General features: G+C 45.6%; 2 protein-coding genes and 3 long non-coding RNA genes across 5 annotated transcripts in view; 1 reads left to right on the plus strand and 4 right to left on the minus strand.

Moving 5' to 3' along the window:
• Positions 1 to 6002, minus strand: part of FITM2 (fat storage inducing transmembrane protein 2) — a 6061-nt gene extending 59 nt beyond the window's left edge. The window contains exons 1-2 of the mRNA XM_069546986.1: positions 5739 to 6002; positions 1 to 3279 (exon numbers count right to left, since the gene is read on the minus strand). The exon at positions 1 to 3279 is cut by the window's left edge and continues 59 nt beyond it. Of these exons, the coding sequence (XP_069403087.1) occupies positions 2664 to 3279; positions 5739 to 5974 (852 nt within the window). The 5' untranslated portion in view covers positions 5975 to 6002 and the 3' untranslated portion in view covers positions 1 to 2663. The remainder of the gene's footprint in view (positions 3280 to 5738) is intronic.
• A 3133-nt stretch (positions 6003 to 9135) lies between these two features.
• LOC138417196 (uncharacterized) lies at positions 9136 to 21386 on the minus strand. The gene is made up of 3 exons (XR_011248024.1): positions 21321 to 21386; positions 13896 to 13964; positions 9136 to 9200 (listed from the first exon to the last, which is right to left on the minus strand). It is a non-coding gene; the product is annotated as an uncharacterized lncRNA (long non-coding RNA).
• Positions 21387 to 24903: 3517 nt separating this feature from the next.
• Positions 24904 to 34321, plus strand: R3HDML (R3H domain containing like). The gene is made up of 5 exons (XM_069546987.1): positions 24904 to 25207; positions 28248 to 28366; positions 28479 to 28611; positions 29811 to 29926; positions 33079 to 34321. The coding sequence occupies exons 1-5, from the start codon at positions 24950 to 24952 to the stop codon at positions 33209 to 33211; spliced, it is 759 nt and encodes a 252-aa protein (XP_069403088.1). The 5' UTR covers positions 24904 to 24949; the 3' UTR covers positions 33212 to 34321.
• A 5706-nt stretch (positions 34322 to 40027) lies between these two features.
• The window catches only part of LOC138417198 (uncharacterized), a 33594-nt gene continuing 2575 nt past the window's right edge, over positions 40028 to 71046 (minus strand). The window contains exons 2-4 of the long non-coding RNA XR_011248025.1: positions 49615 to 49666; positions 41515 to 41711; positions 40028 to 40212 (exon numbers count right to left, since the gene is read on the minus strand). This is a non-coding gene — a long non-coding RNA (uncharacterized lncRNA). The remainder of the gene's footprint in view (positions 40213 to 41514; positions 41712 to 49614; positions 49667 to 71046) is intronic.
• Positions 68372 to 69309, minus strand: LOC138417199 (uncharacterized). The gene is made up of 2 exons (XR_011248026.1): positions 69236 to 69309; positions 68372 to 68679 (listed from the first exon to the last, which is right to left on the minus strand). It is a non-coding gene; the product is annotated as an uncharacterized lncRNA (long non-coding RNA).

A 71046-nucleotide genomic window follows, 5' to 3' on the forward strand; every position in this document is an offset into this window, starting at 1 on the left:
TATACAAAAACAGCGGCAAGAGCCGTTTGCTTAAATACAATCTGGTACTCAGACTATGACAGATGCACGTGGAAAACGAGGCACCAGTGAATGAACCTCAACACGGAGGCAAACCAAGCACGGTGGTGTCCTGTGATTGCAGACGCCCTCGGAAGCCTCTTGTTCAGCACCGGGGGAACAGACACTTTTCAAAAGACGAGGCTATTTTGCAGGACACCCAGACCCTGAATGGCACTCCAAAGAAGATGCTGGCTTCCCTGCCTTCTCTAGAGGAGCCAAAAAGTCCTAAAGGCATAATCAAGAAAAAGGGTGCAGGGGGGTGGTCACCTGCTACGCCCATGTGCTGGGCATTGACCTGCATCGTTTTCCCTTCATCCGGACAGGACCACCTCCATTTTACAGATGCAGAAATTGAGGCGTGCCCACGGTCAGACCGCTCTTGGCGGTGGTGGTGCCGAGATTTGGACCCACCTCTCACACCTGCCTAAACCCAAACGCTTTCAGCCTTGCCATGCTGTCTCACATACGGATGGACAGCATGTCCCCCAGTGACAGGCAAAGCGATAAGACTGAGCAGGAAGTGGAGGGAGACTGATGACTTGATAAGATTTGGTAAGGGATGCGTTCCACAGAGTTAATGTAGGGCTGAGCTTGAATCAGACCTGCAGGAGAGAAATGTCTGGAGATGTTTACCTGGGTCAAACAAATATCTGGCATCACCTCGTGTCTGTTGCCTTTCGGTGCTGAACGTGACACTTAGGAGAGAGTTTGATCCCTTCAACAAGCCCCTGCCACCTACCCTACCCCCTCGGCCACCCCTGGTTTACAGATGAAGCTCCAGAGAGCAAAACCATTCTCCTGAGGGGCCCATCGCATCTTGCCAGTGCTCCCAGCACACCGTGGCAACACCTCCAGAATCTCACTGCCAGGTGGGGTGCAATGTGTTGCACCTTACATTTTGATCGATACAGGATAACCTGTGGCCAGATGAGATATGTATTTTCAATACATATTTTAAATACATCTTTGTAAGCAATGTGTTTTACACTGAAGATTTCCCAGACATCAAGCTCCTAGCAACCTAAGCTTGAGTTAAACCAGTCAAGTGCTTATCAGTTAATGCTATTATCAGGCTTGAGGCAAAGAGTACTGAAGAAGCTTCCAGGATGATTATCTAAAATTCAAGGGGCTGGGGATGAAAGGTTTACGGAGACACACTGAGAAAGGGCAGGGGCATCTTATCACAGCACTAACTGCATCTTTGCAGGGCAGACGGAACAGAGTATCTAACCCTTTCCATCATTCTCACGGTGAAGACCACACAGGACAAGGCTGGAAACTGAGAATGCTGCAAACAGGAAAGAAAAAGTCAAGTTCAAGGGCAGATGAACAGACCCTGGTTTGCTGTGGTTTGGGTGGTGGTCCAGTTAAGAAGAGGGAGGGGCCAAAGTCAAGCCACATTTAACAGGGAAGTTCTTGCAAACAAGTTGGCTTCTTGCCCTCAGAAGCAAGGGAAGACACCTTCCTCCACTTCTGACTTATCATAATCTTGTCTAAACGGGTAAAAATGTCCTGGGCCATAGCAATGGACAGAAGACTTATTACCACACGACTCTGAAACATTGTTCAGTCTAATACCACTGATGCATGGTCAGGAGAGTTTCAGTACAAATAGGCATTTTGCAAAATTACTCTGACTCAGCTTAAAATTCAACAAGTTATTCAAATGTCTGCTTCCCAGTTTGATTCTTAACCGAGAAAGCAGCCCCGCGAGCTTGAATTTAACACCATAAAGCCGAGAGTGTTTTAGTATTCTAAAAAACCCTCAAGGCCTCAACACATGTGCCAAAGTGCAACACTTGGGTCATGAGTTATTTTTGGAAGTTCTTTCAACAAAGAACAAATTTCACGGTTGTTATTAAAAACTATAAAGCACTCACTCAAAACAGAAGGGGAGGGAAGATAACCTTATTGCTCCAAAAACCAATATATACTAGACAACATGGACAGAAAATTATCAGTGTTCGTTACATAAAAAGTATCCAATACTTTGTCGCAGAGGCACTCCAGTGTGACTGTTTTGGTAGTTAATCACAAGTCAGTTGCGGTATTTGACATTCCACAGATAGAACAAATACTACAACCAGAGTGTGTCTTTTAGGCGGTAGGTAGTGTTATATAAAGAACCCTGCTGGAAATAAATACTTATGCAAAACTGACCAGAGGGCATGGTTGCTAATTAACAGCATTAGCAGCCCTTGACACAGAAGACAGCTAAGAATCAGGGAGCAAGTGACGCCAGCAAGGGAGGGTCCTGAGCACCCCCCACCCCATTCAGCCACACCAGAGAGGCCTTCCTGATTCTGCCCTCTCGCTGAGCCTGAGCTCGCCATCCAGGAACAAAAGGGACGTAACAGATTAAGGTCAAGTCTTGCCAGGGACGCAAAGTGCCTGACTGGGGATGGCGGTGCTTGTGACACGGCATGATGTCGCCAGGCCCGGCCCGGCTCCCCAGACTCCACCACCGCACCCCCCCACCCCAAAACTGCCCGGTAAGCTTCCTTCCTGAAGCAGGATCAATCATTTAGTCAAACAATTAAGGAGAAAAAGAAACAGAAAAACCTTTTAACCCCGGTCCTGCCCTCATCCCTTTTGTTTCTCTTTTATTTCTTGTAAGTGTCTTGCTTCAAATTCAAACTGGAGCTCTGGGGAGGGAGTCCTGGAGAAAAGGATTTCAGATACCAACAGCCGTACGTCCCGTACCAGCCCAGCAGACCGAACAGGGTGCCAAACACTTTCTGGGACAAGTTGTGGAAGTAGATGGCCGTGCACAGAAACATCCACACCCAGATGAAGGTCAGGAAGCCCAGGGCCACCACCAGGGTGGTGATGGCTGTGTGGAGACGGTGGTTCCGGTCCGTCTTCACCTCGTGCAGCACGGCCATCTCCTCCACAATCATGAGGGCGCAGAAGGCCAGCAGGAAGGAGTGGCCTGAGATGTCGAAGCCGTGCCAGAAGCCCCCTTCCCCGTGGCACTGCTGCTTGCTCCGGTGCTCCTTTCTCTCCCCCTCCAGGGCTGGCGACTGGTAGCAGCTGCCCGTGTAGTGCTCGATGTTGGAGAAGATGGCCGTGCAGACGTACCAGATGGCCGTGCCCACGAGCAGGGTGCTCAGCCGCCGCAGGACCAGGCCGGCCTTGCCCGTCAGGTGGTAGTTGGTGAGGGCGATGAAAGGCAGGAGGAGGCAGAAAGTCCAGGCCCAGGCCACTTTGACAAAATACCTGGTAGAGGAGGAAAGCGGAGGTGAAGAGCAGGGATGTGGTGGAGAGTCCCGTGTCATGCCTCAGGACTCTGGACTCGTGAGCAGGGAAAAAGGCAAAAAGGTGATAAAAGCTAGAGACGACAACTTCACCTATATGAGTGTGTGAACTATGAATACCTCAAGAAAGTGAAAGCGTTAGTTGCTCAGTCGTGTCCGACTCTTGGCGATCCTGTGGACTGTAGCCCACCAGGCTCCTCTGTCCATGGAATTCTCCAGGCCAAGAATACCGGAGTGAGTAGCCATCCCCTTCTGCAGGGGATCTTCCCGATCAAACCTGGGTCTCCCACATTGCAGGCAGATTCTTTACCATCTAAGCCACCAGGGAAGCCATTAACACCTAATCCTCACACAACTTTATGAGGGAGGTACTGCTATTATCCCCACTTTATAATAAGAAAACTTTATCTGTACAGAGATACAAACTCAGAGGCACAGAGAAGCATCGTGCCCAAAGCGGAGGTCATCGGTGGTGGAGCTGGGGCTCAAATCCAGGGCCTACTATCTTAAGCACTAGGTTATTTGCTCAGGAAAGCAATTACAGACCTTTTATGTACATCCACTTTCCCACAGAACACTCAGCTACCCTGTGAGGAAGGTGTCATTAGCCCCATATTATAGATAAAGAATAGCTTGGTAACTTGCCCAGGATCACACTCACACGACCAGCAAGCCCAGGTGAAACCAAGGTTTGGCCAGCCCCCAAACCCATGCTTTTTCTACACCAAAGCTTTTTCCTACGTGGCAGAAATGATCAGACAGAAGCTTGGCTTCAGGCTAGAAGACCCAGGTTCCAATCCTAACTCTGACTTATCACCACACTTCTCTGGGCCTCCGTTTCTCAACTGTTAAATAGAACTGAGGGGACGAAATGACCTTTAAAATCCCTTTCAGAGCCAACAATTCGCTAGCTCCCTTTAATTAATTATTGGGTTGACCAGGAAGTTTGTTAGAGTTTTTCTGTAACATTTCAGCCAACCCAATAACCAGCACAGAGGTGTGGAACAAAACACCAGAATTCATGGAAACTCTCAAATGACAGGAACTTGTCTGCCAGGCTGCTGGGCACCCAGCACACACAGGCCGGATTAAGCAAGCAGCTGCCTTGTCAGCCACCCCTGAGTTCATCAAAGGTGTTGACCTGGAGACCAGGCGCGGTCAACAGACGCAAGAGACACCTGGGGCCAGGACCACGCTCATCATCTAGTCTCAGCCCAGCCTCCATGAGCGGGCAAGGAAGGAAGGTAGGCCAGAGGCAGTCAGACTCTTTCTTGGGTCCCAAAGCTTCCTCAGACAATACCCAAGCACCTGTCATGAAAGTCTTCCCTGGGACTGACATGCAAGGATCTGGCTAGAGTCAAGACCTGTCAGGTATCTGATGAAGCTGCTGGAGAAAGAAACTAGGGTTTTAAGTAGATGAGCAAAGTTGGACTGACTCTTGCAAGATACCGCAGACACTGTAATTCCAAAGAAGAACGGAAGCTCACCTCAAGGGGGACGTTTTATCTTTCAGAGTTTCCCTTCACTATTGCAAATCAGTGTTTGTGTCAATAAACGTAAAATCCAAGAGGTTTAAAAAAAGAATAAAAGAACTTCCTTGGCCACCCAATGGTTCAGACTCCACACTCCCAATGCGAGGGTGTGGGTTCAATCCCTGGTCGGGGAACAAGCATCCCACATGTCTCAGGGCATGGCCTGAAAATAAATAAAATTTAAAAAAAAAAAGGAGCGGGTGGGTGGACTTAAGGAGAAGTCTCAAAGAGCTCAGCTGGAATTGCATTCCTGGGCCACTGCCATGAACTTTGAGTAGCTAAGATCCAAGCAGATCCAGGGGAAAGGTCATGGACTGGAGGGTTCCACTCCGGGGTGATTATCTTGGAGTGGGGGGTTCTCACAGGCTTTCAAAGGTGGGGGGTGGGGAAGGGGTGTTGGGGAAAGAAGGCAGGTTTACTTGCCCCACCCAAGTGTGATGGGATTCCGTCACCAGCTGGGGGGAATACAGGACTTAGGGCGGAGGCTCATGGTCTGACGCTGGCAGGCAGGCGGGAGGTGGCATCTCCCCTAGAGCAGGGGCCAACTCCTAATCCCGAGGGGAGGCACGGGGAGCAGCCACAGAGGCTGGTTCAAGCCCCCTTCCCATCTCCCACCTCTACACACACAGAGATACACACACCCTGCCCGTCACCCCTGCCCAGTCAAGCTCAGACTGCCTGCTCTGGATGTGCAAACGCGACTTGCTAGTGACACTAGCTATCCCAGGGTCCCCTCATCGAGACACGCGTGCAGACACAGCTGCCACGATGCGGAGAAGGACCTCCCCTTCCAATGACCCGTCCATCAGAGCAGCTGAGCCCCGGCTTTCTGGGCAAGCCGACAGTGATGGCTACGGCGGGGGCAGGAGAGGACCCGGGGCGCACTCACACGTTGAGGACGTTGCGCTTGTTGCTGAGATAGCTCTCGGGCAGCGGGGAGAGCTCCTTGACGAGGGAGCCCGCCAGCATAGAGGCCGCCAGAGCCCAGGGCAGGTATCTCCGCACTGCCGATCGCACCAGCGTTCCCCGGAGGACCCACGCGCAGCGCTCCAGATGCTCCATGACCGACCTCGTCGGCCACCGTCCGCCTCCGCGCACCCTCTCGGCCACCGTCTTGCCCTTCATCCGGGCCGGCGCCACCGCCTCCCTTTGGGCGCATGCGCGCCGCTCGCAGGTCCCGCCCCTGAGGGGCGTCGGGCTTGGAGCCCGCGCGCTCCCCCTCCTGGCCGCCTGCAGCCTCTGCAGCGCGCCTGTCTCCGATTGCTCATCCCTCTTTTTTGTGGTTCAATTGCGCAGTCCGACCGCATGGGCTGCAGCAAGCCAGGCTTCCCTGTCCTTCACTCTCTCTTATTATTAAATAGCAACTATTTGTTTATCTATCTATCTATCTATTTATTTTTGGCTGCCCTGGGCCCGGATCCATCCTTTCCTTGTTCTCCAAATCTGGCCTGCACAGTCGGGCAGATTAGAATTTCAACTTCTGTTCCTTGCTCTGGTCAGACGAATAAATGCTTGTGGGAATATTTGCTGCAGGAGGGGGAGAATGAAAGTAGCACTGTAGAAACTGGAGCAGTGGTCCCAGCATCATTTAGTCTCTCTCTTGGCAGCTCTTCTTCCATTGAGCCTTAGTTTTCTCACCTGTAAAATGGGAAGAGGACAGATCTACCTCTCCTAAGAGTTAGTTATGAACTCGAGGTTCTTTATGGTGGTCCAGATGCGGGGATGTAAGAAAATGAAATAACTGCTTGAAATTGTTATTATATTTACATTTTAAAATACTATATTTTCCTTTTTAAAACAACTACGTATTTGTATTGAGTGAAAATGCTGGACCCTGGGAGTTAATGGCAATCCAATGAACGTGTTAATGAGTCAGTCACTCATTTAACACAGAGTTAAACTGTTTCGTGGGCAGAGGAGACTAGAGGGCTACAGTCCATGGGGTCGCAAAAGAGTCAGACACGACCTAGCGACTAAACAACAGCAAAACCCTCTCCTCCCCTGTCATGGCTGGGTATCTGATTCAGAGTTTCCCAAACTCAAAGCATTTCTTTGCTGCTATATTAGTTTCCTAGGGCTGCCATAACAAATTACGATGATGTATTGGCTTAAACAAACATAAATTTATTCTCTGACAATTCTGGAGGCCAGAAGTCTGCAATCAACCTGCTGACAGGACCACCTCCCAAGCAGAAATATCCATGGAATAACAGATTCTGTGTTCCAGTTATATTTCTTCTACGACAAAAATAATGTTTCTGTTGAAATATTCATTATCTCTATGGGCTTCCCTGTTGGGGAAGAATCTGCCCAAATGGTAAAGAATCTGCCTGCAATGCAGGAGATCAGGGTTTGATCCCTGGGTTGGGAAGATCCCCTAGAGAAGGGAATGGCAACCCACTCCAATATTCTTGCTTGGAAAATTCCATGAACAGAGGAGCCTAGCATGCTGTAGTCCAGGGGATCACAAAGAGTTGGACACAACTGAGCAACTGACACTTTTTTCTATCTGCCTAAAATAATCCTCTGTCCCTAAACCAAGGGTAGCTACTGCACTTTGGGGAACACCTGTCTGATTTATGCCTATAATAGACTGATATTTAAAATCTCTCATGCAGAGAGTCAATAAAATAATAAAAATATTAATTCCTTAAAATTATCTGAAGATGATCTTCCATCTGTAAAGTGCATTGATCTGATAATAGTTTTTATATATCAAGATATCTCTGGGTCTTTAAAAAACTAGATTTAAGAAAGCAAATGTGGGACTTCCCTGGTGGTCCAATGGTTAAGAATCCACCTTCCAACGCAGGGGACATGGGTTCAATCTCTGGTCTGGGAACTAAGATCTCACATGCCCCAAGGTAACTAAGTCCCGTGCTACAGCTAGAGAAAAGTCCTCACGCTGCAATGAAAGATCCCCAAATGCCATAGCTAAGACCCAACATGGGCCTAAAATGAATACATACTTTCATAAAAAAGCAGATGTTTACATTTCCAGTAGTCAGGGATGGATGTGAGAGAAGGCTGAACGTCAAAAAAATTGATGCTTTCAAACTGCGGTACTAGAGAAGACTCTCGAGAGTCCCTTGGACAGCAAGGAGATCAAACCAGTCAATTCTAAAGGAAATCAACCCTGGATTTCAGGATTGAATCAACAGTCACTGGAAAGATGGATGCTGAAGCTGAAGCCCCAGTACTTTGGCCACCTGATGCGAAGTGCCGACCCATTGGAAAAGACCCTGATGCTGGGAAAGATTGAGGGCATGAGGAGAAGGGGATGACAGAGGATGAGATGGTTGGATGACATCACCAACTCAATGGACATGAGTTTGAGCAAACTCTGAGAGATAGTGAAGGACAGGGAAGCCTGACATGCTTCAGTTCATGGGGTTGCAAAGAGTCGGACACAACTTAGCAACAGAACAACAACAGTACTGATTATATAGTCACTAATTTGGCTTTTCATAACTGCGGATGAAAACCACACAGCCAGAAAGATGTTAATTGTGAAGGCAGCTCGTAAATAGTATCTGAAACTCTCTCTGTCTCCTGCAGACTGTCAGTTGCTCAATTATTGTCACTTTCTAGAGCAAGCTGCATGATGGTTAGGAACAGAGAGGTACGCTAGACATTATAAGCTAAGTGGTCCCTCCTCGTGAAAATCCAAATGTTGATCCCCCATCCCAAGAGAAAGGGAAAGTGTTCTTCTGGGTGACAAAAACTGTAGACATCACCCAGAGGAACTAGCAAAAAATTTACCTCCTGTGAATTTCAGGATTTGTATTCCTCTAGAAAGGAAATAGGTTTGTTCCAATTGAGACTTTGCAGCTTCATCCCTCAAGATTTTCAAAGACAGGGTTAAATCCAGACCTGAAAAATGGTAGGTTTCTAGAGAATTTTTCTTGTTTTGGTTAAACTTCAACCTACATTAAGAAATACATATTCACGTTGTAAGTCCAGCTGTGTGCCTGTGAGAACAAATCGTTAAATTTTCAGGACTTTTACAAGTTGATTGTTAAAGCCACCATTAAAAATCACAATGTATACATGAACAATTAAATGCAAAATAAATATTCAAAAGTCATCATTCCCTAATTATTTTACTCTATTATCCATGCCCCTCGGGTTGCTTGTATCTCTTGTATGTTATGGCGCAAATTCGCCAACTGTGTGTTTGTCGGCATCAATTTGTAGCTTGAAACCAGCTCTGGTGGGAGTATTTACATTAAGAGAAATGGCAAGTACTGTAAATCAGGGCTTTATTTGGTTTATTGAGTGTTTATTGATTGTCTGCACTGAGATGAAACTCCATTTGTCAAAACATGGTTAAACTGAAACATGAGGTTGGCTGTGGAGACAAGAGACCAATAAATTAAACATCAATGAAAGCATTCTAGAAGAACCAATTCTCTATATGGGATTCAGAGTGAAGAGTGTTTGCATATTTTATTATTTTAAAACTATGTGCTACATTCTTTATATTAAGAGAAATGTATTATACTTTTATGTATGTACAAACTTCCCCAGTGGCTCAGCAGTAAAGAATCTGCCCGAAAGGCAGGCGACGCAGGAGGCGCGGGTTTGATCCCTGGGTGGGGAAGATCTCCTGAAAGAGAGAATGGCAACCCACTCCAGTATTCCTGCCTGGAGAATCCCCATGGACAGAGGATCCTGGTGGGCTGCAGTCCATGGGGGTCACAAAGAACTGGACATGACTGAAGTGATTAAGCTCAACAACATTCACAATACTTACACATTTTCCCTTAGAGAGAGAGTTGCTAAACACTTATCAACAAATCACTGGTTGTGATCCAGTACACACATATGTAGCATAAGTGACTAAGTTTGTTAATAAGCATATAGACATAGCTGTAAATAGAGCTTCATGACAGTTCACGACAGAGTTTGCTTCTACTGTATGAGGCACTCTGATAGTTTCTATTCAATTATAAATTGAATTTTTAAAACATGCTGGTCATGACCCACTCACTAACAGGTGTGGATCTGTAATTTGAGAAACATTTATCTAGAAGATTGTAAGGCATTTGGAGGACTATGCCCTACCCTTCCCCACCAGGAGGGGATGGAAAACTACAAACATCACGGTTTTGCCCTGCCTGAGACTGAGTGGTATCCCTTAATTTGTTGGGTTTCATTCCTCCACTTATTTATTCAAGAATAAATAAATACTTGTTTGAATTATATGGCCTCTGACCTCAAGCAACTTCCCCTAGTGAAGGTGATCATCATTAATTTATTCAGCAAACCAACACTTATGAACTATTTGCCATGCACCGAGCATTGGGCCAGATGTTAAGATCTCTGATGTTTTGGATGGACGAGTGTCCTTAATAACTATAGATTCCTCTTAAAAAACAACATTTTTCAAGCCTGAGGCAAGATGAAGCTGGGCCATCTTGTCAAAACCAGAAAGTAAGGAAGCCATAACCTACCAAGGACTGCTAAGGTCATTTCAGGAGGACGCAGAAGCCAATTAGAAAAGCTCCCACAGGCCAAAGATGGGACAACTTGAGCCTAAATAAAAGTATTAACTGCAATGGATGGAAACACACACATTTGTTTAGTAGCTTTTTTGCAGGTTGTGCTGTGAAGCATGTGAAATCTTAGTTCCCTGTCCAGGAATCAAACCTAGAACCTTCACCCCCTGCATTGGAAGCATGAAGTTGTAACCGCTGAACCTTCAGGGATGTCCCAGAGGTTCATAATGTGCTTTAAAAGTAGTAGCTACCAAAAAAAAAAAAGTAATGGCTACCTTTGGAGAAATCAGCTCTCATTATTTTGACAGCTATTAAATAAAGGGAAATAATCAAGCATTTTTCCTGCCACTCTTATGGGAACAAAGTCACTGAATAACCAGGGAGCCAGTGAATTTCTTGTTAAAGAAATATCTCAGCGAGTAAATGAAGGAACAACAGAATCAGACATGAAAGTTTAAAATGTTCATTTGAAATGTTGGTGAGCCAGATTCATTCTTTTTAAAAATAAGTTTGCGGATATTCATAAAAAGAAAAGTTTAATACATACTTGAAAGCACTTTCAACTAAATCTCTACAAATCCATCCCATAAGGTTTCAAAATTTAAAATCAGATTATCATAATTGTGACCTTTGCTCAGAATTTTATATTTTAGGTTTCTTGCTGTCAGATTTTACAAGCACATGGCTTCATGTTTACTATAGAAATGGAGAACTAGAATCAACAATATGTCTGCTACAAAAAAAGTAGCTTTTTCTTGCTGAATGCAAAATGCAATTTCATAAGCAAGCTCCACATGTACGTCACTTGCTGTAAGAGTTTGGAGATTATAGAATTTATCTTGGCGTCTAAGTCTCCCTTGGACAGACAAACAGTCTGCTCTTTGAATTTTTTGAAAATCATGTTTATTTGTCTTTTTATTTTGATGGCAGTTTGTGTTCTTTGAAAAATGTAAAATTACTAAACCTATGAATGGTTGTGTGGGAATCTTCTGAGGCTATGACTGGGCTTTGGCCAGGCTGAACATGAATATATATACACCAAAGATTAAATAAAAGGAAATGTGGGGACTTCCCTGATGGTCCAATGGTTAAGAATCTGCCTGCCAATGCAGGGGACACAGGTTCGAGCCCTGGTCCAAGAAGATTCCACATTCAGCAGAGCAACTAAGTCTGTGTACCACGACTACTGAGTCCTTGCTCTAGAGCTGGAGGGTCACCACTACTGAGCCCGTGAAGCCTGAGGTCTGCAATGAGAAAAGCCATGGAAGTGAGAAGCCCAGGCACTCCAGCTAGGGAGTAGCCTGGCTCTCCACAACTAGAGAAAGCCCTCATGCAGCAGTGAAGACCCAGCACAACTGCGAAAGAGAAAGTGTGGGACCTTCCTGGTGGTCCAGTGGCTAAGACTCCATACTCCCAATGCAGGGGGCCCAGGTTCACTCTCTGGTCAGGGAACTAGATCCCACGTGCCGCAACTAAGCGGAGAAGGCGATGGCACCCCACTCCAGTACTCTTGCCTGGAAAATCCCATGGATGGAGGAGCCTGGTAGGCTGCAGTCCATGGGGTTGCTATGAGTCGGACACGACTGAGTGACTTCACTTTCACTTTTCACTTTCATGCACTGGAGAAGGAAATGGCAACCCACTCCAGTGTTCTTGCCTGGAGAATCCCAGGGACGGGGGAGCCTGGTGGGCCGCCGTCTATGGGGTCGCACAGAGTCGGGCACTACTGAAGCGACTTAGCAGCAGCAGCAGCAGCAGCCACAACTAAGAGTTCATGGGCAGCAATGAAAGATCCTGCATGCCATAACCAAGGCCTGGCATGGCCAAATAAATAAATAAATGTAAGCTTTGATTGCCTTCCTCTACAGAATTTTTCTTCTTTATAACCATATTACATTATAATGCCACAGACTCATAAAGTTAAATTCTACTGGGGTAGAATAACAACAAAAAGTGAGTGTTTCCACTGGAAAAGAGAAATTTATTTTGACAATGATCTTGGTCAGTTTTAAAAGTAAATTGTCCTGTATCACTTGATTTCATGCAAAAAGCAGGAGGTTTTTATGGATTAGGAGCATTGTCAAAGAGTCTTTTAAAAATGTACTTTATAAAAAAAATGTACTTTATAAAAAATGTATTTTATAATTTACTTAATTATTTTCTGTCTTTTCTACTTGCTTATCATCCCTAGAAGGTAGGGAGCATTGCCTATTTTGTTCACTAATGCATCCCAAGCATTAAAATCATATCTGGCACCTACTAAGCACTCAAAAAATTGTATTTTGTTACACAAATTAAAGAGTAATTATGTGGATGTGAAGGAAATTATTTTAAAATTTAAATTGTTTCCTTATAAACAGAAGAGAAACAGCAGAAAGTAATAATTATGAATTTTTAATTTTTGTTTTTACTAATAAGGGTTCCCAAGATGATAAATCACCATGAGAGGGGTTACTGGTCCATAAAGGCTTGAAAGATGTAGTGAAAAAATGAGAAGGGGTTAAGCAGAGGATGCTTGGGGCATGAGGAGAAGACCCTGTAGAGTCAGGGAAGGGTCAGGGAAGAATTCTTAGAAGAGAGGATTTCTGTCCAAGCTGGGGTTGGAAGGACTGGCCAGAGGGTGGCCAGAGGAACAGTGGGAAGCAGTCATTCCAGGAAGAGCAACCAGCAGGTGCTTTTTTGTTGGCTGGTGTGCCCGAAATAATTCATTCCTGGTGTGGCAGGGAGGGCAGTAGACAGCCCAGTAATTCTCCCAGCGGGCAGCCCTCTGTCCACAGCTCCTGGCCAGAGGGCATAAGTATTCCTCCCCAGCAGCCAGCCCTTCCCTTCTCTGCAATGCCTCCCTCATTCTGAACCTCTGGCCACCTCTGTTTCTGGCCGGAGGGGACAGCTAACAGCTCCCTTGGATGAGGCAGCTGAGCAAAGCCAGCAGCTGCCAGAGGCCAGGCTGCCTGACTGCCAAACAGGGAAGGGGTTGGATCCACTGGCTGCGCCCCCAGCACACACATGCCCAGCCTCTGGGACCACTTGGGAACAGGATCAGGAGAGCTGGCACCTCAGGGCAGGGATCTGGATTTGCTCATCTTCCGGCCAAAGGGAAAGAGGCAGGAGGGCCAGCCAGCAGCCCCAGCAGCCTTGAGTACATGCCTGCTTTCTCTTTGGCCACTGCATCCTGCAGACCCCAGGACACTCCTCTCTGAAACAGTCATGGGGCTGAGGCTTGGAGAGTGTTAGTCGCTCAGTCGTGTCCAACTCTTTGCAACCCCATGGACGGTAGCCCACCAGGCTCCTCTGTCCATGGGATTCTCCAGGCAAGAACACTGGAGTGGGTTGCCATTTCCTTCTCCAGGGGATCAACCCAGGGATCGGCAGGAGGATTCGTTCGTATCTGAACCACCAGGGAATCCCAAGTTTTGGAAGGAGAGTTTTTTGATTGGTTTGATTTGGTTTGGTCTTTTATTTGTTTTTGCTGGAAAGAGCACTGGTAAAATAAGGGGATGGGGGAAAGGCAAGGAAATGACTGTCAGTGTCAGCATAGCAGTTACCTGTAGGACCGAGGGAGGCCATGGGGATCAGAGGGTTTTCGGGGTGTAGACAGAGTTCTGGTTCTTTACCTGGGGAGAGTCATAGAGATATTTGCTTTAAAAATATTCATTTAACTATATGTTTATATGTTATAAATCTTATATATTTGTTATATTTCACAATTTAAGAAATGGTATTTTTAAAAAAGGAGGGGGGGACACCAAACTGGGAATAAAATGCCTAGGTTCTGCGAATGAGTTTTTTGAAACTTTTTTTTCTTCCAGTCTTCCCATCCAAAGTACAGCATAGAATTCAGATGTACCTACGTCATATTTTAATGCCTCTATTCTTAAAGTTGAGTTAAAAATGAATTAAATTGTCTCCTTTACTAGTTTAAAGATTTAGCTAGTTGTTTTATTTTTGTTTTTTATGGAAGTGACATTAATTTATAACATACTGAGCCTTAACCTGGTGCCAGGCACGGTGCTAAGTGCTTTACTGGACTTAACACTCTTCCTTCACACGGCTGGTGGATAGTGTGATCACTCCAGTCTACAGATGGAAACACCAAGGGCCAGAGAGGCTCAGTAACTTAGCCAAGGTCACACAGCTAGCAGTGCTGAAGAGCTGGGATTCAAACTAGGGTCAGTGTGCTCAAAGGGCAAAGAGCTTAACTTCTGGCCCATACTGCCTCCCAGATCTGACCCTACCTGACTGCTAAAATGACAGCCACATACTTACTCACAATACTTACAGTTGGTAGAGTTTAGAGGTCGTGATGGTCCAATGGCTAAGACTCCCTGTTTCCAACACAGGGGACCTGGGTTCGTCCCTGTTCAGAGAACTAGATCCCACCCATCTCAAGGAAGACCAGGTGTGGCCAAATAAAGAATTTTTTTTTTTTTTTAAAGAATACAGTCAGACAGACATTGGTTCAAATCTAAACTCACATGAAAAATGAGGACGGTATTCAGCCAACTTTGTTGCCAGGACAAGTAAGTGAAAACTTATTTGCCAGGTGTGAGGTACACAGTAGGCACACAATAGATGATCACCTCTAAAATTAAGATGCTCACCACTTAGGAAATAGACAAGGCCAAGTGTCGCTGTCCGCATTAATCAGATGGGAGATCAGGCTCAGTTCCGGTAGCACCAGGGGGTGAGGAGTCCCAGAGGGTCCACTGGTCCCTTACCGGCCCCCACCAGTAGAATTCTCCGGGTCTGGCGTCTGATGTGGCCGCCTGGCCCCCGCCCCGCTCCGCAGGAATGTGGGGCCCGAGCGCTGGTGGCGAGGAGGGGGCGCTGACGCTGAGGCTTTTCCGCTCCGGCTGCGCGGACGGGCGACACAGCAAATTCCGCGGCCACACCTGGCCGTGCAGCTGTCCAGGCTGGGCCGGGAGGAGGATTCCCCAGTCCTCCGGCCGCAGGCCCCCGAGGGCACGGTCTTGACCCCTGGCGATCATGGGCGGTGGGGGAAACGCCGAACACTCCCGCTGGGTTAAACGCGCTGGACCAGCCCCATTCTCCAGCTACTCCTCTTCACCTGGCCTTTATGGAAGGAGGCTAGTCCTCCCTGACACCGGGGAGGATGAGGGGCTTCTCGGCAGAGCCCCTGAAAACACCCTGCTCAGAATGCTGACTCAGAAGAGGAGGACGGAGGACCCCTTAGGGGCACCCCTCTGGTTTCAGGATTCTGGGGGTCCGTGGGAAGTCAGATCCTAAGAGATCATAGTGGGATGATGTGCTCCTGTTTCCCTGAAACCTAAGCCATCCTCTCCTCTCCGTGTCCCCCCAACCCCTGTCCCCAGTGGGGCACCAGGACTGGGCACAGGGCAAAGCCAAGGTGAAACTGAGGTCCTCAGTTCTGCAGCTGGGGTGGCATTCAAGGCCTCCCAACAGCACAAATAGTCTCTGCTCGCCTCTGCCCCCATCTCTGGGCCACCTCATACCCTTCTGTCCCCTCTGTGTGCACGCCTGCTAAGTCGCTTCAGTCATGTTCAACTCTTTGCCGACCCCATGGACTGTAGCCCGCCAGGCTCCTCTGTCCATGGAATTCTCCAGGCAAGAATACTAGAGTGGGTTGCTATGCCCTCCAGAGGATTTTCCCAGCCAGGGATCGAACCTGCGTCTTCCGTCTCCTGCATTGGCAGGCAGGCTCTTTACCACTAGTGCCCCCTCTAATCCTCCCTAACCTGCCTTTCTCAGTTCCTCAAATGAACCAAATGCCCTCCAGCCTCAGAGCCTTTGCCCATGCTGTCCCCCTTGGCTCACCCCTATGTCCCAGGTTCACCCTCCCCTCATTTTTCATTTTTCTATTGTCTGCTTAATCACCACATATTACTAAGATTATGACTAAGGGAGTGTCTTGAGAATTCCAGGGCCGCGGCTCTCCTACACGAAGTTCAGAATCCACTTGCCAATTTCCTCCAATAACCTTGCTGGAATTTCCACTGGAATTGTAGCAAATTTAATCTGGTGAGAACTGACAACACCTGTGAGTCTACTGTAATGACGTGTTGTAAGTCATCGAGGATACAGAGACAAAGCATGCAACTCCTTCCCTCAATAAGCTTTTTTTACTCCTGGTCTTCCTTTCTAATTTATTTCATCTCATGAGAGAAGATCTTATTGGGCCCATTTTGCAGATCAGAAAACTGAGGCTCAGATAAATTGCATGAGCCGCCCTAGGTCCTGTGGTGAGGAAGTGGTGGAGCCAAGACCCCCAACCCAGTCTGTCTGACTCACAAATCTCCCCAAGCCAATTTGGTCTATGGGTTTGGTTTGTGTGTGTCTCTGTGTGTATAAAAGTAAGGTGTGTTTTCACACACACCCAGAGTTGAAAACCATCTATTTAAAGATGGATGTGCTGTGAGGTTGAATGGGAGTGCAGGTATGTCTGCTCTGTTGGGCTGTGACTTCTCTTTGTGTGGGTGTTGGGGTCTTTGGCTATGTGTGTAAAGTGTTCGGGGTTTTGGTGGGTATACTGGGAAGGATATGTCTGTGTACTGGGTAGGAAGTGTATGTTGGGAAGACAAAATTGGGATACTTCTGTTGGTATGTGTGTGTGTTTTCTTATATTGGATTTTAATTTGAAACTTGTTAAAAGAACTCTTTGAAATTAAACAAAGGCTTTTCAAACCATCTATAACTCAATTTTCATTTAAGGTGTAACTTGTGCATGTGTTCAGCTGCTCAGTCCTGCCTGACTCTTCACAACCCCCTGGACTGTAGCCCGCCAGGCTCCTCTCTCCATGGAATTTTCCAGGCAAGAATACTGGAGTGGGTTGCCATTTCCTTCTCCAGGGCTTCTTCCCGACCCAGGGATCAAACCTGCATCTCCTGCATTGGCAGGTGGATTCTTTATGACTGGGAAGACTGAGGTATAACTTATGGTATTCAGATCTTAAGTGTACAGCTGGATGAATTTTTTTTTTGGATGAATTTTTATATACATGCCATCAAGCTTCCTGGATCTGGGGAAAGAGAGTGAGCTGGGCTACTTTCTTTTTGCGGTCTCTCTTGCTGCAGAGCGTCACTCTAAAGCGTGCAGGCTTCAGTAACCGCATCTCAGGGTAGAGCACGGGCTGAGTTGCTCTGTGGCGAGTGGGATCTTCCAAGACCAGGGACTGAACCCATGTGTCCCCTGCATTGACAGGCAGATTCTTAACCACTGGACCACCAGGGAAGTCTTCGAGTTTTGCCCGTTCTTGAGCATCTTCTCAATGGAGTCACGTGGTGTTTGCTTGGGCAGGTTAATAGCTAACACTGAACAAACTTGCTTTGTGTGTTGACACTTCCTGTATCTCACTGAATTTATCATAAGAGCCAAATAACATAGTGCTTGTTTATTGTTCCCATTATACAGATGAGGAAGCTGAAACTCAGAGAATTGCCTCGGGTCATCCAGACCAAGGTCACTCATCTGAGGTCACAGCTCTGGTCCTTGCCACTACTAGACCATGCTGCCTCCTTCTGGATAACCCATCGAAGAGGTGACAAGACTTATTGGGTACAGAGAGAGCAGAAGGCCTGGGAGCCCAGAGGTGCTTCTGGGCGTGCTTTATTTATTTTCTGAGAAGTCGGTGTTTCTGAATCTGTTGTCAGGTCTCCCCAACACCCCCCACTGCAGGATCGGGTACCACCTGCCACTGGCAGCCCAGCCACAGCAGAGCTGCAGAGACACACCAACCACCAGGGTTGAGTCCCAGCTCCCAGTTACTTGCTGTATGACTATGAGGAAGCTGCCTCCTTTTTTGAACCTCACATCCTCAACTGTTGAAAGAAGGCTAAAATCCTCATGCAGGGTTAGGACAGTGACAGATGGAAGGTGTCATTGTATCCACTGCCGTTATTTTTTTTTTTTAAGACTTTGTACTGAAAAATAAAACCTAAGTACAGAAAGTCACATAAAACCAATGTGGGACCCAATAGAGTGAAACTCTTGTAACCACCAGTCAGATCAAGAAATAGGAGCCCCTTAAATGTCCCACCTCAATCACAGCTTGACTTCTATAATATTTCTTTGTCCGCACTCAAGTTCACATACCTCAACAGTGGAGTCCATAAAAAATTTGCCCATATGAAATAATGTAGGGACTTCCCTGGTGGTCCAGTTGCTAAGACTCCACAACCCCAAATGCAGGAGGTCTGGGTTTGATCCCTGGTCGGGGAATTAGATCCCATAGGCTGCAACCAAGAGTTCCCATGCCACAAGGAACTTTGAAGATCCCACATGGGGCAAATAAATCAATAAGAATAAACGTTTAAAAAAATGTGTATCTTTTGAGTCTCTACTGATTTCCACCTCCATCTCTTTCATTTTCTCAGTTGTCTTTTAGAAGAACTTGGAACATTTGACCAGAGTTTTGAAGAGTGTGGATCATCATTCCTATCTTTCACGTGTACTCTCTTCCCTCCCAGCTCCCTCTTTCCCTTGTTTGGATTTGGAGTGACACAGATCTGGGTTGAAGTTTTGAGTCTGCCAATTGCTGTGTGTTCTTGGACAAGTCACTCACCTACTCTGAACCTATTTCCTCAACTGGCAAATGAAAGGGTGATCTGGAAGATCTCTAAGGACATTCCAACTTTCTTAGTCTCCTCTCTCAAGCACCAGGCTCCTGTTCCACAGTCTCTTCTTCTTAATCTCTCTTTTAAAATTAAAGTATAGTTGATGTGCAATAAGCTTCCCTTGTAGCTCAGTCCATAAAGAATCTGCTTGTAGTGCAGGAGACCCGGGTTCAAACCCTGGGTTGGGAAGATCCCCTGGAGAAGGAAGTGGCAAACCACTCCAGTATCCTTGCCTGGAAAATCTCATGGACAGTGGAGCCTGGTGGGCTGCAGTCCATGGGGTTGCAAAGAGTCGGGCACAACTCTTGATGTACACTATTGATGTACCATATCATATAAATTCATGGACAATGTAGTGATTCACAACTTTTAAAGGTTATACTCCATATATAGTTATTAGAAAATTTGGGCTATATTCCTTTTGTTGTACAACACAGGCTTTTTTTCATTGAGCCCCTGCATTGGGAGTGTGGAGTCTTAACCACTGGACTACTGGGGAAGTCCCTACACAGACTCTTCTTAAAAGCAACTTTATTGTGTAAAAAGAACACTGGGGTTAAGAATCAGAGACCTGGCACTGGAATCCAGTTTCCACTGGGACTAGCTGTGTGACCTTGGACAAGGTACTTAACCTCTCTGAATTTCCACTTCTTCATCTGTTGAATGGAGATTCTGAACCCTAATCCATAAAACTGGAGCAAAACTTATATTGGACCCCTATAGGACTTAGTGCTTGGCATCTGAAAAAAAGTGAAAGTGTTAGTCGCTTGGTTGTGTCCAACTCTTTGTGACCCCACAGACTGAGGGGCTCCTCTGTCCGTGGGATTCTCCAGGCAAAAATATTGGAGTGGGTAGCCATTCCCTTCTCCAGGGGATCTTCCCGACTCAGGGATTGAACCCTGGTCTCCTGCATTGCAGGCAGATTCTTTACCATCTGAGCCACCAGGGACGCCCATCTAGTATGTGCTAAATAAGTGTTCACTGTTATTGTTGTTGTTATTATTGTCATCAATTATAGCTAACATTTATTGACTGCTTACTCAGGCCTTGTGTCACTTGTATCAGTTCATTTAATCCTCACAACAACTCCACAAGGCAGCTTTATTTTAGAGGTGAGACACCAAGGCACAGAAAGGTTAAGTAACTTGCCCACGGACACACAGCTAGTAAGCCACGAACCCAGGCTGTCTGGATCCAGAGTCAGCAGTGTTAGTCACTGAGATGTACTGCCTCAAATACTACTGCTATCTAGAAGAATTTCCCCTTCACTTGCCCAAGACCAGAGAAAATTCTGGTAGGAGTGAAGATGAAGCAATAGCTGAATCCAGCGTGACAAAATCCAGGGGTGAGTAAAGCTCTTACCCTGAAGTGAGATCCCAGCCCAGGACATTGATCTGGGCCACCCCTGATTATTTCCTGCCTTCACCCCTAAAATTTTATCCCCTGGCAACCTGCTGTAGTCATGTACAGATGGGAAAGTTGGATCATAAAGAAGGCTGAGTGCCAAAGAATTGATGCTTTTGAGTTCCGGTGCTACAGAAGATTCTTGAGAATCCCTTGGACAGAAAGGAGATCAAACCAGTCAATCCTACAGGAAATCAACCCTGAATATTCACCAGAAGGACAGTTGCTGAACTGAAGCTCCAATACTTTGGCCACCTGAAGCAAACAGCCGACTTGTCAGAAAAAAAAAACCCTGATGCTTGGAAGGATTGAAGGCAAAAGGAGAAAAGGGTGGCAGAAGATGAGATGGTTCGGTGGCATTACCGACTCAATGAACATGAATTTGAGCAAACTCTGGGAGACGATGAAGGAAAGAGGAGCCTAGCGTGCTGCAGTCCATGAGCTCACAAAGAGTTAGACATGGCTTGGTAACTAAACAACACCAACCTGTCAAAGTGAACCTGGGGCAGCCTTAGTCAACAAGGACAGCAGGCAAGGTCCTACCTGGTAGACTGGCCGGGGGTGTTTCTGTATGTTTGCTACCAGTGCGATTTTCTGGGTTGTTCTGGATGTGTGAACATGTCAGGTAGGAGACAGTGATTTTTTTTTCTTTTTGCCATACTACGAGGCACGTGGAACCTTAGTTCCCCGACCAGGGATCAAACCTACACCCCCTGCATTGGAAGCACAATTTTAAGCACTGGACGATCAGGGAAGTCCCAGGAGATGGTGATTTTGTCCACATGGTTGGACTACGAGGCTGTGCCTTCCTCAGATGTCTGTCTGTCTCTCTCTCTGGAGAGGCAGTGGGACTAGCCTGGCCCACCCCACCTCTGCCCCCCACCTGCTGTGAGACCCCAAGCCAGTGACTCACTTCTGTGTGCCTGTTCCCTCACATATAGAAAAATGGTTATGATGACAATAATAATACTGACCTGATAGGGTGGGTCTGAAGATTGAATGGTCTCATCCAGGTCAAATGCTTGAAATGTTTCTGAGCCCTGAGAAAAGAACAAATACTTGCCGCTTATATGTGTTAACATGATCAAGTGTGTAAAGGGTGGGTTTCTGTGTATTTATGGAAAAGCACCTGAGGGCATCTGACAGCAAGAATTTAAGGGACAGGGGGAACCAGCTGTCGCATATTTGTGGAAGAAGGGTATGTGTGTGTGTATACGTGCATGTGTGTGTGGTGTGTGCAGAGTGGATGCGTGTGCATTCTATAAAACGGGCGAGAATGTTCACTGCCAGAACCCCAATTAGCAAACAGGCCCTAGAACAAGCCACCGAAGCTCTGTGTCCCCATCTGTCCGCGGGCGGGGTTGCTGCCTCAAAGGCAGCTGCAAGGACCAAGTGAGTCATGGATGTAATGCTCTGGACCATTGCAAGTGGCCAGGACATGGGAGAGGTCGGTATTTAGTGCTCAGAGAGAGTAGGGCACACACTCCTGGGTCATCAGTGCCAAAGCTGTTTGTGTCTGCCTCCTCTGCTGCCTGGTATGTCACGGATCTCAGCTCACTGTAGGCAGAAAAGCCTTAAGTCCAATTGCTCCAGTGGCCCGGAGAAGGATAAAGACTTGCCCCAGGACACCCAGCCTACTGGAGGCAGAGAATGGAACTAGATCGGAGCCAGTGCCTCTTGCCCTTCTTGTGTGATGAGAAAGCCACGTAGAGGTCAGAGTCAGCAGCCCCCAACCCCCACTGCCTCTGTGTGCCCCGCCTCCCCCAGCATCCAGCAGTCAGCCTGGGCTGGGGGGAAGCTGCTCCAGGGGAAAAGGTGTGTGCTTTGGCAGCCGCACTGTCTGGGCCGCCGAGGCTGAGGCTGGGCGGCTGCCTGGGGCTGGAATTCCATGCGTCTGGGGAGGACCGCACTTGGGTAGCCCCGTCCCAGTTCCCAGCCCTGCATCGTCACCTGGGCCAGGGCTCAGCTTGGCACCGGGGACTGGGTTCTGCCTGGAACTTCTCAGAAAGGTCTCTGGAAGTGGAGGCTGAAGATTACAAGTGCTTCAACTTTGGTTTTTTTTTTAATGGAACACCTTTCTTGTAAGTCTGTCCCTTCCCCTTGCAAAGGCATCGCTTGTTATTTGTGAAGAATACAAGGAATCAGAGAAGAGAAAATGAAATTCTTTGTCAACAACAAAGTACAGCAATTCAGAGATCAAAGGAGTTCTGTCAACACACACACACACACACACACATCCTCGAATACTTATGCATTAACACATGCATATGACGCAGAAATCATCAGAAGGATGCGCTTGTATGTGTGTGTTTGCACATTCATAACATACAAGCACATGCGTACTCATGTGAGTACACACGCAGGTACAGACATCTGCATGATCATGCACGCATCCATACACCTATATATGACACACAAGCCCTCACGTGTGTGTCTGCGTGTGCTTGTACACCTATAACAATCACACATACTCTCATAAGCACAGGCACACACACCTAAAGAGCACACACTCAATTAGACGTGAACTCATTTAATCCTGGCATCAGTGTTGGAAAGAACCTTTATTTCTCCCATTTTCCAGATGAAGCACAAATGGTTAAGTAATCTGCCCAAGGACACCAGTTAGCATAAAAAGGCTTTTTTTTTTTCAAGAAAGAAAAACAAACAAACAAAAAAACCTCAAAAACAAAATAATGGAGATTTGAATCCAGTTCCACTGGCTTAATTAATTAGGCTGCATGGTCCTATGTTTGAGTGGCCTCGAAGCAAATATTCTAATATTCTCATCGGGCTTTCCCCCCCATGCATCTATATTTGATTTGGTTACAGAAATGACATCCTTTTTACATGCTAGCACGGCCCTCCCTGGGGTCAGACTTGGATGTGAATCCTGGCCCCACAGCAGACAGGCTGGCTTGATTTTGGACTGTTCCTTCACCTCTTTGGAGACCGGTTTTTCGTCTAAACTAGGGAGGGATCGTATCTGCTTCTGAGGGTTTGGCTGAGCTTGTATACGTCGAGCTCAGCATCCAAGTTCAGCCAGGCTCGTTAGATGGGGGCCATATGAAAACTGCCAACTCTGGGGCTGGAGGGCTTTGTGGAGAAAACAGAAAAACACTTTCTGGATGCGAGATGGCCGTAATATGCGGGGTCTGGAAGGCAGAGAAAAAACTCGGGATCTGAGGTCTCCTGAGGAGAGGTGGTATTTCGTCCGGGAATCCCTGCCTTGACCACACCCCCATCCTGACCGGCAGCTCAGCCCCGGCCCCCTTGCACTTCAGGTGGAACAGCAGAGAGAGGGAGGAGAAGCCCATGGACCGGCAGGCGGAGTTTCGAGCCTGGTCTGGCTGGAAGGGGAGGGGGCTGGGGGGCTGGGACGTCAGATGCCATCAGCTCTTGGCGGAACGTTTAAGTCGCTGTGCGGCAGGCGGGCTGGGCGTCTGCAGAGGTCCCCTGCCTCCTGGGCCGCCTCCTGCCGCCAGCCTGGGCTGCCCATCCTGGGTACGCGCCCCTGGGAAGCCTGCCGCCTTGTCTCCCGGACCCCTCACTCTGGTTCTCTTCTCAGTATTTCTTTCTCCATCTTGTCTGTTCTTTTCCCCCCTCTTTCTCTCTCTCTCTGTCTCTCCCATGTTCCTTCTCTTTTTGCCCCAACGTCGTCTCTCTTTCTCTCTGTATCTTTCTACCTTTTTTGTCTCATAGCTCTTTTCAGGATCTTTTTATGTCAGTGATCTTTTTGTCTCCCTCGTTTTCTTTTTCTCTGTTTCTCTCTTTCCTTCTGTGTGCCTCTTTCAGTGTCTTCTTTCTGTGTCTTGCAAGAGTTTGGGCAAGCTCCGGGAGCTGGTGACGGACAGGGAAGCCTGGTATGCTGCAGTCCATGGGGTCGCAAAAAGTCGGACACGACTGAGCGGCTGAACTGAACTGAACTCCACCCTGAAATTGCAGCAACTTGGGGACAAGAGGGCCCTGGTCGATGCCTCAGGGGAGGTGGGCGCTGCCCCTCTGAGGGCACCGACAAAGCCCGTGTGGAGTGAGATTGGTGCAGAGGGTATCCAGTCTGGGGAGGTGTGGGGTCTGCTTCCTGGGCTGGTGGGATGGAACTCCGGCTTTGAAGTGTTGTCTCACTCCAGGGCCTGGTCCGAATTCAGCCACTCTCTGGGCATTTCTTTACTCTTTCTTCCTATCTTAAAAAATATATATATATTTATTTGGCTGCACCGGATCTTAGTTGAGGCACACAGGGTCTTTAGCTGTGGCCTGCAAACTCTTGGTTGTGGCATGTGGGATCTAGTTCCCTGACCAGGGATTGAACCTGGGGCCCCTGCATTGGGATCATGGAGTCTTAGCCACTGGACCCCCAGGAAGTCCCTGTCTGGGCATTTCTTCCCACTGCACCATCCACTCAGTCCATGGGGTGGGAAGGATGGAGTGTTGCTCCCCGCCACCAGAGCTGTGTTGGAAGGTCTGTGTCAAGCTCCCAGTAGTTAGCATCCTCTGGGGTGGGAAGGCTGGGGAGCACTCAGGGTTTGGTGCCCTCATGACCGTCCCCTCCAGGCAGACAGCTCTGACTGCACGAGGCCAGACGTGGGACCCCTTCCAGCCAGCTATGCCCCCGCTGCCCAGCACTGTGGGCCTGGCTGGCCTGCTCTTCTGGGCAGGCCAGACAATGAACGCCTTGATGCCCAACGCCACCCTGGCACTGGCCCAGACCAAGGGCACAGCTGTGAGGCCCCTGAGTGGCCTGGGGGTGCCTCGGTACCGGCGGAAGCGCCACATCTCTGCCCGGGACATGAGTGCCTTATTGGATTATCACAACCACATCCGGGCCAGCGTGCACCCACCTGCTGCCAACATGGAGTATATGGTGAGTCCTCACACTCTGCCAGTGCCCTCTCTGGCAAATGCCAGTTGACTCAGTGTGCCCTGGAAGGGCTGGACCATTCATGAGTCTAGCCTTTCTAGCCAGTATCTGGGCCCTGTGAAGTCTGCCCATTTTACAGATGAGAAAACTAAGGCTTTATATAGGTCCTTTCTGCAGGCAGGAGCAGAGGACTGCAATTTATGGCGCATCCTCTGTGCGCCAGGCACTTACACTGAACCCTCTTCCTTCAAGGTGGGATTTATCTGCATTTTAAAGAAATCAAGAAGCAGAGAATTAATTTGTTGAAGGTCACCCACTTGGGATTACACCCCAGATCTGCCAGCTGCTAAAGCTGTTGTCTTAACTAACACAATGCCTTTTCTAAGAATTCTGGCTTCCTGCTGGGGATCCGCAGTAGGTGGGTGGCTGGAGATTTCCCTGCCATTGTCTCTTTGCCCCAGGGGTTTGATGACACTCCCAGTCTGTCCACAAGTCTCTGGAAGTAGAATTGGGAGAGATGGGGATTGGTTTCTGGGGTGGGGGTGGAGGGCACAGGCTGGGGGAGAAACAGCAGCTGACCAGCAAAGGACGCTGGGATGTCTTCCTTCAAAGAGGCAGAATGGGGGATCAGGGGAGAAGAGGGTATCTCACCCCAGCCCCCTACCAGCCTGACTCCAAAGGGGAGGAGGGAACCTTTTTCATTATCGCAGCCCCTCCGCCAGGACCATTGTCCCAAACTAGCCTGTAGAGAGATAGGCCTCCAGCTCACCTACAGATTTCTTTAGGGAAAAGGATTGTCAGCTGCCGCCTTTAAGACGGATACCTGCTCCCTTAACTGCCTGCAAACACTTGTACTTTTGAAATGTGCTCATTCACTTATGTAGCATCTCCTGCTTGGAGCTAGGCACCACTGCTAAGCCCCGTGGACACTGCCGAGAACAGGATGGACAAGGTCCTGTCCTTCACAGAGCTCCCATTTCAGTGGGCATGATAAAAAACAAAGATCAACCACAACATTTATGTAGAATACAACATCAGGTGCAATAAGGTGTTGGGAGGGGTGGGGATGGGAGCCCAAATGGCAGGCAGCTAAAGGTGGGGGAGCCATTTATTTGTTCACTAACTGACTCATCCATTGATTAACACAGTGGCTGGCACATAGAAGGCCCTCCAGTTTTCAAACAATGACACATTTATTGAGCACCAGCCCTGCGTGCAAAGCCCTCCTTGCAACAGGTGTTTGATTGTTGCATGTATTGTGGAAGAAAGAGAGCTAGACAGTTCCACCAGGAGGGGCCCCAGGGAGGGTCAGTGAGTCTGGGTTAGAGGTTTGCATGCCCCTACCTCAGCTCACCCCTTTGCAGCATGAAGAAAACATTCCTCTGCTTTCTTTAAGAATGGATGAGCCTCACAACCCCGGGGAGATGTCTGGACCCTTCTTTGGGCGTCCCCATTGCTTCACTAGCTGGCTTCAGCCCACAGGACAGGTATCTGGCTAAACATCCCTTGCTCAAGGAACCCTTTCTCTCTATGGCTCCAAAAAAGACCAGATTCCGTTTCACATTCTCACACCAGCCAACTGTAATGATTGCTTAACGTCTCATTTCCTTGCTAGACTGTGAGTCCTTGTTCAATATTTGCTAAATGACAGATGAAATGAAGGAACAAATAATATCTCAGAATCTCAGGAAGTCAGAGTGGAAGGGAATTAGTGTTTTTTTAAAAGTGATCCTTTTTCGAGATATAAAACTTGGGGCATTCACAGATTGGAAAATTAAGAAGCCGTTACAGAGGAGGAGGAGGGTATTCTCTATGCGCTGATGTAGAATCATCGCTAAGACAAACCTATCTGGTTAAATGAAAACAGCAAGGTGCCAAATAGAATGTCTGGCATCCTGCCATCTGTCAAAACACTTCACATATATATATACATATGTATGTATATGCTGTTTTTCCCTGGTGGCTCAGTTGGTAAAGAATCTATCTGCAATTCAGGAGACGCGGGTTCAATCCCTGGGTTGGGAAGATCCCCTGGGGAAGGAAATGGCAACCCACTCCAGTATTCGTGCCTGGAGAATTCCATGGACAGAGGATCCTGGCGGGCTATAGTCCATGGGGTCACAAAGAGTCGGACACGACTGAGTGACTAACACTTTAGTTGCTAAGTCATGTCTGACTCTCTTGTGACCTCATGGACTGTAGCCCACCAAGCTCTACTGTCCATGGGATTTTCCAGGCAAGAATATTGAAGTGGGTTGCTAGTTCCTTCTCCAGGAAGGATTATATGTATGTATATATATATATGTAATTATTATATTTACAAAATATATTTTTATTTATATATTAACACAATGATATATAATTATATATATTGCATACATTATATTATATATAATTACATATATTTCTACATATAATCATATATACATTATATATATATATTATATGCTTATGGGTGTGGAATATTTCTGCAACTGGACACAAGAAACTCACGATGATGATTACCTCCAGGGTCTGGGTGGCTGGAGGGACTAGTATAAGATGAAGATGAAAGACTCTCCACTTCTCCTTTCAACAGCTTACATAGTAAACATGTGCATCCTTTCACTATTAAAAACACATTTTGAATTTTAAAAATTTACTGTTAAACACATTTTCAAATTTTAATAAATAAAAAATCCATTCTCTTCCTATCATCCTGGGCTCAGTCACTTCTAGGGATAGCTGAGAACTCCCAGGCCAATCCCTGGGACCCCGCCTCAGAGCAGGGAACCCCAAGCTTGAAGTCCAGTGAAGGAAAAAGGGCATCGGGCTAAGAGTCAGAGGCTAGGTGTGGATCTCAGCCCTTGTGTGGACTTGCTATTGACCTTGAAGTCACAAGCCTTCTCTAAGGCTCAGTTTTCTTATTAATTAAGTGGATTTATTGCAGTGTTCCCAGGAGATGGAGGAGTCATGATACCATGTGTATTTGCATTCTAGACACTACTGAGATGGTGGTGGTTTTCCTCCCTCGGGGAATTTCATGGCCTTTCTGCTTTCCCAGGTCTGGGACGAGCGGCTGGCCAGGTCGGCTGAGGCCTGGGCCTCCCAGTGCATTTGGGCCCACGGGCCCTCACAGCTGATGAGATACGTGGGCCAGAACCTGTCTGTCCATTCCGGCCGGTGAGTGAGCCCTCCCTTCACCCCGTCCCTTCACTACCCTTCTTCCACTCCATCACTCAGCAGCTCGCTGAGCACACAGTCTGAGTTTCTTCCATCGCCTCCACCTTCCCAGGTACCGCTCAGTGGTGGATCTTGTGAGGTCTTGGTCAGAGGAGAAGCGGCATTACTTGTTTCCTGCCCCAAAGGACTGTACCCCGCATTGCCCCTGGCGCTGCCGTGGCCCTGTCTGCTCCCACTATACCCAGGTACCCTTTGTAGGGCTGAAGGGCTGGTGGGAGAAATAGAATGTGGTGGACAGCAACCTGTATGGACTTCCTTTTACATAATGAGCCTTTTCCTGTATATACATTGAACTGAACTGAACTGGATCTTATATTGAGTGTCTTAGGTCAGCAGACCATATTGTTTGACCCCAAAATGGAGATGTGTAGTCTGACAAGTTCAAGAGTGCCTTTGCTATCAATAGGTCCAAATGTTTCCCAGTGTTATCTATTTTCCAAGGCTATGCTATCTTAAAAGTGAAAGAAAAGAGAAAGTGAAGTCACTCAGTTGCATCCCACTCTTTCTGACCCCGTGGACTGTAGCCTACGAGACTCCTCCATCCATGAAATTTTCCAGGCAAGAGAACTGGAGTGGGTTGCCATTTCCTTCTCCAAGGAAATGCCAAATAAGATTACCCAAAAATCATAGTGTATTTTGAGTGCTCATATTGAGATGGTACCACTTATTGTACATAAAAATACAAGGCAGTATAGTGTTATAAGAAACAGGACCAATGGTAGGACCAATGTCTTCTTTTGGAGACCTGCCAATTTCTCTGTGACTCATTTGCAGTAAATGTCAAACACTAGAGAAAATTCCCCTAGGAAATGTGAGGCTTAAGCCAAATGTCCCTCCTGACATCCATGAGATATTACCTCCATTTTACCAAAGGAGAAACCAGGCACAGAGCGGTTAAGTGACTTGGTCAAAGTCACACAGCTTCTGATATTGAGAAACTGATCCAAGGCTGTTTATCTTCAAAGTTTGTGTTCTAATCTCCAACACAACAATGATTTTCAAGCATTGTTCACAAGGGGGGAAAGAAGGAAATCTAATTGAACACTATAGAAAACATTAGCATATATCATTCTATATGATAAGATTAAATATTAGTTCATAAAACTTTTGTGCAAGAGGAGTAGGGGTGTGTGTGTGTGTGTGTGTGTTGGTGCACTGGGTAACAATATAAAACTGTTCTCGCTACTGTTGATTGTAGTAAAAAATAAAGTTTGGGAAACATTATATCAATAGTACCATATGCCTCCATCCTCTCACTTTTGAGACAGTTGCCTCCCCCAGGAAAACCTCAGCTAATGCATCCACCCTGAACTGAGCAAGTGCAGGAACCTTCCAGGCCCAAGTCCTTCTCACAGCCTCCCTTGCCTTTGTCCTCCCTTCTCAGATGGTGTGGGCATCTTCCAATCGGCTGGGCTGTGCCATCCACACCTGTGGCAGCATCCGCGTCTGGGGCAGCACCTGGCGCCAGGCTGTGTACCTGGTCTGCAACTACGCCATTAAGTGAGTGCAGCTTTGAGGTCGAGGGGACTCTGGGGCAGGAGGGTGGATCACAAGGTGGAGTAGGCAGGAGTCTCAGAAAAGGAAGACACACAGGACACCTTGCCTTCCTCTGTTCTAAATAACCATACACCATACAGTTTGGTACTTTTAGAGCTGATCGAGAATCCTTTTTCTTTACCCAAGCTTCACAGTCAATTGGGTGATAGACAGAGGACCAAGGCAGGTGGATAGTGGATAGGCAGTCTCCCTGATGAAGCCAGTAGTGGAGAATGTGTTTTAGCTCTGCCAGCCAAGTGGGCTTGCAAATAGCTTGCTGTTGAACTAGACCTTCACATCCATTAACAAGCAACACTGGACAACCAGAGGCCTCTTCTAAGTATAGTGCTGGCCCCTTCAAGCTTCCCACAAGAAACAGAGCAACCAAGGACACATGCTCCCTGCAGACAGGCAGATCCCATAGGAAAGAAAGGAAGGATGCAGTGAGTATGCTCAGCTTCTTCTTCCAAACTCTCCAATCAGCTAGGTGGGAGAGAGGTCAAGAGAATTCTTTGAGAGCAGGAAATAGACCTGATTCATTTTTATATCCTTTTATTACAGTGATTTCAAACTGTTGGTTTTTCTTAAAGCAAAACTTTCCCTCAAGTGGTTAAATTAAACAAAAAAAGGATAACTTTTATTCCATCATCCCCTGGTGTCTCTACCACCCACATTCCCTGCCCCTAAACTTTCCCGCTGGAAAACTGTGGACTCACAGCATCTGACATAAATCCTGATGCCCACTAGAAGTCTTGGTTGAATGAATGAATGAACGAACCCATATGAAACCAGAAATCCACACTTTTCTAAGCACTTTGGCTGACTTTACTTATTGTTATTCAGCCATCACTTCTGGAGGAAAAAGATTCCATTTCTGCCTACAAAGAGTGTTTGATGTTTGAGAAAATAAGGCACTGGAACTTGAGAGATCACGAACACTACAAGCTAGTGGTGAGATTATTAGGCCACCCCGAGCAAGATCCTGGGGGGCTGATTTTAGGCCTTGAGGTGGATGAAGAGGGAGAAAAAAGAACTCTGTGGGTTGGATGGAGAAAAGAGCTGTGGGAAGATCCGTGTGTAAGCTGGATCCATGTGCCACTGGGGCAGTCTGGAAAGTGAAAGTCGCTCAGTTGTGTCCAACTCTTTGCCACCCCATGGACTATACAGTCCATGGAATTCTCCAGGCCAGAATACTGGAGTGCGTGGGTAGCCTTTCCCTTCTCCAGGAGATCTTCCCAACCTAGGGATTGAACCCAGGTCCCTTGCACTGCAGGCGGATTTTTTACCAGCTGAGTTATCAGGGAAGCCCGAGCAGTCTGGAAGGCCAGACCAAAACTGTAGCTGTGATTCATAAGCTAGAGGCCAGCAAACTATAGCCTACAGCCCCAAATCCAACCTGCTGCCTATTTTTGTAAATAAACTTTTATTGAAACATGACCACGACATTTGTTCACATATCCCTAGGGCTGCTTTCATACAATAAAGACATTTGGCCCCCAAAGCCTAAAATATTTACTGTCTGGCCCTTTATATAAAAAGTTTGCAAACTCCTGCACAGGCAGTGGGAAACCGCTAAAATTCTTGAGCAGGAGAATGATGGGATGAAAGTTTTTTCTGTTTGTTTGGCCATGCCTCGAGGCTTGTGGGATTTCAGTGCCCTGACCAGGAATCAAACATGGCCCCTGAAAGCACCAAATCTTAACCACTGGATGGCCAGGGAATTCCTGGTTTCTTCTTTTTTAAAAAACTGCTTAATTGAGATATAATTCACATACCATACAATTTATCCATTTGAAGTGTACAACTCAATGGGTTTTTGGTGTATTACATTATTCATTTTTTTCAATCTAGGTAAAATATATATATAAAACATAAAACTTGCCATTTAGTCATTTTTAAGTACTGTACACTATTTCACGGCATAAACTGCATTCATAGTGTTGTACAAGCATCACCTCTATTTCCAAAATATTTTCATCACCCCAAAGAGAAACTGTTACCTTTAAGCAATGGCTCCCTATCCCCCCCCTCCTAAAATCCATTGAGAAGATTAACTCCATAGCAGGTAGGATGGTTTTTGGATAAGACTGTCCATGAAAAATAAATGTACAGCGGAGAACACAAAGAGGTTTCACGGGCATGACCCCATGGTTGAATTACACCCAGTATCTAATTATTCTAGTTCTTATTTGCATATCACCTTATGAGTTACAGGGGCTTCCCACATAGCTCAGTTGATAAAGAATCTGCCTGCAATGTGGGAGACCTGGATTCAATTCTTGGGTCGGGAAGTTCCCCTAGAGAAGGAAATGGCAACCTACTCCAATATTCTTGCTTGGAGAATCCTATGGACAGAGGAGCCTGGCAGGCTGCGATTCATGGGATCGCAAGAGTTGGACATGACTTAGTGCTATCTTTCTTTCTTTGTAAGTTACAAAGTGCTTTTGCATAGTTTTTATGGACAGCATTTCATTAATTTATTCAGAGGATAAAATCAAGGCTCAAGAAATGAGGTAGTTTAGGGACTAAAATACCCTGGTGGTCCCTGGGTAAGTGGTTAAGACTTCATCTTCCAGTGGTTAAGACTTCATCTTCCAACGCAGTGGGTGTAGATTTGATCCCTGGTCAGGGCCAAATACCGAAACATAAAACAGAAGCAATACTGTAATAAATTCAATAAAGACTAAAAATGGCCCACATCAAAAAAAAAAAAGAAAGAAAGAAAGAAATGAGATGGTTTGTTCTGTCACCAGCTGGCAGAACCAGGATCAGAACTCAGATCTGCTTGTTGGAGAGGGGAGGGAGGGATTTCTTTGGGGAGGTGGCTGGGGTGGGGTGGTTGTGTGGAAGGAATCAAAAAAATCACACTTCGTGGGGAACTGCTTATCTGCCAAGCCAGGTGCTTGGATATGCTCATTCCTGTGCGGGAGGAATGTCTTCTCTTGGTTTTAGAGATGAAGAAACTGAGGCTTGCAGTCGTGACGTTACAGGGCCAGTCAGCGGCCCTGCTGATATTTGAAAACCTGTGTGAAGGTGGCTCATGAATCTGTACCCCCCCCACCCCGCCTCCCCCCTGACCCCGCCACCCCGCCTCCCTGGGCCCTCTTCTCTTCCAGGGGTAACTGGATCGGAGAGGCACCGTACAAGACGGGGAGGCCGTGTTCCGCCTGCCCGCCCATCTACCAAGGCAGCTGCAGCAGCAACCTGTGCTTCTCGAGACGCAAGTCCAACAAGCTTCTGTGGTTCTGAATTTTCCATGGGCTCTGGCAGGCCTCCGGCTGGGCCTGACGCTCCCAGAGTCCCTTCCCCAAGACGGGGTCAAGGAATACTTTTTTAAGGATGTGAGTTGGGCTCGCTTCACCTACCTGAATCTTCCCTCCTGTTTCCATTTCCTAAACGTCCAGCATGTACCAGGAGAAAACAGCCTCCTTGCTTTCCTTCTTACCTGTTACATCTTTTTCTCCTCCGGCCTCCGGCCTCCAGGAAAGAGGCCTGCATCCTCAATTGACTCAGTTCTCAGAGAGCCAGGGCTGGAAGAAGCAGTGGCAGCAGCTTTTGGACTCTCAGGCCTCCAACCCGCAAGTCTTTGTGTATCCAATAAACTACCTTCATTCATTCAGTAATAGCCAACCAGATTCTGGGCCGTCTTTGCGAGCCAGTGATCTCCCTCTCTGATTTGGGACCATTTCAGTTGCAAGCTTTTACAAAATAACTGTAGTTAGCTTGTGGACACCCCACCCCTAGTGTACGTTGCTGAAGCCGCTGCAGGGTCCAGGCACCTTTTTTACAGGTGGGCACACTGAGGCTTAGCGAAAGGGCATGACTTTACTGAGAGCTGCATGGCTTGTCTGGGAAGGCACCCAGGTTGAAGCCCAGGCTCTGACAGCTCCTTCAGTCTGTTCTAGACACCTCTCTGAATGCTCAGAACTGACAAGCTAAAAGCAAAGCTCACCTGAGGGAATTCTCTTTTAAGGCTTTTTTTTTTTTTCTTCCTGTGGCTCTCTCTGTCTCTCTCTCCTTTCTTTATTTCTCCCACAGAATCTCATTCTCATTCCCAGAAACCTCCCCTCTCCCCACCCCACCCAGTTATCAAAACACACAAAAGACCTTTTGTCTTTAGAGATAGTAAAATCTCTCCCTCAGACCTTGCCCTCCAGCTGGGGCCCCCTCCCTGCCTGGCTGAAGAGAGCTTCATTCAAAGACCCGGATGGAAGACAAGCCCCTTTTCACAGAGTCCCTACATGATCCTGGATGGAATGAGTATTCTTCCCTCTTGGACATTCCCACCTAGTCTACGACCTGTAGCTGTGTCTCCAATATCACCTTCCTCCGCCCTCAATAAAGTTCTCTGACATCTCATGCAGTGGCTCTTTCTGGTCCCTGTCTTGGTCCTCAGGAGGGTCAAAGAGGAGAGAAGGAAGCAGAGCAGAACACATGGGCTGCGGGGAAACCAGCTCAGGAAGAAGGCCGAAAGGGCTTCCTTGATGGTCCAGCGGCTAAGCCTCCGAGCTCCCAAGGCAGGGAATCCTGGTTCGATCCCTGGTCAGGGAACTAGATCCTGCATGCCGCAGTGAAGAGCCTGTATACTGCAGCCAACACCTGGCACAGCCAAATAAATAAAGAAGACCAGGTGCTAACAGTCCCTCAGCTCCTGCTTTGCACCAAGTACATCAGCTGGATCACAGGTGCAGGTGTCTGACTTCTCACTCCACTTTACAACTAAGAAAAATGAGACTTCTCAGCAGTGCCCATTTCCAAATGCTGGAGATGCATGAAATAAGAAAAATGAGACTTCTCAGCAGTGCCCATTTCCGAATGCTGGAGATGCATGAAATAAGAAAAACAAGGACGTAGTTCTGAATTCATTATTCTCAGATTATATTCTTCCTAGTTTTTTTTGGAAGGAGGAGTATTAAAATGTCCTTTCATGTATCACACAACGGTGATAATGAATGTTAGATTTCCTTAAAAATTAATAATATCCTTATGTGGCAGGTGGGGGAATGACTTGCCAACCCTTTGTCAAATTCCCAAAATGTTCTGGAAATTTTTTTTTTTTAGATTTAAAGAAGTTTATTTATTTATTTAGCTGCACCAGCTCTTAGTTGTGGCATGTGAGCTCTTTAGTTGAGTTATCTGGGATCTAGTTCCCTGACCAGGAGTCGAACAGGCCCCCGGCATTGGAAGTGTGGAATCTTAGCCACTGCACTACCAGGGAAAACCTTGTTTTGGAAATTTAAGTGGCAGGTGACCCTCTGGATTCCATGACATGTATAAGTTCACAGAGCTAGTAAGGAGCAGATACAGGATTTGAATTCAGCTCCCTCCGATCCCAATGACTATGCTCTTTGGAGGCCCCTGATTTGCCTTCCTATGTCCTGAGTTAACAGGATAACCAGAGTAATCACCATTGGCATTTATGAGATGCTGAGGACACTCTTAATCTCATTAAATTATCCTGCTATGTATTGATCTTATTCCCATTTTATGGACATAAAAACTGAGGCCATAGAAGTTGGGTCTGAATATGCTCTGTATGACTCCAATGTCCAGAGTCACTCTCCTGGTCCCCGTCTCGGTCCTCAGGGGGGTCAAAGAGGAGAGAAGGAAGCGGAGCAGAGGAGATGGGCTGCGGGGAAACCAGCTCAGGAAGAAGGCCGAAAGGGCTTCCTTGATGGTCCAGCGGTTAGGCCTCCGAGCTCCCAAGGCAGGGAATCCTGGTTCTCAGCTAAGAAGGGAGAAACCAGGGACTGGACAAAGGTAGAAATGATGAGGGGTTTCCCTGGTGACTCAGTGGGTAAGGAATCCACCTGCAATGCAGGAGACCCAGGTTCGACCCCTGGGTCGGGAGGATCCCTTGGAGAAGGAAATGGCTACCCATTCCAGTATTCTTGCTTGGGAAAGCCCACGGATAGAGGAGCCTGGTGGCTATAGTCCATGCGGTTGCAAAGAGTCAGATACGACTTAGTGACTAAACAATAACAGAGAAAATGAAGCATAAAGTGCCATTGGGAATTACAGAAGACCTCCTGGATCCCCCATTTCTGAAACTGTCTCTGAGAAGACCCCAGGTCAAAGAAGGAATCAACCAAGTGGGCATGCTTGTGTTTATCAAGCCTTGGCCCCTACAGATGCGGCAGTGAGAACTCCAGTAGTACTCTAGCTTGGCTAAGCCGCTGTTCCAACTGAAGCTGGTAACTTTTTTTTAAATTGAAGGATAATTGTTTTACAGAATTTTGTTGTTTTCTGTCACACCTCAACATGTATCAGCCAGAGGTATACAAATATCTGCTCCCTTTTGAACCTCTCTCCCATCTCCTGCCCCATCCCACTCCTCTAGATTGATACAGAGCCCCTGTTTGAGTTTCCTGAGCCATACGGCAAATTCCCATTGGCTATCTATTTTACATATGGCAATGTAAGTTTCCATGTTACTTTTTCCATACATCTCACCCTCTCCTCCCCTCTTGAAGTTGGGAACCTTTGCTGCAAGAAATCTGAAACAGTTCTTAAACCTCCGTAATATTTTATGCTTCTTGAAGATCATTCATTTGCTCATACATTCACGAGCCAAGAGAGTTAAGAGCATGGACTCTGAAACCAGAATGCCTCAGTACAAATTTAACAGAAAGTGGCCAAGTGTGCTTGGGTAAGTCAAGATCTTAACGTCTCAGTCTCACCTGTAAATGGGGACATAAATTGTATCTGCCTCATGAGGTCCTTCAAAACATGAAATGAATGAATATGTAGGAAGCATCTGGGACAGTACCTGGCACTAGTGTAGACAGTTGCTTTAAAAGTTCAATGTCAAGGGACTTCCTTGGTGGTTCAGTGGCTAAGATTCCCTGGTCACAGTGCAGGGGGCCCCAGTTCGATACCTGGTCAGGGAACTAGATCCCACACGCCACAACTAGAGATCAAAAACCCTGCATGCCACAACTAGGAAGGAGATGTTGTCACTGAGATGGGAAAGTAAAGTACGGAGGGAGGTTGTTGTTTTTTCTTTAATAAAAGACATATCATAGCATATTTACATATTGATAGGATTCTGCCTCTAGAAATTTGACCTACAGATAAACTCCCACATCTGACGCAGGACACTTGAAGTTTATGAAGACATTCACTGTAGTGACAAAAGCCTGGAGACAACCTAAGTGTCCAGCAAGAAAAGACTAGAAAAATCATTTATGGGACATCCACACAGTACATAGCCACTCAAAGAATGAGGTGGGTATGCTGGTGTGGAGATGGCTCTTAGAGACCGAGGAGGTGACAGAAGGGTGTGTTTCACATGTTCCCATGTGTTTATGTGCATTTACATGTGTGTATATCCAAATGGGCTTGGGTTGCCATAACAAAACACCATGGACTGGGTGACTCAACCAAGAGAAAAAATTTTCCCCAGTTCTAGAGGCTAGAAGTGTGAATTCAGGATGCCAGTATAGTTGGATTCTGGTGAGATTTCCCTTCTTGACTTGCAAACAGCTACCTTCTCAGCTATCTGAGTAGGTAGGGGAGGAGAGGGGTGTACTCTCATGTCTCTTCTTTTTTAAAAAAAAAAAAAATTTTTTTTGGCCGAGCTGCACAGTGTGTGGGATCTTAGTTCCCCGACCAGGGATCACACCTGCACCCCCTGCTTTGGAAGCACAGAGTTTTAACTACTGGACTTTCAGGGAAGTCCTCTCATGTCTCTTCTTATAAGGACATTAACCCTATTGAATCAGGACCCTACTAATTTAAACTTAATTACATTCATGAATATTCATTGGAAGGACTGATGCTAAAGCTGAAACTCCAATACTCTGGCCACCTGATGTGAAGAACTGACTCATTGGAAAAGACCCTGATGCTGGGAAAGATTGAAGGTGGGAGGAGAAGGGGCCGACAGAAGATGAGATGGTTGGATGGCATCACCTACTTGATGGACAAGAGTTTGAGTAAGCTCCGGGAGTTGGTGATGGACAGGGAAGCCTGGTGTGCTGCAGTCCATCGGGTCGTAAGGAGTAGGACACAACTGAGTGACTGAACTGAACTGAACTGAACATTCATAAAGGCTTCAAATACAATCACATCGGGGGTTAGATCTTCAACATATGAATTTGGGGGAACACTTTTCTGTGCAGAGCAGTGTCTATGTGTATAATTTCTGGATATATATACAAGAATTTGTTTAAAAGTTCAATAGTGGGACTTCCCCAGTGGTCCAGTGGTTATGATTCTACGCTTCCAATGCCAAGGGCCTGGGGTTCAATCCCTGGTCAGGGAACTAGATCCCACATGCCTCACCTAAGACCTAACCCAAACCCAGTGTAGCCAAATGAATAATAAAGTGAAAGTCGATTAGTCATATCTGACTCGTTAAAAAAAAAAAGTTCAATAGAGTGAGATGTGGGAAGTAAGGTTAGAGAAAAGCTTTTATTTTTCATTATATGCTGTTCATAAAATTTTCATTTTTAACACATGAATGTACTAATGGCTTCATTTATAAAACTAGTGTAAAGCAAACAAAAGGCAAAAGAAAGCTCATATCACCTGCTTAAATTAAAAAAGACTGACAACAGCTGGGACTTCCCTGGTGGTTCAATGGTTAAGACGCTGAGCTTCCAGTGCAGGGGCATGGGTTCAATCCCTAGTCAGGGAACTAAGATCCCACATACCATTTAGGGTGTTGCCAAAAAAAAAAAGTAAAGATTGACAGCGACAAATGGTGATAAGGATATGGAGTAAAAAGGGAGCTCTCTTACCCTGCTGGCAGTAATGAAAAATTGTATGACCACTATAGATAATAGGTTTGGAATTTCTTATAAATTAAACATACATACATACATACATACATACATACATAATATCATAACAACCAGCAATTCTTCTCCTAGAAATTTAACCAAGAGGAATGAAAACATATGTGTAAAAGAAGACTTGTCCATGAAGGCACATCACTGCTTAATTCACAATTGTCTCAAACAGGAGATAACCCCAAAGCCCACTACCAAGTGACTGGGTGAACAAATTTCAGTCTATCTACTCAATGGAATACTACTTAGCAAGAAAAAAGTACCAGGACACAAGTGAAACTCACAAATATACTGAGCAAAAAAGCCAGACGCAAGAGTAAATGCCCTTTTAGAACAGACAAATGCCATCCTAGAAAAGACAAATCTAATGTAGTGTGACAGAAAGCAGATCAGCAGTTGCTTGGAGTGGGAGGTGCTGGGGGGATTAATTGCAGAGGAAAAAAAAAGGAACTTTAGGGGATGATGGAAATGTTCTGTGTCTTGATTAAGGTTATAGTTACATAAGAATATACGTCTGTCAAAATCATAAAAGTGTACACCTAAAATTTTATTATATACAGATTATACCTCAATGAAGTTGATTTTAAAAGCCTAAAGAGGGAGAGGTTGAATATATAAGAGAACTTACATGGTCATGTGGGGCTCCTGGGCAGTGGGAAGAGGGAGGGTGTGGACCCATGTGGATCAGGAGGGAAAGAGGTGAGCAAAGTGCAAATGCAGGTGAATTTTTGTGGGGACTTGAGGCTGGTCCAGGTTGAAGGCTCCTGTTTTCTCTATGAAGAAGGGAAAGCCTCAGCCTCCCGAGAATGAGATGGACAATTTCTGGAATAAGAAAAGATCTGAAGTAGGGGTAGAAAATGGAAAAGCCAGGAGAAGAGAAACAGGGTAGAGGTTCCGGGCATTGTGGAGGAACCCATCGAAGTTTGTGATTATGAATCTCTGGTGGCCTCCAGCTGTCTGTCTACATGATTTTTAATTTTTTTCAACAGTGATTGGCAGCTGGCGTGTAGGCATAAAGAAAGCAATATACGTAGGTTCATCCAGGGTTGGGTTTTTGTCAGATGGTTAGAAGTAAAGGGCCTGAGAGAGAAGTAAGAGAGAAACTAAGATGGACTGTGGGCTACAAACTTGACAGGGGGAAATGAAGGGAGGGAGGAAACGGAAGGAAGGAAGGGCTGGATACACACCAGTGTCCATCAAGAGGGGATGGGAGGTCCCGCTGAGGTGACTGAGTGAGCATACTGGAAAAAAGAGACTGGGGACAGAGAGAAATAGATCAATCAGCTGTTTTATTTATTTATTCAATATTTTCAAAAATTTATTTATGTATTTATCTCCTTGGCTGGGTCAGGTCTTAGTTGTGGCATGCGTGATCATTTTTTACTTGGAGCATGTGACCTCTTAGTTGCTGCATATGGGATCTAGTTCCCTGTCCAGGGATCAAACCCAGGACCCCTGCAATAGGAGAATGGATTTTAGCCACTGGACCTCAATTAGCTATTTTAGAAGTGAAGCAACATGTGAGGTAGGTGTTACTACGGGAAAATGAAATACTGTACCCAAGTCCATACAGCAAGATAATGATGATGGAGCTGGGGTTTTCTGATCTTAAGTCCCACGTTTTCCTGCCTCTCATTTGAGCATCCCCAATCTGATGAAGACCTTGAGCTCAGGATCCCAAGTCAAGCTGTGAACCCCAACATTGTAATAAAAGAAATGGGGCTAATCCCCCAAAAGCCAGATGGTAGCCTACTGTATAGAACAGCTAAGATGTAAGATGATTCTGCATTCTGAGACCAGAATGCAGATTCGGGCAGGAGATTGCGTTTTGTGAGGCAAAGGAGACCCATGGACCAGTGGAAGGAGTAGGCAGAGTGCCTCTGCCCCACAGGCCTGGAGGCAGACCTGTGTTTCCCCATTCCTCTTAGCACTCACCATCTGTAATAATATCTTTGAATAATATCTTTTAAAAATATATTTATTTAGTTATTATTTATTTGGCTGTGCTGAGTCTTAGTTTCGGCATGTGGGCACTGGTTCCCTGACCTGGGATTGAACTCAGGCACCATGCACTGGGAATGTGGTGTCTTCACCACTGGACCACCAGGAAAGTCCCTGAATAGTATATCTTTAAAAGTTATCTAATTGATGCCCATCTCCTCCATTAGTCCACAATTCCACGGGCTCAGGGGTGATGTCTCTTTGCTCATTTCTATATCACTGGAGTCTAGCACAGAGCTCAGTATACAGTAGGCACTCAAAAAATATACGTTAGATAATGGTGAGATCGTGGGTTGTCATTCTAATTCTTCTTTGTACCAGCTGGGAGACTCTGGGCAAGTAACTCCTTCCTTCGCCTCAATTCCCTCATCCTAAATTTTAAATGTGGCAATGCCTGTATGCAACTCTCAGCATCCAGTAGGTGCTCAATAAATACACTCCCCCCAGCTTCCTCCTTTTCTCCTCTACCCCTCCCTCCTGGCCTCTTGCCACACCCATTGTTTGGAGCCATAAAACCCAACCCAGGTTGGACTCTCACCTCCTCATCCTGTCCTGGTCAGTCCTTTCCCTAAAGTTGGGGGTGAAAGGGCTGGTATCCCCTATATTCTGGCTCCAAGAGCCTCCCAACCCCAAAGGGCAAGACTGGGGCCCTAGTGGACCTCTGGTCTGGCCAGGTTGTCGTTGCCATGGCAACAATGACAGTCCCCAGCCGCAGGTTCCCTAAGTGACTGGTTACTCTTTAACGTATCCACCCACCTTGGGTGATTAGAAGAATCAATAAGATAACCGGGCGGTGGCAGCTGGCTGCACTCACTGCCTTCCTGGTGGACTGGCTCCCGCTGCTGCCGCTGTGTGCCTGGGGCCCCGGCTCCTCCATGCCCCCGGGTCTCCGGCTGGGTGGGCTCCGCCATGGTCAGCGTGAACGCGCCCCTCGGGGCTCCGGTGGACAGTCCCTATGGTGAGTGGGGTCTGTAGCTGGGGCTTAAGGAAGCCTGGACGTGGTGGGACCACCGTTAAGTTTGGGAGAGCATGGGATGGCCCTCCGTGTGTTTCCTAGGGCCCCGAAGACCCTTAAGGGCTTCTCCAGAATGGCAGGAAGCCTCCGGGAGGCGAGTGACCCCTTGACTAACCTCCTAACCTGAGGCCTGGCGTATCCAAATGTGGGAGGCGCTCCGAGGGGCCGCGGGAGCCCAGGGGAAGGGGCTCGGCTCATTTAGCCCGCCCAGAGAGACTGCCTTCCTAGGGATGCATCCCGAAGTATTTATGAAATTCCACTAAACGTGGGGCTGAAGCATCGTTCCCACTTTGAAGCACGCAGAGAGGCTTGCGGGGCCTCGGCCTCCGAGCTGGCTTCGGGTCTAGGTGGGATGCGACCCAAGGGGAGAGTTGGCTGGCCCCGAGGCCCGTCAGCTCTGGATCATTCTGCAAGGGAAAGCCGTAGAAAGCAACGCACAGAGCGGGGCACTGGAAAAAGAAAACCATCTTCGCTGTAAGTGTGTAACTTAGATGCGGGATAAGGGAAGAGTGTGTCCGCTGATGGTGAAGCGCAGGTGGCTTTGATGTTCGGCGTGTAACTCCAAAATTGGAGGTAACCCCAAACGTCCGGCAGTAGCGGATGGGTAAATAAAACATGATGCCTCTTTAGGATGGAATATTATCCCGTTGTTGAAAAAAAAAAAATTGTGTACAGATAGGGAAGGACCTTCAAGTGCATTACGTGGAAAAAAAAAAGTAAGCTGAAGAGCCTATAGCATATGACATTTCTGATAACAAAACAGATATAGGCATATGTATGTACCCACACGTTTGTGTTTGCGTTGAAAATTAGCGGAAGGATACAAAGAAACCGGTAACAGACCTTTGTTTCAGAGGAAGGAAGTTCAGGTAAACGTTTGTTTTCACTTTTTTTGCACATTTTGGATTTTCAAAAAGTAGGTGAATTTTGTAAACTGATTCATTCACACGCATGTGCAGAGCTTGGCCTCTGAAAATCCAGTAAATCTTGGCTCTTGTTCCGTGACTTTATACAAATTGCTCATCATTTACGGGCCTTGGCTGCCTTCTCTCTGAAGGGGACAGAGGGTGTTTTAGGGACACCCTGCAGGTCTAAAGGAAGACGAGAGTGTGAACCCTCCCGCTAAGCCCTCAGCTCCTCGCAAATCCTAAGGACAGTTCGTGTTACTTGATATCATCAGGGGCTGAGAGAAGATGGCCTCAAGGAATCAACCTGGTCCAGGGGAATCTTCGCCCATTGACCCTGCATCCAGGAGCAATGTGAGATGCAGTGGAAATAGCTGAGGCTGAGGAACCAAAAAACAAAAAACACAAAAAAAAACAACCGCCTGGGGCCCTATCCTGTAGGTCTGTGTGACCTTGGGCAAGCGACTTCCCAACTTTCAATCTATTTCCTCATCTGCAAAATGGAGAGAACAGGACCTATCTCACAGGGGGTGGTGGCTAGAAGAGATTGCATAGCTAAAGGTCTGGGCATGCCTGAGGGGCTTAATCCAAGGTTAAAACACAGGTGTGAGACCTGGCTGATCCTGTAGCTGGAGGAAGACTCATCCTCTCCCAGTTGATCAGACAGGGATGGATGGATGGATGGATGGATGGATGGATGAATGGATGAATATTCTACTCCAATTACTGAATTTAATTTTCAAAACGCTTGTCTCAGATAAATAACACTATTATCTCTAAGGATAGAAGAGAAAACTAATGTTTACGATTGTTTTTAAAAAATCATCTGACTCAGTTGTCCATCTGTACTAACCCCTCTTGGCTCAGCTACAGGTATGGCTGGGCAGAGAAAGGAGGGCTCTCATGTTCGGGTTTGCAGCACGCATCAACAAGAGAACACTGCTGTCCTGGAAACAAATGGGCATTTGCTGGTGTGTGTATTTGTGTGTGTGTGACATTGACCAAAAGACCTTGCTTTTTAGATAAAATAAATCTGGGTTAGATTCTGGATCTGCCTCCCACCCCCGCCCCCCCAAGCTGTGTAACCTACCTTTTTCTGAGTCTCAGACATTTCATTTGTAAAATAAACGAGAGCAGTCTGCTGCGAGGCTCTGGGAAAGATGCACTTACTGATTTTAAAAACAAAAAAGTACTTTGAATAAAATCCTTTCTTTTGAAATTCTCCATTGGGGATAATAATAGTCTCTAAAGGTTGCAATCACAAAGGTAAATTGCTGGGTAAGCAACATTGTTCACCGCAGAGCCTTGGGAGAGGTGATGGAGGGCAAGGCTGTGGTTAGGATCACAGGAATGAATGAATCTGCAAGTGCTTAGAATAGCGCCTGACCCAGAATAAGCGTGAAATCAATCCCAAATGCTGTCTCACATTTTAAAACCTTAGTAGGATAAAGATAGTCTTCTTTTTTTCTTCTAATTTTGTTGATTTATTTTTGGCTATGCTGGGTCTTCTTTGCTGTGTGTGGGCTTTCTCTAGTTGCAGCAAGCAGGGGCTACTCTTCATTGCAATGTGCAATCTTCTCATTGAGGTGGCCTCTTTTGTTGTGGAACACAGGCTTCAGTCACTGTGGCTTAGTTACTCCGAGGTATGTGGAATCTACCTGGACCAAGGATTGAACCCATGTCCCTTGCATTGGCAAGCAAATTCTTAACCATTGGACCAGCAGGGAAGTCCCAGTAGGAGAGTCTTTAATGGACTGTCTTCCGGGTGGTGGTCCTAAGCAAACTTGACCCTTCGCTGGTCTTGAAATGCATCCACGGCACACTGAGTTCTGTTCTGTAGTTCTCATCACTGGTCAAGTCACTGTGTGCACTGTGGCGTCTGTGTCCCCAACTAGACTATAAACTCCATGAGGCCCTGGACCTCAGTGCTTTGTTCAGCCTTCCCAGTCTCACATGGTGACTGGCACAGAATAAGTGCTCAGTAAGTAATCAGTTGGGCTTCCCCGATGGCTCAGCGTTTAAGAATCTGTCTGCAATGCAGGAGCCTCAGGAGACACGGGTTCAATCCCTGGGTCAGGAAGATCCCTGGAGAAGGGCATGGCAACCCACTCCAGTATTCTTGCCCGGAGAATCCCATGGACAGGAGCCTGGCAGGCTACAGCCCATGGGGTCACAGAGAGCTGGACACGACTGAAGCAACTTAGCACTCATGCAGGCACAAGTAATTGTTCGTTGGATGAATGAACTGATGGAGAATCTAAGGACAGTGATCAGCAATGTCAACCAGGTCCATGCTGCTCCCTTCCCTCTTCCCTGCCTTCCTCGCTGTTGGCTTTGGGGAAGTGTCTAGTGGAAAGAAATGAGAAAGCCAACACAGGCTTAGACCAACCATGGTCTTCTCTTGGGGTCTGACACAATATTGCTGCAAACCAAATTGGAGTTCCCTTGTAATGGGTTTCTCAGCTTTGACACTACTGATATTTTGGCTTGGGTAATTCTTTGTTGTAAAGAGACTGGCTTGTGCACTGTAGGATGTTTAGCAGCTTTCCTGGCTTCAACTCACTAGATGCTAGTAGCATACTGCCTGTCAGTTGTGCCAACCAAAAATGTCTCCTGCCATTTCTAAATGTATCCTGGGCACATGTAACACCACTGTTACAAGGAAGCAGGCGTAGCAGCTGAGGCAGATCTGCCAGAGATGAATGTACTGCGACTCGTGTGGTAGTTATTTGTTTTGGGTATCAGCATCTAGCTCAGCACCAAATTTGGGGCTGCCCTTAGCAACTGTGAGGATAAGATGCTATGTCTCTGTGCTAACCTCACTCCTGGCTTCATTATTTTCCTACCCTTGTTTTGCTTTCAGCAAGCTTCCCTTAATGATTTATTTTGGCCCTTTGGGACTTTGTCATTCTTGAAAGCATCTCCAGTCTCCTCGAGGGCCAGGTCTGTATTTGTCTGATCTTGTTATACCCCAGGTTACCACAGGACCGGGGCCCCAAGTAGATTATGATAGATGTTTACTTAATGAATAAGTGAATGAGAACGTGGATGAATGAATAGATAAATGAATAAATGGATACCTGGATGGGTAGATAGGTAGATGCTTTGATGAACCAATGTGATGGGCTAGTGAATGGACGGATGGATGGATGGGCATGATATGGAGAGACAGATGCATAGGACAAATGAATAAATAACAGGGAATATGGGCAGGTGGGTAGGTGGATGGATGGAATAATGAATAGATGTGATGGATGGGTAAATGGGTATGGTGGATGGTGGATGAATGGAAAGAATGGAGAGATATGTGGGTGGATATGTAAGTAGATGAATAAATAACTAGAAATGTGCATGGATGGATGGATGAAGGAGGTGATGGGTGAGTGGGTAGATGAAAAGATAGATGGATATATAGATGGACAAGGTGGGCTGTATTGGGATAGCAGTATCTGCAAGTAAAGAGATTGATGGTGACTGTCTACTGGTCTAGTTCCTTTGACTAATGGCATCAGTCTCAGACTAGATTAGAGGCTGTTGTCAGAGAAGACAACATTTGGTTAAGTGGCTCTCCCACTTAAAGCTGTGTGATGCCAGACACTTTGCCCCCAACTCTGATCATCAATTTCATCAACCAAGTGAATTTTGGTTGTTGTGAAGACTCCATGAGCTTGTGAAGAAGAAAAGGTATCATAAACTATAAAATGCTTTGTCTCCCTGAATGGTTAATGAGCCCAGAGTTGGGTAGAACCCCAGTTGCTGGCAGGCTACAGGACTATATCTGATACCAGGCATGGCTGTTTCCACCCTTCATTCCATAAATATAGTCTCCCCTCCCTTCCTGCTTTTCTCCCCATGTTATCTTCCTGTCCCACCTCAATTTGATTTCAGCCCCTCTGGTTCAGTGGTTTGCAAATCTTCCTGCTTATGGGACACTTTCTTTTCTTTTTCTTTGCCATGCAGTGCGGCCAGAGGGACCTTAGTTCCCTGACCAGGGACTGAACCCGCGCCCCCTGCAGTGGAAGTGCGGAGCCCTAACCACTGGACCACCAGGGAAGGCCCTGGGAAAATTACTTAAGCTGACACCTTGGGGCTCCATTTCAGACCTGGTAAACCAGAATCTCCTGGAAAGAGTTCCAAGAGCCTTTAAATGTTTGTTAAGTTCCTTAAGTGATTTTGGGTGTTGGGTCAGCTAGAGTTTGGAAACCGTGGCCTTGTTTTGTCCCCTTTTATAAAGAGAAGAAATGGATACTCAGCATTCTGTCTCCATCTAGAAGGCTCCTGCTCACGTGTTTGTTCCTTCAACAAATGACTCCTCGGGCTTATGGTATGCAAGGCATTCTGCTCAGCACTGAGGGAATGTAGGAGACTATAAAGTGTGGCTTCAGATCATGGGGAGTGTCCAGTTTGGGGGTGGCGGTGGTAAACAGATGGACCGGCAGCAATCAAAAACAGAGTGCCATAACAGGTGGGAATAGGGCACCGTGGGAGCACAGAGGGGCTTAGGAAGAGGGGAAGGGGTCAGAGGCCTCCTGACCCTGGAGGAGGGAGCTGAGATCTAACCTGAAACCTGAAGGTTTAGCGGGAGTCAGCCGGGAGGAGAGAGGCAGGGGCACAGCAGATGCGCAGACCCAGAGCCTGGCCATACACAGCACTGATTTTACCTAACTTTTGACAGCAGCTAATTCCACAGCAGCTAATTCCACCCTTTCTTCACAGCATCTTGGGGTTTTTCTGATTGTTTCATGAATTATTTTTATTGTTCCTAAAAAGATTTAGGAATGCATGCTCAGTCGTGTCCGACTCTTAGTGACTCTGTGGACTGTAGCTCGCCAGGCTCCTCTATCCATGGAACTCTCTAGGCAAGAATACTGGAGTGGGTAGCCATTCTCTCCTCCAGGGCATCTTCCCCACCCAGGGATCGAACCCACGTCTTTCGTGCATCGGCAGGCAGATTCTTTACCACTGCACCACTTGGGAAGCCCCACATATATAATTCCTAGAGTACAATTCAATAGTCTTTATTAGACATTATGGATGAGCAGAACAAATCTATTTGTAGTTTAGAAAGAAATGTTCAGATGGTTTTTGGAATTTGAATATAAAATATGCCCTTTAAAATCATACATTTTTGTTCTGTGATATTAAAAATCCTAAAGTATTTATAAGATGAATTTTATGTATCTAATATTTCATGTTTATTAGAATTGATTATTTCAATATTAAACTGCAAAAAGTTAAAATTAAAAAATATTTTTTTTGAAAGAAAGTACAGACCAGCAGTATCTATGCTGTTAGGGACACTGAATCTGTTCATATACCTTAGCTGTGCAAGATACAGTCATTTCAGACCTTTGATGTTCACATAATTAACTGATTTCTTTCATTTTCATTTCTTTTTCTCTGAGTAAAAATGTGCTATTTAAAAATATGTTTATTGAAGTATATTGTTCATGCAGCAAAGAGCATGAATAATAAATCACAAATAGACTAATGAAATTTAACAAGGATGACTCCTTTTTTTAAAAATGAAGTAAAATAGAATAGAAAACAGCCTCGTGCATCTCATGTATAGGAGATTTTGTGTGTGTGAAACTTTTGTTCTTTTCTACATACTTATGGATATGTGTGTGGCCATGATAATACCAACCATTCATAGATCACAAACTAGGGCTTTCCGCATATTAACACCTTATCGTCGCAATAACTCTGTGAGGGAGGGGCTTTTATTGTCCTTCCCCTTTTATGGATGAGTAAATGGAGGCACAGAGAGGCTGAGTCACTCATTGGAAGTGACAGATGCCTTAAGAGGTGACGTTGATTGAGGTTCCAGCCCAGGCGGGCGGACTCCAGAGTCTGTGTTTTGACTACCACCTTTATTGCCACTGTATATAAAGTATGCGATGTAAAATGTGTTACTTACTAAGAGTCATGGTCAAAAGGGTTTAAAGCCACTGGACAGAATGTTCCCCAATGTTCTTTATAGATCTAAAAATAGCATATTTTTTTCCTTAAGTGTCCCCACAGGGAACAGGGGCTGATTTTGGGTAGTACACGGACAAACACTTTTAAATGTTATTAATTTTACCACATGTTAGAAAAATGTATAACTAGCTTATTAAAGCACTACTATAAAATATTATTTAAAAGATTAATGTACATCTTCAAAAGAAAGAAAATTATCAAGTAAATAATTATAGATAAACAAAATAGACGTGATGGGCAGATTATAATAAAAATCATAAAAGGAATGAAAATGTTTGGGGCTTTGGGGTCAAATCCTGAACTTGGTATCAGAAGGCCTGGATATGGGTCTTGGTCTATTCCTTTTCTAGCTCTGGTTTATTCTTTCTCTCTCTTTTTAAAATTTTTATTTTATACTGGAGTATAGTTGACTTCAATGTTGTGTTAGTTTCAGGCGTAGCACAAAGAAATTCAGTTATATGTGTATATATATATAAAATAGGATATGCTTGAGTAGAATTCCCTGTGCTATACAGTAGGGCTTTGTTGATTATTTTATCTCACATATAGTATTTAGGATGGACCAGGCACTGTTTTAAACACTTCATAGAAATTACTTCCTTTAATCCTTACAACCGCCCACTGAGTAGGTACTGTCATCATATCCATTTCTCAGAAGAGGCAACCAAGGCTCAAAGAGCTTAAATAACCTACCCGCCCAGATTATCGGAAGCAGAGCTGCAATTCAAACCTGGGCATTACATTAGTAAAGACAACACCAGCTGGTGTAATAAACAAAACCAAAATGTCAGATAGAAGAATTTGTCTCTTTCATGCAGGGACCCAGGGTCCTTCCTCGTTTGGAAGATGGATTTTATTTTAACTATCCTACTGTGATAAGTAGAATTTCCTTTGTCATTCTGGTCTCCAGGTCCTCCTCTGAAAAATAAGATTAGTAATGCTGTTTCTGCTTACCTCTCAGGACAGCTCTGTAGATCAGGGGATGGGTCCAAGGGTCTTCTGCAAACTGCAACCAATTCCAGTGGATTTAAGTGTTAGTAACGTTTTTAAGTTGGCCAACACTTACCTTTCAGTGTTATTATAAAGATTAATTGAGATATTGCATGTAAAGGCCTTTGTTCATATATGGACTCCATCAGCTGTGAATAGTAGTAATAATAGGTAGTTAGCTGTTCAGTTGCCAAGTCGTGTCCAACTCTTTGTGACCCTATGGATTGCAGCTTGCCAGGCCTGGCAAATGAAATAATGGCATATTAACTTACCTCCAAACTTGGAAATAGTTTATAGCATCTTTCCTATTAGCAAATTAACCCGCAACATCTGGGAGTGAAAAATCAAAAAGTATAGCCACGATATTTAGAAGTACAAAGGAGAACCCCAGGAGCAGGGAAAACCGAGCTAAAATATTGTGTTGGCTAAAAAATTCGTTCAGGTTTTTCCATAACATCTTACAGGAAAATCTGAACTTTTTGGCCAACCCAATAGTTGCAAGTGGTTACCCTTGTGGTGTGGGAATCAGGTTCAGGAAAGACTGGGTGGGTAACTACTGCTAATTATATCAAATACTTTTTAGAAGTGTTTGATTTATTCAATTGTGTACCTATACTGTGTTAATAAATTTTTTGAAACTATTTTAAAATTTAATTTAATTAATTATTTTTTTTGCTTGGCCATGCTGCATGTGAGATCTTTATTCCCCAAAGAGGGTTCAAACCCATGCCAGCTGCAGCAGAAGAATGGAATCTTAACTACTGGACTGCCAGGGAAGTCCCAGAACAATTTTTAAATTAAAGAAGGAAAGGGAATAATTAAACAGTATTTCAAACATCCTCAACTGTACTTTAAAACAAGAGTCCTGGGACAGAAAGCCACAGAAGGAAATGGCAGAGTTAAAGTTAGAAGTTCAGGATCCAGTTGCATTTAAAATCTCTGCTGAACACCTTCTAATTGTTTTGTGTCACGCTGAAAAGAAAAGCTAAGCACTTTTCTCTCACCTAAAGGGCCCCCTAAATGCCATCTGCCCTTCTGTTGGCCTCTCCTGTCTTTCTCCCTTTTGCTCACTCCACTTCAGCCCCCTTGGGCCCTCCTAGGATCCTTCAGTTACACCAAGCACATTCCTTCCCCAGGGCCTTTGTACTGGCTGTTCCTTCTGCCAGGGCTTCCCAGGTGGCTCACTGGTAAAGAATCCATCTGCCAAACAGGAGTCATGGGTTTGATCCCCAGGTTGGGAAGGTCCCCCGGAGAAGGGAATGGGCAACTCACTCCAGTATTCTTGCCTGAGAAATCCCTTGGACAGAGGAGTCTGATGGGGTGCAGTCCATGGGGTCACAAAGAGTCAGACACGACTTGGTGACTAACGACAACAGCAACAACTGGCAGGAACACCCTTTCTCCAGATCTTCCCCAAATTGATGTCTTCTCCTTGTTCCCCCCGCCCCCCCCGCCCACCCCGTTGGGCAAGATCTCTGTTGTGACACTTGGAGTTTCTCTAGCTACAGCCCGTGGGGGGCTTCTCTTGTCCTGGCGCACGGGCTTAGTTGCCCTGAGGCATGTAGAATCTTAGTTTCCCAACCAAGGATAGAACCCACGTCCCCTGCGTTGGAAGGTGAATTCTTAACCACTGGATGGCCAGGGAACTCCCCAAGTTTGGCTCTTAGCTCAATGTCCCCTACTCAGAGTGGCCTTCCTTGACCACCCCCATCTCAGATGGCCCCTCCTCCAGTCATCATTATCAATCTTGTGATCCTCTACAGCCCTGGAATTGTGGATTCACCGCTGTGTTTATCATCTGTCTCCTCCACTACAATGGAAGGTCCATCAGGACAGGGAATCTGGCTGCCTTGCGACGTCCTCAGCATGTAGAACAGCACTTGGCACACAGTAGGTGCTCCATAAATATTTGTGGAATGAACAGAGTCAGAAGGGGACAGCTGAGTCAGTGCGCTGAGGGGCCGGATGGGCCAGGAAGCTGCAAGCCCCTGCCTGGGCCCGGCCCTGGGTAAACAGTCCCCCCTCCGCCCAGACAGCCGCCTGTTTGACAACTGTCTGCCACCGGGCTGGCCAAGCCAGGGCCATCACACAGCCAAGGCCCCAGGATTCCCCGGGACAAGCAATAGAGGGAGCCACGCCTCAGGGAGAGCTTGTGTGAAGGAACAGGTCAAAAAGTTACCCAAACAGGCACGAGGAAAGTCAGAGGAGGTGGTGGGACAGAGAGCAGTTGGCCCTTCCCTGGGCAGAGCCGGGAGGAGCGGGAGGGAGGCCCTGGCACACCCTGTGGGCAGCTTCCCGGGCAGGGCCTGGCCACTGGAACCCAGTTCTGGTCGTGGCTCTGGTCCCGACTTGCAGAAGGACCTCAGACATTTGCCACCTCTGGGCCTCGATTTCCTCTCCTGTAAATAAGAGACTGTGGGCTGGTCAGTGGTTTTCAAGCTTAAAAAAAAAAAAAAAAACGGCAGCGGCATTCTTTCTTTAAGCAAAATCTTACTGGAAGCCAGTTTGCAGGAATCATACAAAGGAAGCCCTCGGTTTAAAGTGTGGGGCTGCAGGATGCTGCTAGCCCACATCCCCTGGCGCTTCAAAGCGGCCCCAGGGTGGAAACCACCAAGCCTCCTTGGTCTCTGACTGAGGTTCACAGCGAGAGTCTTGTCATTAACTCTACCTCCAGGTTCAAGCCTGACACTGGCATCTTAGGTAATCTACTCCACCTTTCTGAGCCTTGGTTTCTTTCTCTAAATCTGGTGTCTTAAACAGTACCTCCCTCACAGTATCAATGGTCAGGCCAGAACCTGGCACCTAGTGAATTCTCAATCAGTTCAGTTCAGTTCAGTTCAATTGCTCAGTCATGTCCAACTCTTTGCGACCCCATGAATCACAGCACGCCAGGCCTCCCTGTCCATCACCATCTCCCAGAGTTCACTCAGACTCACGTCCATCGAGTCAGTGATGCCATCCAGCCATCTCATCCTCTGTCGTCCCCTTTTCCTCCTGCCCCCAATCCTTCCCAGCATCAGAGTCTTTTCCAATGAGTCAACTCTTCACATGAGGTGGCCAAAGTACTGGAGTTTCAGCTTTAGCATCATTCCTTCCAAAGAAATCCCAGGGCTGATCTCCCCCAAAATGGACTGGTTGGATCTCCTTGCAGTCCAAGGGACTCTCAAGAGTCTTCTCCAATACCACAGTCCAAAAGCATCAATTCTTCGGCACTCAGCTTTCTTCACATTCCAGCTCTCGCATCCATACATGACCACTGGAAAAACCACCTTTGCTGGCAAAGTAATGTCTCTGCTTTTCAATATGCTATCTAGGCTGATAGAAGTGAATTCTCAATAGGAAGAGTGAAAAACCAAAGTTGATTATTAGCAGAAGTACCAGGAATGACCCAAAGGGCCAGTTCTTTGTCTCTACTGTGTGCTGGGAAAAAATGTAACCCTTCTGAACCTCAGTTTCCTCCTCTGTAAAATGTAGCCAAAAGTTTAAAGGAGATCAGAGATTGAGATCCAGACCACCCAATTTTGTTTTGTGTTTATATAAAACTTCAGTTAACTGCTAACCTTTAAAAACCCTAACTTCCAGCCTCTTTCAAAAACTTGGAAGCTCTAGCAACACTGAACCCCCGTAACCACAAGACAAATGTCCACTGGAGCTAATTTAGGCTTCCACTAGTTTGCCACAGTCCCCACCATTCCTTAGTGTCTCTACATTAAAATTATATTAATAAACACGAGCCATTATATTTGCTGTGTTTTCTTATAGGGAAGTGTGAAATTTGTTTATTCTCTATCTGCTCCATAAACCTCTACTGGACATTGAGGATACTTGAGTTTGGGACCCCCGATTGCTGCGACTAAGGGGCAACCCAGTATTTGTGAGCGCAATTTCCTGTTTCATAGATTTACCATTTTTTTAATGTGACTACTAGAACATTGTAAACTACATATAACTTGCAATTATAATTATTGTATATATGCAACTATATATAATTACAATTTGTAATTTGTGGTCCACATTCCATTTCTGTTGGACACTGCAGCTCTCGCCCCTCAGTTTCTGTTAATACAGCAGCTAACTCATCCTGCCTCCGTTTCCCGTTCTGAATAGACCAGTTCAAGCCAACCATCCCTGGCTGGGTCTTCTCCCCGCTTCACAGTTTTCTCTGGTGTCCTCAACCTTGTTGCTTGCCGGTCGGGGGTGGGGTGGTGGTGGGGGGGACCCAGGCTCTAGAACTCAAAACTTGTCTTCTAGAATTCTACACTTGGGAAATCTCATCTCCCATCCTCCATGGGCAGCCATTGTGTTCTCTTTATCAGACTTTCACATAAAACAATAGTCAATTTAAAACTTAATTATACACCTATTCTTCTCTCTCCAGCCTGTGGATTTACCTCCAAATCCTGTGATTTTGGGGGTAGAATTAGGGAGGGGAGAGGATGATTTTTTCCCCCTCTCAACAGCAATTCACAGTTTTTCTAGAGATAAGGTGGACTGAATATGGGGGAGGGACAAGTGGCCTTCTACTGGGAAGGCTCTGCTTTTGTTTTTGGAGGAGATAATTTCCTCCCAGGACGCCTCTGAGATGAGAGAATTTGGAAGGACTTAGGAGGCCGGGAGGAAAAGGAATCTCACAGTGATGAAGACCCCCTTCATCACTGTAGGAGGTCTTATTTGGTAGTGGCTGAGAATTTGTGCTGCAGATTTAGGAAGATTTGGGTGAGAGCTCTCTAAGCTGTGTGATATTGGACACGCGACTTTACATTCTGACCCTCAGTCTCTGCCTGTATAAAATGAGGATAAGAATAGTTCTATTCTAGCACAATGCTTTGGACAAACATTCCATAAATGCTAGCGATCATCATATCTTTTGCAGAAGGGCCTATGTTGGTATGTGTAATAGATTTAATTCCTTTTTATTTCACTTCTGTGCATTTTAAAAATTCTTCTACCATGAACTTGATTCAGTTAAGTCATAAAAATGTTAATTGAGCAAAAAGGAATAAAATTGAGTGGAAATGTCATTCTATAAGGCTGGGCTCCAATGTGAGGTTTTAGAGCTGGGAACAGGGAAGAGAATCTTAGAGTCTAAACTTCACACACCATTTACTATTTTAGTAAACTGAGATCCCAAGACGAAAGGTGATTTGGCAAGTCAGTGGCAGAACAGTGATGCTGAGGAGTGGAAGGAAACTGGAAGGTAACTAGGTCAGCCTTTCCCAAGGTGAAACCATTCAGACTGAGAGTATTCTATCTTGAGATGTTTGAAAAAATACCAGCTCAGAACTGTTAGTTGCTCAATCATGTCCAACTCTTTGCGGCCCCCCATGAACTGTAGCCCGCCAGCTTCCTCTGCCCATGGGATTTCCCAAGCAAGAATACTGGAGTGGGCAGCTATTCCCTTCTTCAGGGGATCTCCCCAACCCAGGGATCGAACCTGGGTCTCCCGAATTGCAGGCAGATTCTTTACTGTCTGAACCACCAGGACTGACTTAGAAAGCTGTATAAATTTCAGTATCAGAGAACGTCTCAGAGCCCTTAACACAAGAAAATGAATGCCTTGGGCACTCCAAGAGAAGCTTCCAATGTGTGCACGTTAATTCATCACAGAGCCCCCTTGAAAACATCAACACCCAGAAAGCTCTCTCTGCCCTACCACAGAGACATTTTATAGCTTAATACATTCCTAGATTTAAGAAAAAATGTATTGATATTTTAAATATTGTGATTTTAACAAGTACATTACTGATTGTTGTTGGTATATAGAAAGACAGTTAAGTGGTTTTTTTTGGACTGTGCCCCATGGCACATGGGATCTTAGTTCCCCAACCAGGGATTGAACCCACACCCCCTATAGTAGGAACGCAGCATCCTAACCACTTGACTGCCAGGGAATTCCCTTGAAAGATCGTTAATTTTTTTCACTATCTTTCTCCTTTAAAAAAATTTGTAATATTTCCTAATGTTGCAAAAAAGTAGAATAATACTGTGAACATGGATGTACCCATCACTCAGTTTTGTCAAATCCTATGCACATGACCATATTTTCATGAGATTCATTTTTTTTGTTGTTGTTTTAATGATATGAACCCCCCTGTCCCCTGCCACCTGTATGCCTCCCTGAGCCCTTGCTTGTTGACAGAGTTGACCCCTGTCAACTTTTGCTGTGCATCATTGCTAGGCATGATTTTTCTTTTTTCTTTTTCTACTTTTGGCCACACTGCTTTGCACACAGGGGATCTTTAGTTCCCTGGCAAGGGGTCAAACCCATGCTCCTGTATTGGGAGCACAGAGTCTTCAACCACTGAGCTACCAGGGAAGTACCATAGACAAGTTTTCATACTTTTACTCTACATGGCTACAATACTATCTATCTATCTATCTATCTATCTAGATAGATAGATAGATAGCATTATTTTGCCTATCTGGAAAAGTTATTCAAATGTTGTCCATATCCTTCAACAACTTTCTTTTTTTTTCTGGATCTTCCTATGCTTCTACAGGCAGCACTAGAGCACTCACTGAAAATGCTGTGAATGAATATCCCAAAGTATATTTATTCCAGTTTTGGATGACGGAGTTGTTTCCAGTTTTTCGCTATTTTAAGCAATGCTACAGAGAGCAGCCTTATATGTGTGGGTGAAATTTTCTCTAGGATTATGTGTAGGAGTGGAATCTCTGGATTTCAGGCAATGAGCATCTTTACTTTGACGAGATGTTGATAAACTGGTCAGTCTTGCCTGCCAACTACCGCTTCCGGACCATGGCAGCTAGGAGTTTTAGTTGCTTGGCATCTTCATCTGCACTGACTCTGAACGATGACGGATGGAAAATGAGAATTTGCATTTCCCATATGGCTGGAGAGGCAAAAGTTCCTTTTGCCATTTGAATGTACCTGTTTCTACCCCTTGCCCATTTTCCTATTGCATTATCTACCTTAACTATTTTAAGGGATTATGAATTCTTGATACAAACGCTTTTTCCAGTTGTATTAGTGGAAACTGCCTTTAATCTATCGCTCATCTTTTCACTCTCTTCAGAGTATCTTTGTTGTACAGAAGTTTACAGTTGCAGTTAATTTTAGTTAAATTATAAGTAAAGTTAGTACATTTACTAATCGTTTCCTTTATGCTGTGTGCTTTTTTGTTTTTTGCATTGCCTTGAGATCATTAAGATATTCTGCTATATGTTTTCTATCATTTTTAAATTCATTTCTTATACGTAAGTCTTTATTCCTTAGGAATTGATTTTGTGAGCTATATGAAATAGAGATGCCATTATATTTTTCTTCATATGGATAACCAGTTGGTTCAGACCATTTATTGACTGGGACACCCTTTCTTGACTGCTCTGCAATGCCACTGCTTTTTAAGTGTTAGTTTTTTTACATTAAATTTTTTTTTTAATAGCGAAGTGTAGCTGATTATCAATGTGTATTACTTTCAGGTGTACTGCAAAATGAGTCAGTTATACATCATGTATCTTTTTGAAATTTATTTTTTAATTGGAGGATAATTCCTTTACGATGTTGTGCTGGTTTCTGCTGTACAATGTATATATCTATTCTTTTTCAAATTCTTTTCCCATTTAGGTTATCGCAGAATACTGAGCAGAGTTACCTGTGCTATACAGTAGGTCCTTGTTGGTTATTCAATGCCATTGTTTTTGTCTTTTATTTTTGAACACACGTAGCTCCATTTCTAGGCTCTCTATACTGTTCCACTTATCTCTAGTAGTCACTTTCAAACAATGAGAAAAAAAAAAGATATGTGAATCTACAATTATACTAAAACAAAACACTTCATTTTTCTTAAAAGTCGAAAAAAAGAAATAGTTAAAATTATTTAATACTATTTTATTCACTCCAGTATAGCTAAAATGTTTATTTCAATGATCTAATCAATCAAACATAATTAACGAGGTATTTTTCTTGTTTCATGTACTAGGTCTTCCAAATACAACCTGTATTTTACACGTACAGCATATCTCAGTTTGAACTAACCAGATTTCAAATGTTCAGTGGCCACATGTGGCTAGTGGTTATCATATTGGACAGTGAAGCTCTGGCTTTATGTAGCAACAGTTCCCAACCTTTTTGGCACTAGCAACCAGTTTCATGGAAGACAATTTTTCCATGACTTGGGGTCGGGGGATGGTTTCAGGATGATTCATGCGCGTTACCTTTATTGTGAATTTAATTTCTAATCTAATGCCACTGTTAATCTGACAGGAGGTACTGGTCTTTGGGCTGGAGGTTGTGAATCCCTACAAAGAGCATACTCTCCTCATATTATAATTGTTTTTTAAAAAGTGATCTTGTCTATTCTCTTTGCTCATTCATATAAATTTGAAGATGAGACTGAACAGGACAGAACAAAGTTTGGAGACCAATGGCTTATTTGTCTCCACTGGATTTCAATAAAGCCAACTATTGTATTTTGAGAGTTTGCAATTTTCCAAGTGCAGGGCTAAAGGTCTTTGTCCTTTTGGCCTTCTAATTGAAATTTCATTGAACTTATTGGTTAATTTGGGAAGAACCGACATCTCTGCATAATGAAGCTATGCATAATGAAGACAATAAAACTAGTCAGTTATTTTTACCAGCAAAATGGGTTTTCTTTGGGAGCAGCAAAGAAGTGCAATTGAGACATGCAACTATGGCAAACCACGTGGAAGTCTCATAAAGCAAAGAGGAAAGTCTTCTATAGAGAAGAAGGGGAAGTTGGGATGGGCTGTTATAAATAGTCCATTAGAGGAAACTGGAAATTGGAAGTATAATGGCTTTTCATTGGCTGAGTTGTGACAGTTTCTGATTGGCTACACTGTTGACAGGCAAGGGGAAAATCTTTTTTCCTCCTGTAGTAAAGTAGTGTCCCTTCCTTCTGGAAATGTAAGGCATATCTCTTCCTGTTGGGATCTGTAGTATGACAGTATGTATATGAGAGCTCCCCCTTCTGGCCTTCTGACTTCATTTTGATGAAGTTTCCCTTAACTCATTTTTAAAAATCCTTCTGACCATGATACATTTATGTAAGTGTGCTTTTATTTTTTTAAATAAAGTTCAATAATTTTAATACATAAAGATCTTTTGTTAGATTAATCTTAGCAATAATTGCTATCATGAATACTTTTAAAATTGAATCTTCTTGTTTGCTGATATTAGTGTATACAAACCAACTGCTTTTGACACACTGAAAATGTAGCCAGCAATTGTATTAAATTCTCTTAGTAGATGTTTTAATTTCCTGCTTATTGCATCTCGTGGACTTCTAGTAAAATATCAAATAGAAATAGAGTATTTCAAATAGGGTTTACTTTGTCTATGAGTAGCTGAGCCACAAAATAGCAGCAGAAGATTGTTCCTCAGGTTATGAAAGTCCAGAGGTAGGCAGTTTAAGGTTAGTATGGTGGCTCTTCCCCATAGCAGTCCTCAGGAACCCATGTTCCTTTCATCCGCAGGAAGTCTTCATCCTCATGGTCCAGAATGGCTGCCAGAGATCTGACCACACAGCCATGTTACAGGCAGAAAGATGGAGCAAGAGACAGACAAGGAAAAGAAGTAGAAGCAGGTTTCACGTGTCCCCTTTCCCCACAACTTTACTGGAAGTTCCCTCATTACATTTCTGATTATACTTCATCAGCCAGAACATATTCACATCTCCCCTAGCTTTAAGGAAAGTTTGAGGTAAGTTTTTCCGAGGGGTAACCCTATATTCAAATGAAAATTGAAGGTTATGTTACAAAGGAAAACAAGGAGACAGTATAACACAGGACAGTTAACTTGCAGCCTCTGCCGCAGTGGACAACCTTATTTTATTCTTGACATTTATCAGGGACACTTTGCCCCTTTTAAGTATATCTGCTTTAGGGTTTTGGTAGGTAAGTTTTAACTTTTATTTAAGTTTGTTCTAAATAAGCTAGACATTTTGCTTGTTTTTTAATCACAATGTTGAATTGTCTTAATTGCTTTTTGGCATCTACTAAGATAATCACTTTTTTTTTTCTCTTTTAGTCTGTTGATTTATTAATATTCTAATGTTAAGCCATTCTTGCATTCCTGGAATTAAACCTAAATTTGTCAGGATGAAATACATATATTTTATACATTGATGAAATTTTTTAAAATTGTGGTTAAAATATTTACAACATGAAATTTGCTATTTTGGCCATTTTTAAATGTACAATTCTGAGGCATCAAGTACATTCACATTATTATACAGCCTTTACCACCATCCATCTCTAGAATTGTTTAATCTGTCTCCATTAGAAAATAATTCTCCATAACCCTCTCCCAGGGGCCTTCCCCCATAGTTCAGTTGGTAAAGCATCTGCCTGCAATATGGGAGACCTGGGTTCAATTCCTGGTTTGGGAAGTTCCCTGGGAGAAGGAAATGGCAACCCACTCCAGTATTCTCACCTAGAGAATCCTATGGACAGAGGAGCCTGGCAGATTACAGTTCATGGGACTGCACGATCCAACCAGTCAATCCTAAGGGAAATCAGTCCTGAATATTCATTGGAAGTTGAAGCTCCAATACTTGGGTCACCTGATGTGAAGAACAGACTCATTGGAAAAGACCCTGATGCTGGGAAAGATTGAAGGTGGGAGGAAAAGGGGACGGCAGAGGATGAGATGGTTTGATGGCACCACCAGCGCAATGGACATGAGTTTGAACAAGCTCCAGGAGTTGGTGATGGACAGGGAAGCCTGGAGTGCTGCAGTCCATGGGGTTGCAAATAGTCGGATACGACTGAGCGACTGAACTGACCTTCCTCCCCCCAACTCCTAGCAATTGCTATTCTACTCTATGAATTTGACTACTCAAAGTGCCCTTAGAAATGGAATTATACAGCATTTGTCTTTTTGTGATTGGCTTACTTCACTTTACAAAGAGTTCTCAAGGTTCATCCGTGTTGTAGCATTTATCAGGATTTCCTTCATCTTTAAGGCTGAATAATATTCCATTGTATATATAAATTCTGGTTTTCATTGACACTTGTGTTGCTTCTGCCTTTGTGTGTGCGTGTGTTAGTTTTTCCTTTGCAACAACCCCATGGACTGTACTTTCCAGGCTTCTCTGTCCATGGAATTCTCCAGGCAAGAATACTGGAGTGGGTTGCCATTGCCTTTCCCAGGAGATCTTCCCAACCCAGGTCTTCTGCATTGCAGGCAGATTCTTTATAATTCGAGCCACCAGAAAAGCCTATTGTAAATAGCGTTGCTGTGAAATGGTATAAAAATATGTCTTCCAGGCTCTGCTTTCAATTATTTTGGGTATATACCCAGAAGTTTTACTGCTGGATTATATGGTAATTCTATTTTTAATTTTTAAAGGCACTGTTATAGTGCTTTCTTCAGTGGCTGTGTTATTTTATATTCTCACCAGCAGTGAGAAAGGGCTCCAATTTCTCCACATCCTTAACAATGCTTATTATCTTTTTTTTTCTTATATCCATCCTAATAGGTGTGAAGTGGTATCTTATCTTAGTTTTGATCTGCATTTCACTAATAATTAGAATTCCCAGATGACTCAGCAGGTAAAGAATTCTGCAGTGCACGAGATGCAGGAGATGAGGGCTCAGTCCCTGGATTGGGAAGATCCTCTGGAGGACATAATGGCTACCCACTCCAGTATTCTTGCCTGGATAATCCCATGGACAAAGAAGCCTGGTGGGCTGCAGTCCATGGGGTCATAAAGAGCTGGACACAACTAAGCAAGCAAGCAAGCAATGATTAGTGATGTCGAGCATATTTTCATGTGGTTCTTGGTCATTCGTACATCTTTTTCGGAATAATATCTATTTAAATCCTTTGCCTATTTTAAAATCAAGTTTTGTTGTTGTTGCGCTATAGGAATTCTTTATATATTCTGAATATTAACCTCTTATCAGACATGATTTACAAATATTTTCTCTCATTTCATGGGTTGCTTTTTCACTTTCTTAATAATGTCCTTTGGTGCACAAAATTCTTCTTTTCAATGCGGTCCAGTTTATGTATTTTTTTCTTTTGTTACCTGTGCTTTTGGTGTTATCTCCAAGAAATCATTGCTAAATCCAACATCATGAATATTTCTTCCTGTTTTCTTCTAAAAGCACTTAAGTCTTTAACCCATTTTGTGTTAATTATTTTATACATGTAAACTAAGAGTCCAGCTTCATTTTTTTCACATGTGAATATCCAGTTTTTCCAACACGAATTTGGTTTTGATCCTAGTTTAAGGCTTTTGCACCTAGGAAATGCTACTTTGATTCAACCTTTGATCCATTGGAAGAATCCTCTCACCATCCTCCCTGACGGTCATTCAGCTTGGGCTTGTCACTTTTAGTGACAGAACACTCATTACTTAATGAAGCAACTTTTCCCCGGGCGGTGCCATTGTATCCAGTAGAAAAATGTTCTTCATTTTAAGCACAAATCTTCCTCCTGTACAATCCACTGTTGGTCCTAACTTGTCCTGTGAAGCTCTAAGAACAGTGAGCATCCTTTTCCAAAGAAAAGTACTTTGTAGAGCCAGACATCTTGGAATGTGAAGTCAAGGGGGCCTTAGAAAGCATCACTACGAACAAAGCTAGTGGAGGTGATGGAATTCCAGTTGAGCTGTCTCAAATCCTGAAAGATGATGCTGTGAAAGTGCTGCACTCAATATGCCAGCAAATTTGGAAAACTCAGCAATGGCCACAGGACTGGAAAAGGTCAGTTTTCATTCCAATCCAAAAGAAAGGCAATGCCAAAGAATGCTCAAACTACCACACAATTGCACTCATCTCACACGCTAGTAAAGTAATGCTCAAAATTCTCCAAGCCAGGCTTCAACAATATGTGAACCGTGAACTCCCTGATGTTCAAGCTGGTTTTAGAAAAGGCAGAGGAAAAAAAAAAAAAAAAAGAAAAGGCAGAGGAACCAGAGATCAAATTGCCAACATCCCCTGGTTCATCAAAAAGGCAAGAGAGTTCCAGAAAAACATCTCTTTCTGCTTTATTGACTATGCCAAAGCCTTTGACTGTGTGGATCACAATAAACTGTGGAAAATTCTGAAAGAGATGGGAATACCAGACCACCTGACCTGCCTCTTGAGAAATCTGTATGCAGGTCAGGAAGCAACAGTTAGACCTGGACATGGAACAACAGACTGGTTCCAAATAGGAAAAGGAGTATGTCAAGGCTGTATATTGTCACCCTGCTTATTTAACTTCTATTCAGAGTACATCATGAGAAACGCTGGACTGGAAGAAACACAAGCTGGAATCAAGATTGCTGGGAGAAATATCAATAACCTCAGATATGCAGATGACACCACCCTTATGGCAGAAAGTGAAGAGGAGCTAAAAAGCCTCTTGATGAAAGTGAAAGAGGAGAGTGAAAAAGTTGGCTTAAAGCTCAACATTCAGAAAACGAAGATCATGGCATCCAGTCCCATCACTTCATGGGAAATAGATGGGGAAACAGTGGAAACAGAGTCAGACTTTATTTTGGGGGGCTCCAAAATCACTGCAGATGGTGACTGCAGCCATGAATTAAAAGACGCTTACTCCTTGGAAGAAAAGTTATGACCAACCTAGATAGTATATTCAAAAGCAGAGACATTACTTTGCCAACAAAGGTCCGTCTAGTCAAGGCTATGGTTTTTCCAGTGGTCATGTATGGATGTGAGAGTTGGACTGTGAAGGCTGAGCGCCAAAGAATTGATGCTTTTGAATTGTGGTATTGGAGAAGACTCTTGAGAGTCCCTTGGACTGCAAGGAGATCTAACCAGTCCATTCTGAAGGAGATCAACCCTGGGATTTCTTTGGAAGGAATGATGCTAAAGCTGAAACTCCAGTACTTTGGCCACCTCATGTGAAGAGTTGACTCATTGGAAAAGACTCTGATGCTGGGAGGGATTGGGGGCAGGAGGAGAAGGGGACGACAGAGGATGAGATGGCTGGATGGCATCACGGACTTGATGGACGTGAGTCTGAGTGAACTCCGGGAGATGGTGATGGACAGGGAGGCCTGGTGTGCTGCGATTCATGGGGTCGCAAAGAGTCGGACACAGCTGAGCGACTGAACTGAACTGAACTGAAATAACACAGTAACGTGATGGGCAACCATGTACTCGGTTTATGTGGTTTATCACATTTATTCCACAAAACCATCTATGAAGAGGTCCTCTTATTGATTCGTTTCACAGATGAAACAAATAAGGTTTGAAGAACTTATTTTCACAGGGTAGAACAGTTATGTAAACAGAACCATTAATATTTCAAAAGCAGTAGCCTTGACCACTCTGCTACACTGCCCCTCTCCTCTTCCCCAACAGTCAGCCCAGAACTTTTTTGGTCTTGTTTGTTTTCTTTTTGCTTGGGGTAGTGGGGTGTTGACTGCACCACCCAGCATTCACTCTAGGATCTTAGTTCCTAGACCAGGGATCCAACCCACTTCCCTGCAGTGGAAGTGCAGAGTCTTAACCACTGAACCACGGGGAAGTCCCCAAAAAGTTAACTTTTGGATAGTCAATTATTGGTTTTCTCACCCTGTCCCATCTTAGGAAAATATTGTGTTTCTATTAAAATTGAAGTCAAACACAATTGTTTGTGTATGGTTGGTGTATATGGAGGGCTTCTTAGCTCATTTCACCAGAGCACTATAAATTAACTAATGGCACATGAGACCAGGTTAGAGGTTTGGGCTGCTGCAGCCAAGTAAAACCACTAAAGCTTTGTTATGTTGCTTGTTGCTAAGGGAGCTCCCTCCCTTCCACACTTCCACGTGACAATTGTGGGGACAAGGTTGACTGTGGTGAAGATGAAAAGATGATAAAATTTGAGATACTATTGGAGGTGGGAAGAACTGGATTTTCTGATGAGTTCTTTTTTAAAGATTGAGGAAGGTGAAGTGAATTGACCTACTTCACAAAGCTAGGAAACATCCAATTCGGGTGTATTTAACTCCAAAGGTCATGCTTTCCCCACTCTCCACATATTAATTTTTATAATGGGGGTAGGATAGTTAATGATACATTATCATTAAATATTAAGATAAAGAAATATCCCTGAAAGCAAACATGGGCTTCCACATAGAGCCTGCACAAAGTCTGCTGCTAAGCTGCTAAGTCACTTCAGTCGTGTCCGACTCTGTGCAACCCCATAGACAGCAGCCCGTCAGCCCACACCCCCTACTCCCCCCACTCCCCCACCGTCCCTGGGATTCTCCAGGCAAGAACTCTGGAGTGGGTTGCCATTTCCTTCTCCAATGCATGAAAGTGAAAAGTGAAAGTGAAGTCGCTCAGTCGTGTCCGACTCTTAGAGACTGCAGCCTACCAGGCTCCTCCGTCCATGGGATTTTCCAGGCAAGAGTACTGGAGTGGGGTGCCGTTGCCTTCTCCCGCACAAAGTCTAGGACCCTGTTGGCACCGGATATTGAGAATACAAATTTGGGAGATAGTGCAATGGGAGCGCGAAACCGGCCTTGGGGAACCAGTGTTTAAATACTGCGTTCTGATTGGTCCAGTGACCACGTGCTGGTGTGTGACTGGAGGAAAGTTTGCTGGCCTCGTAAATAGAACCTCAGGGAATTGTGTCCAACTGTCTTTCGCCGAGTTTGGCGAGTCGTACGACGTAGGCTGTGATTGGTGAAGCCCGTGCGTTATTTGAAGTTTCTGTTCGGTAGTCCCTGCGTTGGCCACTAGGAGGAGCCCGGGACACGCAAAGTGCGGCGCTGAGAAGCGTCTAAGCGGCTTCCTCCCGGAGGACCCCGGGCTCAGCGCCGCGCATGTTCTACCCTGCGCCCCAAGGGCCACCCTGGGACGGAGGTGGGAGGATGGCGTCAGGGCTCCCCGCTCCGGCCCAGGTGGCCACGCTTCTCGTACAGCCCTTTGGCGCCTTCCCCTGTCTCAGCCCCTCAGAGGACCTTGACTGGCCGAGGGGGTGGGGCTGCGGGGTCGCGAAGGTTTGTGAGGGCCCAGATCCAAATTGCAAAATTGAGTCTTGTCAGGTGAGCCCTGGCTGCGCTGTTAGCTCTCCTCAGAGCTCTTCTCTCAAGTTTACCAGCCTCCACTTCCTTTATGACCCTCAGAGGGCTTTTCTTAGGTCGCCTCTCACTAGAGCTTAGAATTGTCCCTTAAAGGTCAAGGTCACTAGCTTGGCGATCACCCAGTACACAGATGGCCCCTACCATCCCCAGGCGCTATCCACATTGTGCTGTTTCATTATCTTCACCGTACTTAACTCATGTTTGAAATTCTTTTTTTTTTTTTTGTTTACTTCCTCCTGATTCCACCGCACCTCCCCACCAGGATGTAAGTTCCGTGAGGGAGAAAATAAGGTGGCCAGATCCAATGTAGAATGCACAGTTACGTTTGAAATGGAAGATAAAACAACTGAAGTTTTAAAGTATGAAAAAAAAAATACATGTATGCTTACTCTTTGGAAGAAAAGTTATGACCAACCTAGATAGCATATTGAAAAGCAGACACATCACTTTGCCAACAAAGATCCCTCTAGTCAAGGCTATGGTTTTTCCAATGGTCATGTATGGATGTGAGAGTTGGAATGTGAAGAAAGCCGAGCGCGGAAGAATTGATGCTTTTGAACTGTGGTGTTGGAGAAGACACTTGAGAGTCCCTTGGACTGCAAGGAGATCCAACCAGTCCATCCTAAAGGAGACCAGTCCTGAGTGTTCTTTGGAAGGAATGATGTTAAAGCTGAAACTCGAAACTTTGGCCACCTCATGCGAAGAGTTGACTCATTGGGAAAGACATGCTGGGAGGGATTGGAGGCAGGAGGAAAAGGGGACGACAGAGGATGAGATGGCTGTATGGCATCACCGACTCCATGGACCTGAGTCTGAGTGAACTCTGGGAGTTGGTGATGGACAGGGAGGCCTGGCGTGCTGCGATTCATGGGGTCGCAGAGTCGGACATGACTGAGCGATTGAACTGAACTGAAATGGTGTTAGTTGGTACATACTTGTACTAAACGAGTTATTCACTGTTTATCTGAAATTCAGATTTAACTGGGCCTCCTATGCTTTTATTTGTTAATACGGCAGCCCTGTCGGGGAGGGATCTTAACTGTTCACTATGTCACCTCTAGCACCCACGATAGTGCACATAGAATGCCCTGAATAAATGTCGAATGATTGGATGGACAAATTTCTTCATCCACTCATCTATCCATCCAACCCATTATATTAATTGCCAGCTGGGTTCTGGGACTATAAGGGCAAAATGAGACATCGTCCAATGGAGGAGGCAGACAAATAAACAGTAACCACTGTGTGATTGAACTGTGATGGTATAAAGTAATAGGGGCTGTGGGAGCTCCAAGGGGAGCCCTGACTTGTCTAAGCCAGCAGGACTGCCTGGAGGAAGATGACCTAGGTGGGACTTGGAGGATGAGGAGGTGAAGAGAGTGGTGTGACAGCTGCTCTGGGCAGATAGTGTGGTGTGTGCAAAGGCCAGAGATAAGTTAGGGGCTATGAGATTCTGAAAACTGCAATGGCTGGAGTGCAGGGCAGAAGTGCAGTGTGGAAGGAGCAGTCAGAAAGAGGTGAGAAGGAGACTCAGTCACTGAGCATCAGTACCCACCAGTCAGGTACCACAGTGATTGTACCCATTATATAGATAAGGAAACTGAGGCTAGGAGAGGGGAAATGCCTGGTCTGGGTTTATAGTCTGAGTGGGAAAGGCCTAGCTTCAAGCTCAGGTCTGGCAGATTCTGAAGCCTGACTCTTCTAGAAAAGGCTCAGGGTTAAGGATTATAAGTCCAATTGGGGAACGAAGAAACTGAGGCCCAGAAAGGTGACAGGGCTGTCCCTGTGAAGGTGGCTCCATCCAATTTAATGGGAGAGCGCTGAGACAGTACAGCGAGGGGTATGGAACAGGAAAAGGGAGTTCAGGCTGCTGTGTCTCCCGTTTCTGTTTGGGTTGAGTCTCTAGGAATCCTTGACTGAGCCCTTGGCTAATTCCTTGCATGGGTCCTGGGCTGGTCTGCAGTTTCCATGGAGACTGCCTCCATCCATCCCTGAAATCTCATTGTGACCAGTATTAAGAGATTAACTCTGCCTGGCAGCCCTCACAGGGTCTTGGGTGCCAGAGTGTCTGCGGGAGCTCCCTTAAGGATGAAGAGGTTGCCTGCTGTGTGCGACCCCATAACATCAGGAGGAGGATGTCAGACTGGGGCCAGGGCTTCCCCCGGGACCCCTCAGGTATGATCCTGACTCCACATCTACCTGGAGAGGAGGCTGAGATGGTGGGAGAGAGACACAGGGCCAAAGGGAGGAGTATAGATTTTGGAGCAGGGTAGAGATACTGTCAGAGAAGGCAATGGCACCCCACTCCAGTACTCTTGCCTGGAAAATCCATGGACAGAGGAGCCTGGTAGGCGACAGTGCATGGGGTCGCTAAGAGTCGGACATGACTGAGCAACTTCACTTTCACTTTTTACTTTCATGCATTGGAGAAGGAAATGGCCACCCACTCCAGTGTTCTTGCCTGGAGAATCCCAGGGATGAGGGAGCCTGGTGGGCTGCTGTCTATGGGGTCGCACAGAGTCGGACATGACTGAAGCGACTCAGCAGCAGCAGCAGAGATGCTGTCACCTCAGCCCCCATCCCAGGAAGGCCCAGGGCCTTGACAGGCAGACCCTCTTCTGATCAAGGCAAGACCCAAACTTCCTTAACACGGCAAGGGGAGCCTCACAGAGTCTTTTTTTTTTTTTTAAATACCTTGCAGTCTACAGTCATTATTTTAATTTTATTTATTTTTAATTTTATTTTTTGGCTGCACCTCGAGGTATGTGGAACCTCTCCAACTAGGGATTGAACCCACAGCCCCTGCAGTGGAAGCCCAGAGTCTTAGCCACTGGACCACTAAAGGAAGTCCACCTCAGAGTCTTTTAGGGGTGTTTTAAGGCTACCTGAAGACCAGCTTCCTCATCTGCTTCATTTTGCTTTAGGGAAACTGAAGCACAGAACAGGAAAGTGACTTGTCCAAAGTCAGGCAGTGAACTGAAGCAACTCAGGAATGCAGAGGGAGCCCTGGGGTTGCCTGGGAAGAAAACATTTGGTTCAAATGTCATTGCCCCCTCTACCATGAATCCCAGATCCTCCTTCCTGACCTCCAGGCATGACGTCCCCTCAGCCTCCTCTCCCCTGGGCCTGTCCCATCAGCCAGGCTTCCCTTCTCTCCCCACCTCCCCTACCTCCTCCTTCCCTCCCCCACCACCTGCACAGTCTGAGGCTGCCAGAATGTCCCTGGCAGGCTCCACTCTACTGGAGGGCACGGCCACCAGGCCCTAACTGTTCCATCCAGGGGACATCCCCACACTGGGTCACTATCTGGATGACCTTGGACATTTTTTGTTCCACGCTCCAGCCCTTCTGTGACTTCAGGACCTGGACAAGGTGGGGGGCCATGAGAACCCATCCCCATGCCATCTCCTCTTGCCAGGCCTGGGTTGGAGAAATTCAGGCCTCGCTCCAAAGCTGCTGGCCAGGCTTCCTGGAAGGCCACACTGGGGCAGGAAAACAAACACTGACTCTGAATCCAAGTAGCCATAGGTCAAATGCTCTTGACTCAGCATTGTGAGCCTCAGTTTCCTCACCTGTGAAAGGGGGCAACAACCCTTCCGTCCTCAAAGCTCATTCTCATTTGCTGTGGGAAGATATCCAGGTTATACTGGTAAATGAACAAAGTGAGATGCAGAACAGTTTAAGAAGTGGGAGGTGATATCTTATGATCTTATATGTTAGCTACTGGTGGACAGGAGGCAGGGGAAGACACAAGTTTCCTCAAGTGCACCGTCAAACAAAATTATGGATTTATTTATCTATCTGGCTGCACCAAATCTTAGTTGTGGCATGTTGGAGTCTAGTTCCCCCACTAAGGCTCAAACCTGGGCCCTGTGCTTTGGGAGTGAGGTGTCTTAGCCACTGGACCACCAGAGAGGTCCCTGCACTTTTTATTTTGTTTTGATTTTTGAGTCATGTGAATATAGTAGCAATTTAAAAAGAAATTTACTTTTTTTTTTTTTAGCAGATTGGGGAAAATAGCAAACCGTAAGAACAATTGCTCATACTTCAATGACATCTTGGCTAATGTCATATTATTGACAATATGAAGACCCATGATCTAGGACCAGACCCTGAGTCTCTGAATCCTTGACCTAGAAAGCCCCTTGAATTTTAAGCCAATTTCATTTTCCCAATAGCAAATTAATAGTCAACAGTACCAAGAATCAGGAGCTTCCTACAGGCCCACCACAGTGCCAAAACACTGTCTGAACAGCATCTCGCTGAATTGGCATTCTGACTTTATGAGGAAGCTATCATGTTCCCATCCTACAGATGGGGGAATGGAGCCTTATTGCAATTGCAACCAGGAGGTTGTAGAACCCGGATACACATCGAGGCTTCTCCAGCTCCAGAATTTTAAGCCCTCCTACGATGGCTGTCAATCTTGGCTGCATATTAGGATCACCTGAGAACTTTAAAAAATACTCAGAGCCAGCACACACTCACCCCTAGATTCAATCACTGGACTGTGACAGGACCTGAGCATCAGTATTTTTTAAAGGTTCCAGGTGATTCTAATGGTGAATTGAAGGGTTGAATCTATGCTTTATGCTAGACAGCTTTTCAAATGGGAAACCAAGGCCCCGGAGGGAAATGACCTTGCCCAAGGTCACATAGTAGCTGGACACAGAACTACAACAGGGCTTACGATGGATATTTTGTGAAAATAAGTGAGTGGTGCCCCACCCCTGGGCAGACAGATCTCCATGGGCAGTTGGCTTGGTAAGTGGAACAAGGTTGGATTTCCACCTCCACTTGCTCCCTTACCCAGAGAACCTTTGTGCAGTGAGCCATCTGTACAACTGTACACAGCAACTGTGGCCTAAGTCTCAGGGTCCCAAACATTTCAACTCAGTGGCCTCCAGGCAGATCCCTGGAGCTCCTCAGAATAAGGATGTGGGAGACCAAGGGTGGTTCCTGGGATGTGAGTTCATCCCTCACCTGAATACCAGGACCTGCACCCTTCAGACCCAACAAGAGCTGGGCAGGCCCCATCCAACTCCCAAAGTCACTTCTGCAGAGAAAGTCAGGAACATACCCGGGAGGGAGGAATGTACACAGGAGGACAGAAACAGCGGCAGCCTAGAAGTCACAAGCCACCTGGTAGAAGGCAGCCTGTAGGGAGGCCCCTCCTACACAGACCCAAGTCCTCCTGGCTTCCTTCCTGATCATTCTCTAGACCACACTCTCTATACTACCTCTTGGGCCTTTCGGACAGCATTTCCCCTAATGCCCTGCTCTCCAGCCAGAGTGGCTTCCATGCCCTTTCATCCTCACCCACCATGTTCTTCAGTTCTGGAAGTTTCCTCTGCCTAGGATGCCACCTCCCTCAGGAAGCCTT

This window comes from Ovis canadensis, chromosome 13, assembly GCF_042477335.2.
Source record: "Ovis canadensis isolate MfBH-ARS-UI-01 breed Bighorn chromosome 13, ARS-UI_OviCan_v2, whole genome shotgun sequence".
In the NCBI taxonomy this organism is placed as follows: Eukaryota; Metazoa; Chordata; class Mammalia; order Artiodactyla; family Bovidae; genus Ovis; species Ovis canadensis.

What these genes read in the sequence shown, in the direction of transcription:
- R3HDML (XM_069546987.1), top strand. Translation starts at nt 24,950, where the DNA reads ATGCCCCCGCTGCCCAGCACTGTGGGCCTGGCTGGCCTGCTCTTCTGG. An exon ending in CTGTCTGTCCATTCCGGCCG is followed by an intron (nt 28,367 to 28,478) that starts GTGAGTGAGCCC and finishes CCACCTTCCCAG; the next exon opens with GTACCGCTCAGTGGTGGATC. An exon ending in GTCTGCAACTACGCCATTAA is followed by an intron (nt 29,927 to 33,078) that starts GTGAGTGCAGCT and finishes CTTCTCTTCCAG; the next exon opens with GGGTAACTGGATCGGAGAGG.